The sequence below is a fragment of the Papio anubis genome, chromosome 4 (assembly GCF_008728515.1).
Source record: "Papio anubis isolate 15944 chromosome 4, Panubis1.0, whole genome shotgun sequence".
Lineage (NCBI taxonomy): Eukaryota > Metazoa > Chordata > Mammalia > Primates > Cercopithecidae > Papio > Papio anubis.
Genome location: NC_044979.1, coordinates 166166758 through 166238846, shown reverse-complemented (window position 1 = coordinate 166238846; position 72089 = coordinate 166166758). Strand labels below are relative to the sequence as shown.

General features: G+C 36.5%; 2 protein-coding genes across 2 annotated transcripts; both read right to left on the bottom strand.

Moving 5' to 3' along the window:
* Positions 1–43157: 43157 nt before the first annotated feature.
* Positions 43158–53429, bottom strand: LOC103882639 (keratin-associated protein 20-3). Its single transcript, XM_009202378.3, has 2 exons — positions 53331–53429; positions 43158–43547 (listed from the first exon to the last, which is right to left on the bottom strand). The coding sequence occupies exons 1-2, from the start codon at positions 53427–53429 to the stop codon at positions 43395–43397; spliced, it is 252 nt and encodes an 83-aa protein (XP_009200642.2). The 3' UTR covers positions 43158–43394.
* Positions 53430–67377: 13948 nt separating this feature from the next.
* LOC116274435 (keratin-associated protein 20-2) lies at positions 67378–69820 on the bottom strand. Its single transcript, XM_031664948.1, has one exon. It carries the CDS (start codon positions 69508–69510, stop codon positions 69307–69309), a length of 204 nt encoding a protein of 67 aa, XP_031520808.1. The 5' UTR covers positions 69511–69820; the 3' UTR covers positions 67378–69306.
* Positions 69821–72089: the final 2269 nt, after the last annotated feature.

Genomic DNA, 72089 nt, shown 5'->3' with positions numbered 1-72089 from the left:
GACCAGCTCTCTATCTCCTCACCTGCAGCAGAGTACTTAATCTTTCCCAGTCATGCAGTGGAGGGACCCCTCACCAAGTTTGAAATAAAGGAGAAAGAAATCCGTCCCTGAGATTTAGAAGTGAGAATTCACAGCATGTCAATAGAAATCTCCAGGAAATATCTCTAGTATTGCCCCTCTCTTCTCCCTTCTTGACTGATTTATATTCTCAAAGTGTGTGACAAAATCCATGAATTCTGGACTTAAGTGTCAGTGATAATCTTGGACAAAACTAAATTTTGGTTTAGCATTTCAAGGATTTTTTAAGGGATATTTCATTTTTGTTATTTAATAGAAAATTGAATTTTTACATCTTTTTATATTTGCAAGTCTCCACTTGGACCTGACCTATTTTTAGGTAAGGTTGGTTGGAAAACTGCTCATCCTTCTCCTTCTTACTTTAAGTAGAGCAACATTTTGGGTACAGGATGCACTAGTATGGATTGTTTCAGTAGGAAAATTTTCCCAAGTGGCCTTGAATAGATATATCAAGAAAACGGTACAGGGGAACCAAGAGTTGGTGGCTCATTTAACTTCCCATTTCTTATTCCAGCATGTTCTTTTTTTCTGATAAACATTATTTTGCCCCTATATTCCTAATTCCAGAAAAAAATAATATGATATTTATTTCCCTGTATAAAATAAAGCTCTTGGAAGAAATTGAGAACACGAACAAAGGGAAGCTTTTGAATCTGTTTCAATCCCTAACAGGTAAAACCATGCTCATGGTGTTAATAACATGATGATCTACCTACCACTCAGGTGCTTTATAAAGATAAAACATGAGTAATCAAAGTTTTATCATTGGTAAACAGAGAGTATCAGGGAATTTCAAACTTTTTGATCTCATACAGTTTTGAGTATAGAGCCTCAGGTTTTTAAAATGAGACACTTTTCATTGAAGACCAAAAAGGGAAGAATTACAACACATTCTTTAAAGACCTTGTCATATCATACTTGAGAGGTGACTGCAGAACACTGGCCTGTGGGCAGCTCCTTTACTTTTTAATTGATTAAACTATCCAAAGTATAGCTTGGGTCTCTTACAGGACAAAGTGGCCTGGGGATGTTGAAGCCTTCTACGGGAAATCTCTGTGCCTTGCATTAAATGAGCTGACTTGCTCTGAACTACATGCTTTATAGTTGAACCCCTTAGTGTCCTGTGGTTCTTGAACAAATATCCCAGGATGCCAGAATGATGGCTCCATTTAATGGATCTCATAATTTGGAGGAAAGTTGCAGGACAGTATTATAAACTAAGGTGGGTTAAAAACTGCCAACCAAATCAATATTTTATACTGAGCTCCAAAAAGAGGAATATATAGCAAATGCGTTTTTTAATCATTGTATTTTTTTGTTCGTCAATACTTATCTGACAACTTTAGTTTTCCCCTACAGTTGTATTTGCTGTTACAAAAAATCTGTTTTGCACCAGATACTTTACCCATATGAAATATAACTTTCTGTTCATTACCAAATTCTCCTTTCCAGGTGAATATGAACATACAAAAACACTGGACATCTTCTGGAACTTTCATACTTACAGAGTCTCAGATAAATAGAGGATGACGGGCACCTAAATTCAATATTCCAGTAGTTTCCTCTACGTCTCTGTGATTTATCATAATGTAACTACACAAGTCTCCCAATGGGTCTCTTTAGGTTCAATCTTTCCTCTCTTTAATTTCTCCCATGAACATTGTCAAATTAATGTTATTTAAAAGTGAAATAATCATCGTGTGATCCACCTAATAAAATTCCTGGGAGGTATCCCATACTACCTTAGCTTTTTATTCTTGCCATGATACATCTTCATGCTTTTACATCTCTCTAGCACCGCACAACAGCCAAACTAGTCTATTCACAATCGTCTGAACTTTTTTTCAGCCTCTACGTTCTTTTCTGTCTTTGACTCCTCATCACCCCCAAAGTACCTATATTCTTTTGCCAACGAAGTTTAGACCCCACTTCTTTTGGGAAGTCTTTCCTCACCCTCTACATATGTTTCCATAGATTTGTATTTACACACTGCAATACAATCTGTTAACTAAAACCTATAGACATATGTTTTGCTAGGCAAAGCTTTGAATACATTTGAGAAAACACTAACACATGCAGTTATCGGAATAGATGCCCCCAAACACTTGCAAAAATGTTTTTCTTAGGTAATATTTTATGACTCTAGGTTATCTTTATGTAAGTTAATATTGGCACCTTTTGCTTCTCTCTAGCCTTGTTCCCAATTCGGGGCATTTTTTTTTCACCTACCAAATGTAGATTGTGTTAGACATAGCCCCTGTGATGTGGAGAAAAACTTTTATAATTAAAGAAAATAAGCTGTATATGTGTGAAACTGATAAAACTGATAAGAAAAAAACGTTGATTTTGAATAGCCCTAGTGAGGCAGGAGAGTTCCCTGATACCTCTGTGGGGCTTGTGACAGGGGTGTGACTCATTTACTCAGCCTGCATGCACTCAAACTTCTTGTGGGAGGGGAAGCACACAGGTGAGCTGGGGCGAGCGGTTTTGGGCTGTGGCCCAATGGCAGTGTCTAGGTGTGTTACAATGTGCTTTTAGCTTTGCCATCCATGGATGGCTAAGTGTTAACCAGCTTGGTGGAGAGTCAGGATGACAGCCTTTTACACCCTGCCCTCTTGGCGCCCAGGTCTTGTCTGGCATCCAGGAAGAATCAGGTCACATGGACTTGAAGGAAGGCGAACGTGGGGATTTTATTGAATAATGGAGGTGGTTCTCTGTGGGATGGATGGGGAGCTGGAAAGGGGATGAAGTGGGAAGATGATCTTTCCCTAGTGTTCATCCATCTTGCTACTGATCTCCTTTCTGATCATCCCTAGCTGAACTCATCTTGATGTTGAGATACTCCTTCTCTTCTCTCCTTCTCTGCCACACTGTTCTGCTGCTCTGCCAGTGGAGCTGGGGTTTATATGGGGAGAGGATACGGGTGTGGCAGGCCAGAGTGGTCTTAGAAAAGGCAACATTTGGGCACAAGTAAAGGAATGCCTGTTCCCATTTAATGTCATGGGTTTCCAGACTTGAGGGTGGGGCCTTTGCTGTGGAACTGCCCTCTTCTGCCCAGTATTTCCCTGCCTTCTGTCCATATCACTAACTAAATAATCAGTTCCAGTTTATCAACATTCAATCTAATTATTAATGGACTCCTTTTTGGCTTTCTGCAGCCCAAGTGTGTTGGTTCTCAAGAGGGCATTTGTTAGCTATTAAACTGAGTCCCTGCTTCTGCCTTCATAGTTTCCAGAAATATGATTTGCTGTCATCTTTACCACTTGGTATTCACTCATCATTTTGAGTTTATATAATAATGTCACTCACAATTTGCCTGCTATTCTCTGCCATCTATTTTATATGCTTCACAGATGCTACATAGCTTAGATTGTAAGATCAATCAAGGGAGTGGTTGAAATCATGCAAGTTTCTAAACTCACTGGCTGTGCAGGGCTGCCTAGCTCCTTGCAAATGTCATGTGCAAAATGAGGTTGTTCAAATAGGATGCCTTTCAAGATGTTTATTTAAGATGAGGATTTAGTGAATCATCATCTCATTCTAATGACTGAAATGTATGTGCTGGCGAGGACAGTATGCCAAGAAGAAAAGGTGAACTTTTTCACTATTCATATTTAGTTTGAGGTTTTTAGAAAAGAACTGCTCTTAAGAAGAGATCTATAGTAACAGGATTACTGTGATGACCAAACAAAATAATGCACACAAAGCACTTAGTCAAGTATTTAAGAAACAATTTGTGTTCTTATTATCATTATCAATTAGATAATCTTTTAAGAAAATTTTTGCAAGCCTTACTGAGATTGATCTTTTTTGTGGGGGATAGGGGAGAAAAGAATTACCTCTAAGGTATAATTTTTAGCAGCCCCTATCCTAAAATCCAGTTACATATGATGTCTAGATTAAAAATCACTCCCCCAAAGGATTCTTTTCTTCCTAATTTAAAGCAGGACTCCTACTATTCTAATGAATCTGATACTCTGCCTTTAGTACACTCTCAGGGTTGCAGTCATATACTTATAGATATTGTTTGTTTTCTTAATTTAGTTTTTACTGCAATCTCCTCTAGAAAATTTTAATCTTGAAAAAAATCACTGGGTTACTCTGTGTTGCTTAGTATTGTATGCCCATTTCCAGCATTGAAGAAATTATCAGTAAAGATTTGTTTTATGAACGATTAAATATATAAATAAATGCAGTGAAATGCAGATGTTATTTGGTAATTAAACACCATTTTTCCAGTATCAGAAGGCACAACATTTAGTGTTAGTTATAGCGCTAACTTAACCATGTCACCTGAAATAAGCTTCTGTAAGTCTTAATATTTTAAGTAGAGGGTTCGTGCTAAATCAGTCATTTTCAACTTTGCCTGTGCATTATAATCTCCCAGAGAGCTTTTAAAAAGCATTTAATTTTAGGTTCCATCTTAAATTGAATGGGATTGTCTGTGAGTAGGGCCCTGCCACTGGTGTGTACATATTTTAAATGCCCTAGATATTTCTAAGGAACATCCAGTTTTTTGAAAGTCACTATACTAGGTTAATGAAATTTCTTTCATTTACAAATTCGAGGTATTTTGGTTATAATTCTAAAAAGGCAGGCTGTTCTACTAATTTATCTGAGCATATGGAATGATTCTCTGCACAGAGCAGGACCTCAATCACTGTTTGCTGTTGCTGAACTTGCAGAGAGTTCTACTGAAGGTCATGAATATTAAACACAGGAGATTAATCTAGTGACTGCAATGATGTGCTCATCTCTCATTTTATAGTGAGCTCATCAAAAAAAGGCTTCACAAACTAGCTGAAAATAGATTGGAAAACTCTCTAGCAATGACAAGACACTTGTGGTGTTTGTGACTAAAGGTAATTAGATGTTTTAAAACAAGACTAGCAATCACTTATTGAACTCTTCATATGTATAAAACAGAGTTTGGGACACCTTGCTATAGGGGCTATCATTATTCACGTAGTACGGATGAAGCAACTGAAGAAGAAAGAAGAATCTAACAAGTGGTGGGTCTGGGTTTGAGCTGTGCCTTTTTCCAGAAACTGGGCTGTTCACTCTTACTCTAGGGCAGTGAAAGTTTACAAAGTACTCCAACCTAGCCAGAGTGAAGCAATGTTCATGCATGAAAATCACTTTTGAAATTAAATATATGATCTCTGAAGAAGATGGGATTTAAACTCAAATAACTTTTTCTTTGGTGTCCAACTAAATTTTTTAATCCTTACATCATGGGTTGTAATTACTAAAGTGTATTAGTTACCTATTTCTGTGTAACAAGTCACCTCAAAATGGAGTGCCTTAAAACCACCCAGAGTTATCTCATTGTGTCTGGGTGTTAGGAATACTGGCGTGGTTCAGCTAGGGTCTGTGTTTCAGAGTTTCTTGAAAGGCTTTCACTAGCGATTGGCTTGGGCTATAGTCCAAAATGAAGGCTGCACTGGGGAAGAATCCTCTTCCAAGCTCACTCACATGGCTGTGGGAAGAAGTTCTTCGAAGTATGTTGGACTGGAACCCTAGGTTCCTAACTAACCACAGTTGTTTGCCATGTGGGCATCTCCATCAAAGAACTCATGGAAGGAGTCAAAGGGAGTGTCAGCAAGATGAAAGTCAGTCTTTAAAAACCTAATCTTCCAAGTGACATCCCGTCTCATTTTGTGTCTTCTATCCATTAGAAGCAAGTCACTAGGCTCATCCTATACTTAAGGGAAGGGGACTACACAAGAGTGTGAATAACAGGAAGTGGGGGTCATTTGGGAGTCATTTCAAAAGTCTGTCTGCCACACAAGGAAATGTCTATGTGCATATGGCTCTATCTATAGGAATGTCTACGGATTTTGTGACACCTGGGTATTACATGACCATGGAACCTTTGGTGACCTGGTTGTGGTTATGCCTCCAAGTATAGCTATAGTGGCATCCATATTTCTTGACAAGGTAAGCAATCATTTCCTACCTTCTTAGTTATGTATCTTTTTATATTTCCAGATCATGATGTACTCTGATGTAAAACTTCTGCAATGTAACTGATACTTTAATATTTCTTACAGTTTCCCCTTCTCTTGTCCTCACCTTAGCAATTAAGGAGCAGAGTCCACAGCCATAATCTTCCACTCTGAGATACTTTGAAATCAGACTGCCTGAAAAACCTGCTCTCAAAAAGTAAAGTTGGTTTTTATAACCCCCTGCTTGTGTTAGTTTTATCATTTATCTTTTGTTACATCTGTGAGCGAGTGAATCTAAGTCAGTTTCCTAATAAACTTATCTAGCTAAGCAAACCAGATGTTTTCGTTTCATTAACACACATCAAGAACTTTACAGTCTTTTATATTTTATGGGACCCTGTAAATTCCCACAGGGATCTGTTTTTGTGCCACATAAAGGAACTGCACTGGTTGATGAAGTTTTATTGCTTCAGATTACCCACATCTTATTTATATAAATATGTACTATCTGAATTAGGATAGCCCTGACTGTGGTTAGTATTTTCCTTTCAATCCACAACCCAAAAATAGAATAGGTGTCGTCATTCAGGTTGTTTCTGGATGCATCACCAGGTGATGACGTTATCGAGCATCTTCAACCTCACATGGGAGGTGTGTCAGTTTTCATGCCATCCGTTCTGAAAATAATTTTTTGTTAGACCAAAATAGTACAAAAGAGCCATCTGCATGCAATATCTTTGTAAGAAATTTTAGATCCTAATCATTTTGTCTTTCTCATTCATACATCTGGGAACTTATTCAGGTAAGGAGCAAGCAGGTGTGAGGTGTCAAGCACTTTGCAAAAATTATTTTATGTAAACTTCACGAAGTCTATGAGGTGGATATAACAGTGTAATTCATGAACAAAAAGTACCAGGGAGAAAATTATAGAGCGAGGATTTCAATCCAAGTCTGTTTGATTTAGTTCCATGGTAATTTATGACCACTTACCACTATGTTGCTTAAATCCTGACTAGTTCCAGCTGATTTTTTTCCATATTTTTCCTGGATTCTGTGTTTCAATTCCAGGTATCTACAGAGAGAACATGATAAAATAGTCTTTAACCCTGTGATCTAATGATTATTCTGTATTAAGAGAGAAATTTACAGCACTAAATGCCCACATCAGAAAGCTGGAAGGATCTCAAATTGACACCCCAACATCACAATTAAAAGAACTAAAGAAGCAAAAGCAAACAAATTCAAAAGCTAGCAGAAGGCAAGAAATAACTAAGATCAGAGCAGAATTGAAGGAGATAGAGACATGAAAAACCCTTTGAAAAAAATCGATAAGTCCAGGATCTGGTTTTGTGAATAGACTAACAAAATAAATAGACTGCTAGCTAGACTAATAAAGAAGAAAAGAGAGAAGAATCAAATGGACACAATAAAAAATGATGAAGGGGATAGCACCACTGATCCTACAGAAATAAAAAATACTATCAGATAATACTATAAACACATCTACACAAATAAACTAGAAAATCTAGAAGAAATGGATAAATTCCCAGACATACAACCTTCCCAAGACTAAACCAGGAAGAAGTTGAATCCCTGAATAGGCCAGTAACAAGTTTTGAAATTGAGGCAGTAATTAATAGCCTACCAACCAAAAAAAGCCCAGGACCAGATGGATTCACAGCCAAATTCTACCAGAGGTACAAAGAGGAGCTGGTACCATTCCTTCTGAAACTGTTCCAATCAATAGAAAAAGAGAGACTTCTCCCTAGCTAATTTTATGAGGCCAGCATCATCCTTATACCAACAGAGACACAACAAAAAAAGAAAACTTCAGGCCGATATCCTTGATGAACATTGATGCAAAAATCCTCAATAAAATACTGGCAAAGCTGGCAAACAGAATCCGGCAGCACATCAAAAAGCTTATCCATTACGTTCAAGCTGGCTTCACACCTGAAATGCAAGGCTGGTTCAACATGCATGTCAATAAATATGAGCCATCACATAAACAGAACCAATGACAAAAACCACATGATTATCTGAATAGATGCAGAAAAGGCCTTCTATAAAATTCAACACCGCTTCATGTTACAAACTCTCCATAAACGAGGTATTGATGGAAATATCTCAAAATAATAAGAGTTATTTATGACAAACCATAGCCAATATCATACCAAATGGGCAAAAGCTGGAAGTATTCCCTTTGAAAACCGGCAAAAGACAAGGATGCCCTCTCTCACCACTCCTATTCAACATAGTACTGGAAGTTCTGCCCAGAGCAATCAGGCAACAGAAAGAAATAAAAGGTATTCAAATAGGAAGGAGGAAGTCAAATTGTCTCTGTTTGCAGATGACATGATTGTATATTTAGAAAACCCCATCATCTCAGCCTCACATCTCCTTAAGCTGATAAGCAACTTCAGCAAAATCTCAGGATACAAAATCAATCTGCAAAAATCACAAGCATTCCTATACACCAACAATAGACAAGCAGAGAGCCAAATCATGAATGAACTCCCATTCACAATTGCTGCAAAAAGAATAAAATACCTAGGAATACAGCTTTTAACAGATGTGAAGGACTTCTTAAGGAGAACTACAAACCACTGCTCAAGGAAATCAGAGAGGACACAAATGGAAAAACATTCCATGCTCATGGATAGGAAGAATCAATATCATGATAATGGCATAATGCCCAAAGTAATTGATAGATTAAATGCTATCGTTGACTCGCTTCCCAGAATTAGAAAAAAAAAGTATACATTTCATATAGAACCAAAAAAGAGCCCATATAACTGAGACAATCATGAAATCTATTCATGATTGTGAATGGCAAATTCAAACGTTTGGTATGAATGGTAAATTCATGGTAAATTCAAACCTTTACCATCTCCTTGAGACTTACATCTATCTAACCATACCTGACATACCACAGAGTTCATTCTTAGAGTATGGAAGGGAGGAGAACTTAGTAACAGGGAATTAATTTAGCTTCCAGGCACTGGGCTTATGAATTTTGATGTTTCTTCCTTCTCACCTACTTTCTTTCTGTCCCAGTATAAGAATTGTTTTATCTTCTATCCAGGCTTTGGATCCTAACCTCTTTTGCATTATGGGAACTTTCATTCCTTCATAACTTCACAGTCTTTTTTTCACTTTTCACATTGTAATTTTAAGCCCAAATTTTAAACAAAATTTTAATTTTGTCTAAAAATCAAAACACAAATATGTGACTCAACTTCTTGCTGTATGTAATGTAACATCTCTTTCCCTTTTTATTCAATTTTCTTGGAAAAGTAGAACACACTGGCTGTTTGAATCTCTTTTCATCTCATTTATTCTTCAACCTGCTAGTCTTCAGATACTGCTCACCCCAAATATTAAGTATGACATCTTTGTGGCAACATCTAATTGATACTCCTCCCTCAATCTTACATTTTTGACTCTCTTGGTCATTCTGCTAATCTGTTATCCCTTTTCGAAGTTCTATCCACCATTTCATTCAGTGATATGATTATCTCTGACCCTTCTCTTTCTCCCCTTTTTCTCATTAAATGCCATTATTTCCTTTTTTTTTTTTTTTTTTTTTTCTACTTGGCCTTCAACTATAACTTTACACAGTCTCTCTGGATGATCTTATCCCTTATCCATGATCACGGCATCAAATAATATCTCTATGTTGATTCTATTGAGGTTTCTCAAATCAATACCTTTATCTCATCCATATCTTTCCTTAACCTACCTACCTTCCTTCCTTCCTTTCTTCCTTCCTTCCTCTTTCTCCTCTTGTTTCCTCTCCCATTCCCACTCCTCCTCCTCTTCTTCCTTCTTCATCTAGATGGCCTCAATCAATGTGCCCCCAAATTAACCCACCTTCTTTAAAAAATTGCCCTGCTTCCTGTGTTTCTTTTCTCAATAGAAAGTAATATCTTTCACCCAAATACCTAATTCACAAACTTGGGCAAATCAAATCAATAATTACTTGATTACTTTCTTTATCTACCACTCTGCAAAACCTTATGTATTCTGTTTAGTTAATCCCTCTTAAACCCATCTACTTTTCTCCATCTCCACTTCCACTGAGTTCATATCCTAATCTTCTTTGGCATGGATAACTGCCATAGTAACCTAACTAGTCTCCCGTCCTCAGTTTTGGCCACAGTAAGCTACGCTCTACTCTGTACTCAGAATAATGTCTCAATAGCTGTCAGAATAAAGTGCAAATTTTTAGTATTGCAAAAAATGTGATTTATCTGGTTTTTAATTTTCCATTTTTATCTTTCACTTTTCCTTATCATTCTTTATTTAATATAATAGTTTACTGCATAAATTACAGTTCCTGAAATGGTATAAATTCCGTTACCTCTAGGTGTCATCTTTGCTGCTTCTTATGCTGCCATACCCTATTCCTTACCATCCCTAAATGGCTGATAGGGCCTGGCTGTGCTGCCACCAAAATCTCGTCTTGAATTGTAACTCCCACAATTCCCACATGTTGTGGGAGAAACCCAGTGGGAAGTGATTGAATTATGGGGGTGCATCTTGCCTGCACTGTTCTTGTGATAGTGAATGAGTCTCACGAGATCTGAGGGTTTTAAGAATGGGAGATTCCCTGCACAAGCTCTCTCTTCCTCTGCTGCCATCCATGTAAGACATGACTTTCTCCTCATTCCTTTCCACCATGATAATGAGGCCTCCCCAGCCATGTGGAGCTGTAAGTCCATTAAACCTCTTTCTTTTGTAAATTGCCCAGTCTCAGTTATGTCTTTATCAGCAGCATGAAAATAGACTAATACAGTAAATTGGTACCGAGAGTGTACTGTAGATACCCGAAAATGTGGAAGTGACTTTGGAACTGGGCAACAGGCTGGAACAGTTTGGAGGGATCAGAAGAAGACAGGAAAATGGGGAAAAGTTGGGAACTTCCTAGAGACTTGTTGAATGGCTTTGCCCAAAATGCTGATAGTGATATGGACAGTAAGGTCCAGGCTGAGATGGTGTCAGATGGAAATGAGAAGAAACTTTTTGGGAACTGGAGCAAAGATGACTCTTGTTATGTTGTATCAAAGAGACTGATGCATTTTGCCCCTACCCTAGAGATTTGTGGAACTTTGAAGTTGAGAGAGATGATTTAGGATATCTGGCAGAGAAATTTCTAAGGAGCAAAGCATTCAAGATGTGACTTGGGTGCTGTTAAAGGTATTCAGTTTTATAAGAAAAGTAGGGCATAAAAATTTGGAAAATTTACAGTCTGACAATGCGAGAGAAAAGAAAATTTCATTTTCTGAGAAGAAATTCTAACTGGCTGCAGAAATTTGCATAAGTAATTAGGAGCTAAATCTTAATCCCCAATACAATAGGGAAAATGTCTCCAAGGCATGTCAGAGATCTTTATGGCAGCCCCTTCCATCACAAGCCTGGAGGCCTAGGAGGAATAAGTGGTTTAGTAGGCCGGGTCGGGGTCCCTATGTGTGCAGCCTATGGATTTGGTGCCCTGTGTTGCAGCCACTCCAGCCATGGCTGAAATGGGCTAATGCAGAGCTTGGGCCACGACTTCACAGGGTGCAAGCCTGAAGCCTTGGCAGGTTCCAGATGGTGTTGAGTCTGCCAGTGCACAGAAGTTAAGAATTGAGGTTAGGGAACCTCTGCCAGATTTCAGAGGATATATAGAAACACCTGGATGTCCAGGCATAAGTCTGCTGCAGGGGCAGGGCTCTCGTGGAGAACCTCTGCTAGGGCAATGCAGAGGGGGAATGTGGGATCAGAGCCCCCACACTGAGTCCCTAATGGAACACCACTAAGTGGAGCTGTAAGAAGAGGGCCAATGTCCTCCAGACCCCAGAATGGTAGATTCAATAACAAGTTGCACCATGAGCCTGGAAGAGCTGCCGACACTCAACACCAGCCCGTGAAAGCAGCCAGGAGGGAGGCTGTACCCTGCAAAGTCACAAAGACAGAGCTACCCAAGACCATGGAAACCCACCTCTTGCATCAGCATGACCTGGATGTGAGACATGGAGTCAAAGGAGATCATTTTTGGAGCTTTAAGATTTAATTGTCCTTCTGGATTTTTGACCTGTGCAGGGCATGTAGCTAGCCCCTTTATTTTGGCCATTTCTCCCATTTGGAATGGCTGTATTTACCCAATGCCTATATCCCATTGTATGTAGGAAGTAAATAATTTGCTTTTGATTTTACAGGCTCATAGATGGAAGGGGCTTGACTTGTCTCAGATAAAATATTGGATTGTGGACTTTTGTGTTAATGCTGAAATGAGTTAAGACTTTGGGGGACTGTTGGGAAGGCATGATTGGTTTTGAAATGTGAGTACATGAGATTTGGGAGGGTCCAGGGTGGAATGATATGGTCTGGCTGTGTCCCCACCCAAATCTCATCTCGAATTGTAACTCCCACAATTCCTAGCTGTCATTGGAGGAAGCCAGTGGGAGGCAATTGAATTATAGGTGTGGGTCTTTCCTGCACGTTCTTGTGATAGTGAATGAGTCTCTTGAGATCTGATTGTTTTAAAAATGGGAATTTCTCTGCACAAGCCCTCTCTTTGCCTGCTGCCATACATGTAAGACATGAATTGTTTCTCCTTGCCTTCCTGTCATGGTAGTGAGGCCTCCCCAACCACGAGGAACTGTAAGTCCATTAAAATTCTTTTGTAAATTTCCCAGTCTTGGGTATGTCTTTATCAGCAGCATAAAAATAGACTAATATGTTGGCTAACTCCTGCTTATCATCAAAGAGTTAGCTTATGCGTCCTGTTATCTAAAACACACCACAGATTCTTATTCTGGGTTTGGTGCCCATACTATCTGTTTCTGTAGTGCACTATGGTCTGACAATTTCAGTTTGGGTGGAGTTTGATATGCTCATAGAAATTGTGCCTTTTCCCCCTCAAGTAGTTTCATGTGTGCTAAGCTCTCTGTGGCACAGTAGGACAGATTAAATGGCTCATGAAAGTAGATGCATGAGAAGTCCAGTTGTGCACATATGTACTGAATAGCCTGTTCCTAGGAAGCTCTGTTACAGTGAGTGGAACGCTGTAGTAAGGAATCAGGTTTCTTGAGATGATATATATTAGCTGTGCCAGTAATCCAATGACAATCATTAAACCATGTGGAAATTTCTGAGTTCATCATAGTCATCATCATCATCATGAAGTGCAACTAATAATTCTTTTTTGATTACCAGTTAAAATTTATTCATTCATTTCAGTAATACTGAGTATCCATTCATAGGACTGTACTTTTCAATTAAATAGGTCTTTTTTTTAGAATACTGCAAAGGGATATGTATAGTTAGATAAAACAGAAAATTTTAAGAAAACATATAAGAAACATTATAATTTGAATTACATTTTTCCTGGTGTATTAGTCTGTTTTCATGCTATTGAAAAAGACATACCTGCGACTGGAAAGAAAAAGAGATTTTAATGGACTTACAGTTCCATGTGACTGGGGAGGCCTCACAATCATGGTGGAATGTAAAAGGCACCTCTCACATGGTGTCAGGCAAGAGAAGAGAGTTATGCAGGGAAACTCCTGTTTTTAAAACCATCAGATCTCATGAGACTCATTCACTATCACAAGAGCAACATGGGAAAGACCCACATCCATAATTCAATCACCTCCCACCAGGTTCCTCCCATGACACATGGGAATTGTGTGAGTTACAATTCAAGATGAGATTTGGGTGGGGACACAGCCAGACTTTATGATTCTGCCTCTGGCCCCTCCAAAATTCCATGTCTTCACATTCTCAAGCCAATCATGACTTAACCAACAGTCCCCCAAAGTCTTAACTCATTTCAGCATTAACTTAAAATTCCACATTCCAATCTCATCTGAGACAAGGCAAGTCCCTTCTACCTATGGTCCTGTAAAATCAAAAGCAAGTTAGTTAATTCCTAGACACAATGGGGGTACAGGCATTGGGTAAATATAGCCATACCAAATGGGAGAAATTGGCCAAAACAAAGGGGCTACAGGTCCCATGCAAGTCCAAAATCCAGCAAGGCAGTTAAATCTTAAAAGCTCCAGAATGATCTCCATTGACTCCATGTCTCACATCCAGGACATGCTGATGCAAGAGGTGGGTTCCCATGGTCTTGGGCAGCTCTGCCCCTGTGGCTTTACAGGGTGCAGACTCCCTCCTGACTGCTTCCATGGGCTGGCATTTAGTGTCTGCAGCTTCTCCAGGCACATGGTGCAAGCTGTCAGTGGATCTACCTTTCTGGGGTCTGGAGGACATTGGCCCTCTTCTCACAGCTCCTTTCAGTGGTGCCCCAGTAGGGACTCTGTGTGGGGCCCTGGCCCCACATTTCCCTTTCATATTGCCCTAGCAGAGGTTCTCCATGAGTGCCCTGCCCCTGTGACAAACTTCTGCCTGCACATCCAGGCATTTCCATACATCCTCAGCAATCCAGGCATAGGTTCCCAAACCTCAATTCTTGACTTCCATGCACTGGTAGGCTTGACAGCCCCTGGAAGCTGCCAACTCTTGAGGCTTGCACCCTGTGAAGTCATGGCCCGAGCTCTGCATTGATGCCTTTCAACCATGGCTGGAGTGGCTTGGACACAGGGAACCAAGTCCCTAGGTTGCACACAGCACGGAGACGCTTGGCTTGGCCCAGAAAATCACCTTTTTCCTCATAGGCCTCTGGGTCTGTGATAGGAGGAGCTGCTGTGAAGGTCTTTGACATGCTGTAGAGATGTTTTTCCCCTTGTCTTGGGGATTAACATTCAGCTTGTTGTTACTTATGCAAATTTCTGCAGCAGGCTTGAATTTCTCCTTAGAAAATGGGATTTTCTTTTTTATCTCATTGTCAGGCTGCAAATTTTCCAAACTTTTATGCTCTGCTTCCCTTTTAAAACTGAATGCCTTTAAGAGCACCCAAGTCACTAAATCATCTCCCTCAAGTTCAAAGTTCCACAGATCTCTAGGGCAGAGTCAAAATGCTGCCAGTCTCTTTGTAAAACATAAGAAGGGTCACCTCTGCTCCAATTCCCAGCAAGTTCCTTATCTCCATCTGAGACCACCTCAACCTGGATGCTGTTGTCCATATCGCTATCAGCATCTTTGTCAAAGCCATTCAACAAGTCTCTAGGAAGTTTCTGACTTTCCCGCACTTACCTGTCTTCTGATCCCACCTGACGGTTGCAACCCCTGCCTGTTACTCAGTTCCAAAGTCACTTCCACATTATCAGGTATCTTTAGTAGCACCCTACTCTACTGATACCAATTTACTTTATTAGTTTGTTTTCACACTGCTGATAAAGACATACCTGAGACTGGGCAGAAAAATAGGTTTTAATTGGACTTACAATTCCACGTGGCTTGGGAGGCCTCACAGTCGTGGTGGAAGGTGAAAGGCACGTCTCACATGGCAGCAGACAAGGGAAGAGAGCTTGTGCAGGGAAACTCCCATTTGTAAAACCATCAGATTTCATGAGACTCATTGACTTGTCATGAGAGGAGTGCAGGGAAGACCTGCCCCCATAATTCAATCACCTCCCACTGGGTTTTTACCATGACACTTGGGAAATATGAGAGTTATAATTTAAAATGAGATTTGGGTGGAGGCACAGTCAAATCGTATCACCTGGATCATTTAAAAATTTTTTTGTGAACTTTGATTAATAGATAATTGAATTCTCCTTAGCTTATTACTTTGTGGGAATATAAACGTAAATGTATATGATCTTTATTGAGCACTGTTATGTGCCAGCCAGTCTACTAAGCACCTTACAGGTACTAAACTGTTTTTCACAAAAACTCAGTGAAGATGGCATATTATCACTACTTTACCAATAAATAAATAAAAATTTAGCAAAATCAGCTATTTGTCCGGAATTTTACAGATAATGAAATAGCGGAGCTAGGACTTGAAGCAAGGTCAGCCCGATTCCTAATTCTCTGGTCTCAGGCAGTTGGTCAAACTGGTATTTTTGATCTTCATAGGCTTATAGTTATTAATTGTTCCTATCAGTAGATTTTGATGCCTTAGCACTGTTATTTTCCAATACAGATATAGTGTGTTTCTTCTTTCTGATGTCTTAAGGTTTGTACTTATTATTGGCCAAAAGTACAAGTGGTCCCTAATTCTCTCAGAAGCAAATATAAGAGGGGAGATCTCCCCTTTTCGCTCATTCTGAGGTTGAATATTTTGAGAAACTCTTAGTAACCATGGGAGTTATTGTGAGTTATAATTGTGTTCTCCAAAAAGGTACTTTGGGTTTCTAACCTCTGGTACTGTGCATATGATTTATTTAGAAAAATAGGGCCTTTGAAGATGCAATCAAGTTAAGATGAGGTCATACTCTAGGTGGGCTCTAATTCAATCTGACTGATGTCCTTATAAGAAGAGAAGAGACACAGAGATACACAGGGAGAATGCCATGTCACAGTGATGACAAGATTGGAGTAATGAGTCTACAAGCCAAGGAATGCAAAGGATTCTGCTGGCAACACCAGAAACTAGGAAAAAGGGATGGGGTAGATTCTCCCTTAGGGTCTTCAGAAGAACATGGCCATTTAAACAACATGATTCTGGATTTCTAGCTTCTAAAACTGTGAGAAAATAGATCTCTGTTGCTTAAGTCCACCCAGTTTGTGGTACTTTGTTACTGCAGCCTTGGGAAACTAAGGCAGGACTGTTCTTCCTGTTTGCTATCTCTGGCTTTTAAAATCTCCTGTGCATCTGCTGTGTTTGAATGTAAGAATAAGAGGAAAATAAATTTTCTCATGAAAAAGGCAAAAGTAAACAAGAAGCCAAATTTCATCTCTTCTTTTATAAGAAGCTACAAGATATTAGGTGACTCAACTTTTTTCATACATATACTCAGCCATTCTTAGGGGATAAATTACCTGCAGCTGCAAGTGAAGAGAAATTTATGTTTGAATTCCAAATAATGTACCTGTGACATCAAAAGCCTACTGAAGTGAACAAACACAAATAAGAACAATATTTCCTAGGGCAGATTAAGCATTTCTATTGAAAAAGTGAAAATGTAAGCATTCTGAGACATGGAATGCAGAAAAAGTACTTGATGTTAGAGTTAAAAATAAATTGACAAGAGAAATGTTGAGATTTGCAATTCAAATGTTCAAATGTTTCAGATGCCAGGGAATCTGATCAGTGTGACTGATGTAGGCTAACTCCCGTGTTAATTGTGGCCAGCAGTGGAGAGTTACTCAGCGATGTAGAGGTGATTGCCAGTTCTATAAATGGTGGGTGAAAAGAAGAGGATTTCTCATCATTTGAAATCGAGCTGATTAATCTCAGGGTAATTGCTTTGAGCTATCAAAGTTTTCAGTAGAAGCCACAGGACTTGTTTTCTCACAGAAGAATGGGTGACAACAGCCATACTCATTGGAACCATACTCACTGACTTGGCCTGGCCTCTGAAGTCCCATACTCTAAGCTCCCATATCCTAAGTCACAGCACTCACCACCATGATCCCCAGAGTAGTTTTTATTTTTTTATTTTTTATTTTTATTTTATTTATTTATTTTTTTGGAGATGGAGTCTCACTCTGTCGCCCAGGCTGGAGTGCAGTGGCGCCATCTCAGCTCACTGCAAGCTCCGCCTCCTGGGTTCCCGCCATTCTCCTGCCTCAGCCTCCCGAGTAGCTGGGACCACAGGCACCCGCCACCTCGCCCGGCTAGTTTTTTGTATTTTTTAGTAGAGACGGGGTTTCACCGTGTTAGCCAGGGTGGTCTCGGTCTCCTGACCTTGTGATCCGCCCGTCTTGGCCTCCCAAAGTGCTGGGATTACAGGCTTGAGCCACCGCGCCCGGCCCAGAGTAGTTTTTATAATAGCTTCAGCATAGTCTTGGAATATGAAGATGATTTTTGAGAGAGGATCAATGTGCAAATTTTGTTACCAAATGTGGGAGTTTTCTATATTACGAAGGGTGGCTATGGAAAATTCCAGATCTCTAATGTCTAATTCCATAAACTAATTTGTGTCAAAACAATAGTTAATTCTGCTATATAGGGATAATAAAAGGTTAAGATGGTATTGGAATCCTTCTGGCAAAATTGAGATTCCACATAAAAACAAAAAGATTGAGTTTTATACATTTTTGTTTAACCTCTAATTCAAAATGAAAAATCCATAGCCTACATATGAATCTACAGATTCATGTATAAACTGAGTATGTTCCTTTCTAGGGATGGGTAACTCAGCTAACCACAGGAATTATGCCTGCTGACTCCTTTATATTCAAAGCAGATGTAACTTCTTTAAATTAGTCAAAAGATGAGGATACATTTCAAATACAGTTCTGCTCACACTGCTTCTTAATACCATCTCATGACATCAAGCTGAAACAGTCATCCTAGGATGTATTATAATGTTCTTCAGCTGAGAGTGTTGGATTTTATTTTTGTTGAGCTACTGTTCCCTAAAAGTAATGATTCCAGCCTCACCCAATACAATGCAGGCATGTTGCATTTTTAAAATGTACAGAAAAACTATGAAGAGAATATAAAATTCAGCATTTGTAAGTTGAGATGTTGGGAATGAATATTCTCCATAAGAAGCAGAAACTTAAAAAAGTGATTTAGCCTAAGACTTTAAGATAAGGGCACATTGAAGCCAGATTCATATGCATTTATTTTGTTAAGTCCTCTGCAATAAAAATACTGAGCTTGCCAACAACATTGGGCTGTGCAAAATGATAAGTACCCATGAGTCTACAAGATGACAGGATCTGTCAGAGTTTATGTGGACGTTTTATCATTGCTTACATGGTGCATAGATAAATGGATTAAAAAATTCCTCTGGGTGGAGAATATTCAAGTACGTGACAAGGAAAGTAATAACAAGATTGGTGGTGGTTGTTGTTGCAAGGAACTGATGAGAAAAATTGAGTGATAGGGAAGTATTTCTGAGAATGAGTTCTACGTGGAAGTAGCTTCCCCTCTGAGGAATACACCATCCTGATCTTTGGAAAGTCTTGGTGGTCACAGCACTGGGTGGGGAGAAAGCTTTTCCTAGGCAGATGCAGTAGGCAATTTTGAAAAACTTTTCTGAGCAGAATCATCACCTTTACATTTTGGCGTTGCATAAAGTCATGCAATCCAAGATAATAATAATCACCATGTAAAGAGCTATGGAAATCCTGTGAATCAAATGACATCTGGAAACTGAGAAAGTGCTTGAAACTGAGCATTTCTATCATTAGTGTGTCAGAAATGATACCAGGAATTGACCAGTTTAATGAGAACTGACATGAATAAATTTAAAATACAGAACATGGGGTTTTTGAAGAGATCAGAAGAATGATTAAGAGCAGACACTCAAAAAAAGAAATAAATCCATAAAGATCTAGGACAGTAACCCATTTACTAACTTTAACTGGTCTAAATATCCACTACATTTTAAGAATATAGGGCCAGACGCTAACAATGGATCCATACTGCCATAGATCAAGATTTTATTATATTATGTTTATATTTAAAATGACAGATCAGTGAATTGAATATAACTGATCATATTGTGTTTTTTAAACTTCTATTAATTGTTTTATCTCTTTGTATAATGCTCTCTGTAAAGCGATCCATATGAGAAATGTAATCAGGTAGACCCAGTTACTGGTAAGATCCCTGTGACTGGGTAGAAAATGTAAGTCAAGGAGCAAACCGAACGGACTTTTTTTGAACAAGACCTGTTTACATTTGGCGTGTTACATGCGTCACCTCTGAGTATAGTGGGCAGGTTGTGTCTTCATCAAGGTACCCATTCAAGGGTGTGAGTGGGGCCTGAAATGACCCCACTTCATTTGCCAAGCTGTGAAACTATATCACCCTGGAGAAAGGGGTCTTTTTGTACTTAGCACAGAGACACATTATGTGCTCTTTCCAATTCTGTTGTGCTACATGACAAGCCAGCGCATACTCACTGGCATAAAGAACAACAGTTCTTTATTTGGCTCAGCTGTGACAGCTCATCTTCACTCCAGTAGGAATCAGCTGGAGTAGGAATCAGCTGGAGTAGCTTGAAGTCTCTTGGATCTGGAGTTATCTGAGGATTCATTCACTCACATGTATGGTGGTTGATGCAAGCCGTGGGCTGAAACGACAGTGGTCAGCAGGAACACTGACCCGTGGTGTCTCAGTTACTGCTTGGCTCCCTCACAGTGTGAGATGGCTGAATTCCAAAAGGGAGCATCCTGAGCAACAGCAGGCATGAGCAACAGGCTTTATCTGACTTAGCCTTGGAAGTCCTACAGTGGCAGTTTTGTCTCATTCTATTAGTTGAGGCTGTTGAAAAAGTTGTCTGTGGATTTAAGGCTCACCCTAGATCCAGGAAGATCTCATCTTAAAATCCTTAATTACATCTGCAAAGATCTTCTTTCTAAATAATATCACTTACACAGGTACCACAGATTAGGACTTGAACGGATCTTTCTGGGGCCAATATTCAACCCACTATGAAGATGTTGGTAATAAGGGAAATAGGGTGTGAGATATTTGAGGAACATCCACACTGTCTTCGCAAGTTTTCTGTAGGCCTAAAGTTATTCCAAAAATAACAAAGTTTATTGTCAATAAAATAATAAAACAAATGACACAAAAATAATTTTAAAATAATTTGTAAGCAAAATAAATTCTAATTGAGCATTCATGGGAAGATATTCAGGAAAATGTGGTACAATTTGAAAATAATAGCCATTAGAATCTTAGATACTATTGGTAATTATATCTTCTTTGTTTTCACTGATTTTTAATACCATTTAATTGCATTGTGTATTTTTCTAAAGAGATTTATGTTTTACCAGAAATATAATCTCAAATAATTTTAAAGTATCAACTTGTAAGCATTCATCTAGTATTAACTATGTACCTTTAACAGTGGCATCTCCTGTAGTGTTGATGTTACAGAGACTTTGCAGAGTAATATACAAAGAACCAAACCTTGTAAATAAAGATTTGAAATTATAAGACTTAAACAAAAGTCAGCCAAAGCTTAGGTATAAATTTTAGGTTGGCGTGGTACTTGAATACTCACTGGGTATGGAGGTGCCATAGTCATTTTTGGAAAATACCTTCTGCCACAGTCCTGGCTATAGGATTATTAATTTAAAAAGATATTGGGATAATTAAAAGCAAGCTTTACTGTGTCACTCAAAAGCTTGGCCAGGAGGAGATGATGTGCTCAGAGGGGACATTTGAAGAGAGTTTTATAAAGATAACTGTATACAAATTTTTTTCCAGGGGGTAGGGGGTATGTATCTAAGGAAACTGTCTTAGTCTAATCCTGCTGCTATAACAACATACCACAAACTGGGTAATTTATAAATAACAGCAATTCGTCTTCCATGTTTCTGGAGGCTGGAAAGTCCAAGGTCAAGGCACCAGCAAATTCAGTGTCTGGCTTGACATATGGTGTAGGGTGGAAGGGCAAAAATGGACAAACTCTGTGTGACCTGCCCTTGTTTTTTAAAAATAAGAGCATTAATCTGGTTCACAAAAGTGAAGCCCTCATGATCTAATCACCTCTGAAAGACCCCACCTCTTACGATGATCACATTGTCAATTAAATTTTAATATATGAATTTTGGAGGACACATATTCAGATGATAGCAGAAACCCTTAAACTATGATTAAGCGCTCAGGGCTAGGAACTGTAGGAAGTCTCTACCATGCCTATGACTGAGGTTCCAAGGGAAAGGAGTGGTTTCCAGAATCTAGTGAGATCTGTCAATGAAGATGAGTGGATACCCCAAATGCTGTTTGTTGCCTTAGGTAGAGGAATGCAACCACCAACTAACAGAGTCCTTGCAGACAGAGAACCAGTGGCATAAGTACTCAGACTCTCCAGTTCTGCTGGTGTTTCCAATTAATTGAACATAATGGGAAACCCGAGAGCAAGGAGGCCTTGATAAGATGGGTGAAGGTGACTTCCTCCTTATGTAAGGAGGAAAGGGGAAAGGGTGGATCTCTGGAGGTACAGGGAACATATCTAGCACAACTCACATACAGGGAGGAAAGTGATCTCTATATGTGTAATATATACGCCTATAGCCTCCAAATAATTTAACTAAATTAGTATAAGCAGCGTTCTTGTCATTCTCCTTGGTGAGACTTACTAGTTAGTGAATAAACTATTCTAAATTTTCTTTGGACCCTGTTGTTTATATTAACATCATCATGTAAATTCTATTTTGCAATACAGAAAATTATGTGAATTTTAAGTATGTACAAATCACTATATCTTGGTCACAGTTTCTCAACCTCAGCACTATAAGGCATGGCAAGCTAGATAACTCTTTGTTGTTGGGGAGGCTGTCCCGTGCATTGTAAAATGTAGGACAGCATTTCTTGCCTTTTCCTATTAGATATCAGTAACAACCCTCAAATTGTTACAACTGAGCATGTCTTCAGACACTGTCAAATGCCCCTGGGGGGCAAAATCATCCCTCAAATACATAGGGATATTACAAAAAGTGGCGTATTTATCAACTTTTTATCATTCACTGAGTCCTCCAAAAAATTGTATCTTCTGTCCAGTGTTTTCCTGTTTTTCAAACTTACCCATGGTATTGCTTTAAAAAATTGAAACGATTCACACACCATCAAATTCAGCCTTTTAAAGCACACGATTCAGTGTGCTTTACATGTGAATATGGTTTGACTCTGTGTCCCCACTTAAATCTCAAGTCAAATTATAATCCCCATGTGTCAGACGAGTGGCCTGGTGGGAGGTGATGGAATCATGGAGGCAAGCATCCCCTTTGCTGTTCTCATGATTGTGAATGAGTTCTCCCAAGATCTGATGGTTTAAAAGTGTGTGGCACTTCCCCCTTTGCTCTTTCTCCTGCTTTGCCATAGTAAAGATGTGCTTGCTTACCCTTTGCCTTCCACCTTGATTATAAGTTTCCTGAGGCCTCCCAGCTATGCTTCCTGCACAGCCTGCAGAGCTGTGAGTCCATTAAACCTCTTTTCTTCATAAATTACCCAGTCTCAGGTAGTTCTTTATAGTAGTGTGGGAATGGACTAATGCATGCAGGGTTGCTAAAACATAACCACTATCTAATGTTAAAATATTTCCATCAGTTGCCAAAGAAACCCTGTACTTTTTAGCAGTCATGCCACACTCCCACTTTCCTCCAACCCTTAGTCATTACAAATTTATTTTCTGTCTCTACGTATTTGGACATCTCATATCAATGGAATTGCATAATAGGTGGCCTTTTGTATCTTGCTTCCTTAACTTAGCATGTTTTGTTGCTCATCCACATGGTAGCACATACTGGTACTTCATTATTTTTTGTGGTTTAATAATATTCCCTTATATGAATATGTCACTTCTGTTTATCCATTTATCAATTGATGGACACTTGGATGATTTCTACTTTTGGCTATTATAAATACAGCTGCTATAAACATTCATATGTAATATTTTGTGTGGACATGTGTTTACAATTCTTTTGGGTGAAAGAGTCTCTAAGAGTGAAATTGTGGGTCATATGGAAACTCTTTAGTTAATTTTTTGAGGGACTATCCAACTGTTTCTCAAAGTAGTTTTACCAATCTTCATTCCCATCAACAATGTATAAGCCTGGAATTCCTCCACATCCTTGCCAACACTTGTTATTCTTTGTCATTTTGATTATACACGTCCTACTGGATGCGAAGTGTTTTCTCATTGTGATTTTGATTTGTATTTCCTTAAGGACTAGTAATATTGCGCAGCTTTTTAACGTGTTTATTAACCATGTGAATATCTTCTTTGAATAACTGTTCAAATCATTTGTTTACGATTTAATATTGTTTATGATTTAATATTGTTTATTTTTGAGTTGTAAGAGTACTTTATGTATTATTTACAAATTCCTTACAGCATATATGAAATGCAGATACTTTCTAGAACCTTACTATTGTTTGTTTTTCCCTCTCTTGATAGGGTCCTTTAAAGCAGAAAAACTTTTAATTTTAATAAAGTGCCATGTATTTACTTTTTATTCTGTGGCTTGTGCTTTTGCTGTCCTATCTAAGGAATGATTGGCAACTCCCAGGCCATGAACATTTACACCTGTGTTCTCTTTTAAGCGTGATATGGTTTTGCTGTGTCCCCACCCGAATTTCAAATTGTAGCTGCCTTAATTCCCACGTTGTGGGAGGAATGTGGTGGGAGGTAATTAAATCATGAGGGCGGGTTTTTCCTTCGCTGTTCGCAGGATAGTGAATAAGTCTCGTGAGATCTGATGGTTTTAAAAGGGGAGCTTCCCCTGCAAATGCTCTCTGTCTCTCATCTGCCTCCATGTAAGACTCGACTTTGCACCTCTTTTGCCTTTGGACATGATTGTGAGGCCTCCCCAGCTGTGTGGAATTGTGAGTCCATTAAATCTCTTTGCTTTATAAATTACCCAGTCTCAGGTATGTCTTTATTAGCAGTGTGAGAACGGACTAATACAAGGAGTTTTATAACTTTAGCTCTAACATTTATGTTTTTGGTAAAATTTGAGTTAATTCTTGCATATGGTGTGAGATGTGAGATAGAGACCAGCTTCATCCATTTGCATGTGATGACCCCGTTGTTTCAGCACCATTTGTTGAAAAGCCGGTTCTTTCCCGTTGATTGGTCCTGACATTCTTGTCAAAAATCAATTGATAATAAAGGTAAGGGTTTGTTTCTGAGCACTTTCCTTTATTCCATTGATTGATATGTCTATCCTTATGTCAATATCACACAGTTAATGTGGCTTTGTGGTGGTTCTTTGAATAAGGAAATGTGAGTACTTAATCTTTTTTTTTTTTTTTGAGACGGAGTCTGGCTCTGTTGTCAGGCTGGAGTGCAGTGGCGCGATCTCGGCTCTTTGCAAGCTCCGCCTCCCGGGTTCATGCCATTTTCCTGCCTCAGCCTCCTGAGTAGCCCGGACTACAGGCCTCCAAAATCGCCCGGCGAATTTTTTTTTTTTTTTTTTTTTTTAAGTATAGGCGGGATTTCACCGTGTTAGCCAGGATGGTCTATATTTCCTGACCTCGTGATTCGCCCGCCTCGGCCTCCCAAAGTGCTGGGATTACAGGCGTGATCCACGGCACCCGGCCTTCAACTTCTTTTAAAGTTTTATTTTTATTTTTGCGATGCCAGGTACCTTTAAATTCCATGTAAATTTTATATTCAATTTGTGAATTTCTATAATATGCACATCTGGAATTTTGATAGAGATTGTGTTACATCTATAGATCAATTTAGGAGTATTGCCATCTTAACAATATTGGCTTCCACTTCATGACATGGAATTTTTGTGTTTATTTAGATCTTCCATATTTTTTAATGTATATATTTAGTTGAGATATAATAATTATAAATATTTATGGTGTACTGTGTGGTATTTTGATCAATGCATGCAACATGTAATAATCAAATCTAGGTAATTATATCCATCACCTCAATCCTGATGTCATCTTTCCCCATTATTAAAATGATTTAAAAAAAAATGCTGGTGAGGATGTGAAGAAAAGGAAACTCATACGCTGCTGATGGGAATGTAAATTGTTAGAGTCATTACGTAAAACGGTATATAGAGGTTCTTCAAAAAGCTAAAAGTAGAACTACTGTATGATCCAGCAATTCCTCTACTGAGTATATATCCAAAGAAAAGGAACTAGTATGTTGAAGAGATGCCTGCACTCCATGTTTATTGCAGCATTATTCACAATAGCCAAGATATAGAATAAACCTAAGAGTCCATCAACAGATGTATGGATAACGACAATTTGGTACATATATACCCAATAAAATACTACTTAGCCATAAAAATAATAAAATTCGGTCATTCACAGCAACATTGAAGAGCCCGCAGGACATTATGTTATGTAAAATAAGTCAGGAACAGAAAGATAAATGCTGCATGTTCTCACTCATACGTGGAAGTTGAAGAATTTGATCTAGTAGAAGTAAGGAATAGAATAGGGGTTGCTAGAGGCTGAGAAGGAGGAATAGGAAGAGATTGGCTGGTGAATACAAAGTTACAACTAAATAGGAAGAATAAGTTCTAGTGTTTTATAGCACTGTAGGGCGACTATAGTAAACAATAATTTATTGTATTTTTTCAGATACCTAGAAGAGAGGATTTTTAATATTACCAACACAAATAAATGATACGAATCTTCTATAATTTCTTTCAGCAGTATTTTTTTGTTCTCTGTGTGTAAGTCTTACACTCTTTTTTAAAAGAAAATCTGTGTTTTTTTTTGTGCTGTTGTAGTTTACTTAATTTCATTTTCAAATTATTGACTGAAAGTATGTAGAAATAATTAAAACTTTATATATTTGTTTTGTATCCTGCAATGTAACTGAATTCATTTATTAGTTCTAATTGTGTGTATGTATATTTCTTAGAATTTTCTGCATAAAAGAGAATGTCTAATACAAATAGAGACAGTTCTTTTTTATTTTTTTTTTCAAATTTGGGTGCCTTGTATTTAGTTTTATGTCTAATTGCCCTTGTTATGATCTCTAGTAGTTTGATGAATAGAAGTGGCAAAATTGAACATCTTTATCTTATTTCTGACCTTACAGGGAAAGCTTTAATATTAACTTCGGTGTTAGCTGTGGGGTTTTTTACAGCTACTCATTATCAGGTTGTAAAGTTTTCTTTTCTTTTCTTTTCTTTTTTTTTGAGATGGAGTCTCGCTCTCTCGCCTAGACTGGAGTGCAGTGGTGTGATCTCAGCTCACTGCAACCTCCACCTCCTGGGTTCAAGCGATTCTCCTGCCTCAGCCTCCTGAGTAGCTGGGATTACTGTCATGCGCCACCATGTCCAGCTAATTTTTGTATTTTTAGTAGAGACAGGGTTTCACCATGTTGTTCAGGCTGGTCTCGAACTCCTGACTTGGTGATCCACCTGCCTTGGCCTCCCAAAGTGCTGGGATTATAAGTGTGAGCCATCACACCTGTCCAAGTTGTAAAATTTTCTTCCATTTCTCTTTGGTTGAATGTAATTTATTATGAAAGTGTGTTGAATTTTTGTTGAGATTTTTATGCATCTATTGAGATGATCATATAGTCTTTTTTTTGCCCTTTGTCCTATTTACATGCTATATTAGATTCTTTGATTTTACTTGTTGAATGAACCTCAGATTTGTGTGATAAATCCCACTTGTTTAATGTTCACAGTGTATAATGTTATTTATATATTATTGCTGGAATTGGTTTGCTAGTTTAGTTGACCAGTTTTTTGTCTAAATTCATGAGACTTACTGATCTTAGGTTTCTTTTTTCCTACTGTTTTTGCCCAGTCTTGATATTAGAGTCATATTAGACTCATGGAATGAGCTGGGAAGTGTTCTGTCTTCTAACTTTTGGAACAGTTTGTGTAGATTGATGCTAATGCTTCTGTAAATATTTGGTAGAATTCACCAGTGAAGCATCTGAGCCTGGGCATTTTTGGGGGGAAATTTAAAAATTTCTAATTAAATCTATTTACCTAGTATACATCTAAACAAATTTATATTTCTCCTTGACTTAATTTTAGTAGTTTGTGTTAATCAAGGGATTTAGCTATTTTATATGAGTTATATAATTTGTTGATGTAAAGTTGTTTATGATATTCCCTTATAATCCTTTTTATTTCTGTAAATCAGTGAAGTTCCCTTCATGTATAATCTTAATAACTTTGTTTTAGTAATTTGAATCTTTTTTTTTCTTGGTTTCTCTAGCTGAAAGTTTGTCCATTTTGTTGATATTTTTTGAAAGAATCAACTTTGGTTTTGCTGATTTTTCTATTAATTTACTGTCCTCCACTTATTTCCACTTGAATCGTAATTTCCTTTTTTATGTTAGTTTTGGATTTTGTTCTTGTTGTCTTTTCTAGTTTCTTAAGTTAGAATGTTAGATTATTGATTTAAGGTCTTTATTTTTAAAATATAGGTATTTATATACATAAAACTTTTCCTCTATGTACTGTTTTAGCTGCATGTCAAAAGTTTTGGTATTTTGTGTTTTAATTTTCATTCATATCAAAGTATTTCTAATTTCTCTTACAGTTTTACTGTCTTTTAATTAGCCTGTATAGTCACTTTTACTGGTGCTCTTTATTTCTTCATATGAATTTGAGTTACTATCTAGTGTCCTCTTATTGCAGCCTAAAGTACTCTCTTTAGTCTTTTTCTGTTTTTGTTTTTAGTAGAGAAGGTATGCTAGCAACAGATTCTTTCAGTTTATGATTATACAAAAATGTTTCAGTTTCTCTTTCACTTTAATGAATGATTGCAGTGGGTATAGAATTGTTGGTTGACATTCATTTTCTTTTATCATTTTGAATATGTCATCCTACTACCTTTTGTTCTTCATGATTTCTGATAAAAAATAAAGTTGATTTTTTTTTTTTTAAATTTATTTATTATTATTATACTGTAAGTTGTAGGGTACATGTGCATAACGTGCAGGTTTGTTACATATGTATACTTGTGCCTTGTTGGTGTGCTGCACCCATCAACTCGTCATTTACATCAGGTATAACTCCCAATGCAATCCCTCCCACCTCCCCCCTCCCCATGATAGGCCCCGGTGTGTGATGTTCCCCTTCCCGAGTCCAAGTGATCTCATTGTTCAGTTCCCACCTATGAGTGAGAACATGCACACGTATGTTTATTGCAGCACTATTCACAATAGCAAAGACTTGGAATCAACCCAAATGTCCATCAGTGACAGATTGGATTAAGAAAATGTGGCACATATACACCATGGAATACTATGCAGCCATCAAAAAGGATGAGTTTGTGTCCTTTGTAGGGACATGGATGCAGCTGGAATCCATCATTCTTAGCAAACTATCACAAGAACAGAAAACCAAATAAAGTTGATTTTTTAAAGTTTCTTGTATATGATGAGTTGCTTCCTTCTTGCTACTTTTACGATTCTTAATCTTTCAACAACTTGATTGTGATGTGTCTAGTTGTGAAACTTTGAGTTCATTAATTTTTTTGGATGTGTAGATTAAGTTTTTTCATCACATCTAGGAAGTTTTGGACATCATCTTATCAATTTTTTTTCTGCTGTTTATCTTTTGTTTGTTCTTCTAAGATTCTTATACACATACATTGGTGTGCTTGATGCTGTGCCATAGACCGTTTCCATTCACTGCTTCTTCATTTTGTTTTTTTATGTTTCTAAGACTAGATAATCAACTAACCCATGTTCATGTTTGCTGGTTCTTTCTTCCGCCTGGTCAAATATACTGTTAAAATGTTCAGTAAATTTTTATTTCAGTTATTATAACTTTTAATGTCAGGATTTTCATATGGTTCTTTCTTATGCCCCTTCACATTTTTTTTTTCTTGGATATATGCTCTTGGATGAAACATTGTTCTCGTACTTTTCTTTAGAACTTTTGACGTTATTTTCTTTAGTATTTTGAATATATTTAAAATGGCTGATTTAAAGTCTTTTAAGTCGTAAGTCCAACAGCTGAGCTTCACTGGGGACATTTTTTTTGACTGCTCTTTTCTGCTTACGGGTTATATTTCTGTTCGAATAATTTTTTGTTGGAGAAGGGGACTTCAAATATTATATGGTGAAAACTCCGGAAATCAGATTCTCTTCACCATCCACGGGTTTTTTGTTGTTGTTGTTGTTGTTCTTGTTGTTACCCTTTGTTCACTTAGTGTAATTTCTGGGCACTTTTGTAAAGTTTATGTTATTTACTGTGTATGAGCACTGAACTTTCTGCTTGTTTATACTTAATTGCCAACTAGTGACTGGATGGGCATTTCCTTAAATGACTTCAATCAATAATTTACCAGCTTTGCAAAGGGAGTGTGTGTGCATACTGGGACATGATTTAAACTCTTGGCCCAGCAGCTTACAAATCTTCTTTACCTTTTACTTCCTGTCAACAAAGAGCCTCAGTATCAGGCATAGGTAAAAAATTTGGATTTTCATGGGTATTTCCTGGACATACACACAGTCCTGCATATGCGCACAGCCTTTGAAATTTCTAAAAATGTGTCAGAGCTTTTCAAAATTCACTATTAATAGCTTATTTTTCAGTTTTTCTTTGAAGTTTTTCCGTCAGTTTCTTATTTGCCTCAAGTTCTATCACTGATTCAGGTAGGTTAAGTGTTAAACAATTACCTCTGATTGTTTTTGACAAATACCCTGGGGAAAAATCTGTTCACCATGATTTCTGATTTGGGCTAGACAATCTCATGAGTAGAGATTCTTAGGAAACTACCAGAGAGGTAGATAATGACAGTCTATAGGGTGGGAGTTTTGGAGGTTCCAGTTCCATTCTACACCTTCCAATTGCTGCTAAGCTGCTGATTTTCATGGATTCCATAATGGTGAGGTTGCTGGTTTTTAAGGTTACCGTGGAGGTGGGGAGGGTATGGGAATCAGGCAACTTACAGAGCCACAGTGCTTATAGCTTTTACTGAAATTCAGGTTATTTTCTTGAATAAACACTCAAATTTTTGCAAACTTCTTCTTGTGTTTCAGAGTTTTTACAGTCTTTTGTTGATTTTTTGGAGGATAGATTTTCAGAGTTCCTTATTCTGCCATTCCTGCTGACATAACTTGGAAATGCTTTCTTGATAAATCTATTTAGATATATAAGTACTTTAAACTCAATGTATTCAAATTAAATATATCTATTTAGATATATAAGTACTTTAAACTCAATGTATTCATAAGTTACCTTTCCATCTCAGCATTTTTCTTTCTCCCAAATACTCTCAAATTAGCACTTTCTTCACCTATATTACCTAAATGAGAGAATGCACTGTCATTCAAGTCAAATAAATTCTATGTCCTCAAAGACATTAGCTTAGTTTTTATTGTCACCTGATGGTAGATTATTGAAATAGTCTGTGAGCTATGGTATTGTCTACCATAACACCACATAAACACATACAAGCAGTTATAGTGTTCTTTTAAAATGCAAAACTGAATATGCCACTCTTATAATTAAAATTCCTCAAGGAAATACTATAAATGTTAGTATAAAATACAAAATCATTTTGTTAACACAGAAAACTATTAAATAATAAGTCAACCAATGTCTGTACTTGGATTCTAAAATTCAGAAGCTGTGAAAGAGTGGAAATAGAAACATACTGATGTGGGTGAGTATGTGTGGTGGCTACCCCTGTTTTTCTTTCTTCTCTTCCCACAAACCAGACTAGGCATCTCCATTGATTTCAGTGTTCTTTCATGATGCTTGTCTGGTGCACCAGTTTTTATGCTTATATTGCTGCTTTTAAAAAAAATCTGTGCCAGCTACCACTGCTGCTGCTCCTATCCCCTTCCATACATTTGTTGCAATCATGATGAGTTACTTTAAATTTTTCTAGCATCATGCTATTTCCTACCTTCAATGGGCTTTTCTCTTTGGCCAAAGTACCTTCTCTATCTTTGTCCAAATACCAGGAGCCATATGCATCTATAATTTGACTGGTTACTTCCTCTGGGAAGACATTTCTAACTTCATAGTTTCATTGGATAACTCTCTTTCCTATGAAGTTTTATATTTCTCTCTCCTAATGTTCTGATAACTTATTTGCCTTTCTAGATAGGATGAGTTCTCAATAAGTATGTACCATAGCTCTGTGTACCACATAACTGTCACATATAAGTTGATAAATTTTAATTTGTAGGACATGTTTATAATGATCTTAATGGAGGCTATCTCTTGATCCTTGTCATGTTTATTAGATAGACTACTGAGTTTACAAGTATGCTAAAAACACAAAAATAGGGAATGCCATTAGAATAGTATTCTTAAAGGCCTTACAAGCCAGATGATCCCCTAATATTTTAAAAGCCAGGCCCCTATAACGCCTATCCTAACATCCCATAAAGCAATTTTTAGTTGTTTTTCACTATGTACAACACTTTTTGAAAAGTAACACACATTTGCAGTCATTTCTTTATATGTCTGGCTCTGAAATGCAGAAGACTTGGTTATTCCCTATTTATCCTTTTGATCCAGATTGTAGCAGGGGGTAGGGCATAGTATAGCCAGTAAATATATATTAAGAATGGATTCCCTATTTAATAAATGGTGCCGGGAAAACTGGCTAGCCATATGTAGAAAGCTGAAACTGGATCCCTTCCTTACACCTTAAACAAAAATTTATTCAAGATGGATTAAAGGCTTAAATGTTAGACCTAAAACCATAAAAACCCTAGAAGAAAACCTAGGCAGTACCATTCAGGACATAGGCATGGGCAAGGACCTCATAACTAGAACACCAAAAGCAATTGCAACAAAGCCAAAATTGACAAATGGGATCTAATTAAATTAAAGAGCTTCTGCACAGCAAAAGAAACTACCATCAGAGTGAACAGGCAACCTACATAATGGGAGAAAATTTTTACGGTCTACCCATCTGACAAAGGGCTATTATCCAGAATCTACAAAGAACTTAAACACATTTACAAGAAAACAATCAAACAACCCCATCAAAAAGTGGGCAAAGGGTATGAAGAGACACTTCTCAAAAGAAGACATTTATGCAGCCAACAGACACATGAAAAAATGCTTGTCATCACTGGCCATCAGAGAAATGCAAATCAAAACTACAATGAGATACCATCTCACACCAGTTAGAATGGCGATTATTAAAAAGTCAAGAAACAACAGGTGCTGAAGAGGATGTGGAGAAATAGGAATGCTTTTACACTGTTGGTGGGACTGTAAACTAGTTCAACCATTGTGGAAGGCAGTGTGGCGATTCCTCAAGGATCTAGAACTAGAAATACCATTTGACCCAGCCGTCCCATTGCTGGGTATATACCGAAAGGATTATAAATCATGCTGCTATAAAGACACATGCACACATATGTTTATTACGGCACTATTCACAATAGCAAAGAATTGGAACCAAATGTCCATCGAAGACAGACTGGATTAAGAAAATGTGGCACATATACACCATGGAATACTATGCAGCCCTAAAAAAGCATGAGTTCATGTCCTTTGTAGGGACATGGATGAAGCTGGAAATCATCATTCTGAGCAAATTATCACAAGGACAGAAAACCAAACACTGCATGTTCTCACTCATAGGTGGGAACTGAACAATGAGAACACTAAGACACAGAGTGTGGAACATCACACACCAGGGCCTGTCATGGGGTCGGGGGAGCGGGGAGGGATAGCATTAGGAGATACACCTAAATGTAAATGACGACTTAATGGGTGCAGCACACCAACATGGCACATGTATACATATGTAACAAACCTGTATGTTGTGCACATGTACCCTAGAGCTTGAAGTATAATAAAAAAAGAGAAGTGAGTAAATTAATCAAATAAGTACTATTTTAAAAAATTCAAAGAGGACAATTGTAGAGGATATTCAAATCACTTGAAATTCCAGAAACAGTAAGTTATGACTGCCTAATAAGGGATTTTTTTATGTTTGGTCAATCATATTCAAATTAAAATTACTTTTTTATGGTTTATCACATATTTCTCAGTTCCATCTAGGTTATGAGACAATGGCAGACAAGGGAATCGAATGCTATTTGTTGACATAAAGTTTGATTAAGAGGAAGTAGAGTAAACTGCTTTTTAGAAGCTTTAAAGTGCTTTTTTGAAGGCTCTTTCAAAATTTTCAAAGCCAAATGGCTGATAGTGAATCCCTGTTTAGTAGGACATTCACATTTCATTGTCTACAATCAAATTCATTATTTATGGGCACCAGACCTTGCTGCAGACAATTGACCTCACCCTTCTCCCTTCTTTCTCCGATCGTTAATGGCTTGAAATCTCAAAATAATTTATGGCCACATTTTATTTGTCATCCCTATGCCTTCTCATGTCTGAGTCCTGTTAATTTATCTTCAATGTCTTTCCATTCTTCTCTTGATTCATATTTCCCCAGCCCCTGCTTCAATAAATACATACTAGGTTCTTTGAGCAATCTCTTAATTCTTCTCCTACTTTGTATTTTTTCTTCATGATTCATTTCACAACCCCATAAGCTATTTAATCTTTCTAAGAAAATTAAACCAAGACAACCCAACAAATGAAAAATCTCACTGCTCAAAAATTCCATGATGATTTACCTTCCCCCATCTTCTTTTATGGAAATGTAATCCTCACTGATGTAGGTTTCAGTAATGATGGCCCGTGCCTACCTTTTCCAATTTAGCTCTCGTGAATCATTTTCTCAAATCCTCAGCTTCAGTAAAAGTTTTATGAATATGTGGCTAGGACATGAGTAGTCCCACTCATGACTCGTGCTCTGTTTATCTCATTCATGAATGCCCTCTCCTTTTGCTATGTTTTATAAACTTTTCATTATAAAACTTTTAATCAGCAGAAAAATAGAATACTGTGCTCCTTTTTATTTACTACCTTGTTTTAACACTCATGAGCATTTTGAAATGCTTGACCATCATTTTTCTGAAATATTAAAAATAAATCACAAATATTGTGATATTTCATGTTTCAAGAGAGTTCATTATGCATCTTTAAAACTAAGGGCATTTTCTTACTTTATTATAATAGTAATATTAATGTTTCCTTTACATCTCTAATGGAGTAGTTAAAAAGATTATTTTAAAACGTTGTTTTAGTTGTATTTTCAAAGTCTATTTTTAAAAGCAGATTTAATTCACAAAAAAATTGAGAAGGAAATACAGAATTTCCTAAATATCCCTTGCCCTGATACATGGAGAGCCTCCCTCATGCCCTCAACCAGAGGTATATTTGTTGCATTCCATGAACCTACATGGACACATCACTATCATCCAATGTCCATAGTTAACATAAGGGTTCACCTGTGCTATTGCACATTCTATAATTTTGACAAGTGTATCAACCATTATATTACTATAATGAGTATTTTCACTGCTCTAAAAATCCTTTCTCCTCAACCTATTTATCCCTCTATCTTCTCTGTCCTCTGTAACCAATGATCTTTTTAGTATCTCCATAGTTCTTCCTTTATGAGAATGCCATATAGTTGGAAACATACCGTTTAGAACTTTTTTATATTGGCTTCTTTTACTTAGTAATATGCATTTAAGTTTCCTCCATGTCTCTGCATGGCTCTCATTTCATTTGTGTGTTGAATAAGACTGCATTGTGTGAATGTTCCACTGTCTTATTTATCAATTCGCCCACTAAAAGACATTTTGGTCGCTTCCAAGTTTTGGCAACCATGAATAAAGCTACTATAAACATCCATGTGTAGGTTTTGGTGTGGACATGTTTTCAACTCATTTGGGTAAATAACTAGGAGTGCAATTGCTGGATCATAAAGTAAGGGTTATATTTAGTTATGTAAGAAACTGCCAGTGTGTCTTATGAAGTTGCTATACCAGTTTGAATTCTTACCAGCAATGAATGAACCTTCCTGTTGCTCCTCATCCCTGTCATGGTTTAGTTTTGTTGGTGTTCTGTGTTTCAACCTTTCCAATAGGTGTGTAGCAGTATCTTTTTGCTGCTTTAATTTGCATTTCCCTTATGACATATGATATGGAGCACTTTTTTCATCTGCTTCTTTGCCATTTGTACATCTTCTTTAGTGAGGTGTTTGTTAAAGTCTTGGCTCACTTTTAAAATCAGGTTGTTTAGTCTCTTATTGTTGAGTCATAATAATTTCTTGTATATTTTGGATAATCGTATGTTATCACGTAAGTCTTTTGCAAAGACTTCTTTCCCAGTCCATGGCTTGTCTTTTCATTCTCTTTATAGTGTCTTTTGCAGAACAAACTTTAAAAAAATATTTTAAGTAAGGCTAGCTTATCAAATTTTACTTTCTTAGATTATGCCTTTGGTTTCGTAACTAAAAAGGCATTGTCATACTCCAGGCCATCTAGATTTTCTCCTATGGTATATTCTAGCCGTTTTAGTTTTGCATGTTATTTTGTCCCATGACACATTTTGATGTAATTCTTGTGAAGTGTATAAGGTCCGTGTCTAGACTTATGTTATGGCATACAAATGTCCAGTTGTTCCAGCACCGTTTGTTAAAAAGATTATCCATTATTGGCTGGGTGCGGTGGTTCACACCTGTAATCCCAGTACTTTGGGAGGCCGAGGAGGGTAGGTCACGAGGTCAGGAGATTGAGACCATCCTGGTTAACATGGTGAAACCCTGTCTCTACTAACAAAAAAAATTAGCTGGGCATGGTGGCAGGCACCTGCAGTCCCAGCTACTTGGGAGGCTGAGGCAGGAGAATGGTGTGAACCCAGGAGGCGGAGCTTGCAGTGAGCCAAGATTGTGCCACTGCACTCCAGCCTGGGTGACAGAGAGAGACTCCATCCCAAACCAAAAAAAAAAAAAAAAAAAAGATTATCATTGCACTATTGTATTACCTTTGCTTCTTTGTTAAAGAAAAGTTGACTATATTTATGTTCATCTACTTCTGGGCTCTCTATTCCGTTTCATTGACCTGTTTGTTTCTTCACTGTCTTGATTACTGCAGCTTTGTAGTAAATCTTAAAGTTATGTAGCGTCAGTTCTCTGACTTTGTTCTTTACTTTTAATATTGAGTTGGCTACTAAGGGTCTTTTGCTTCTCCATATAACTTAATAATCAATTCGTTGATATCCACAAAATAATTGTTGGAATTGGATTGTGATTACATTGAATCTATAGATAAAGTTGGGAAGAACTGACAGCTTGACAACACTGAGTCTTCTTATATATGAACATGGAATTTCTTTCCATTTATTTAGTTTTTGTTTGATTTTTTTCAGCAGCGTTTTGGACTTTTACTCACTTGGATTGGTATATATTTTGTTAGAGTTAACACTTAAGCATTTCATTTTTGGGGGTGCTAATGTAAATAGTAGGCTCCTTATCTTTTTAAAATTTCAAATTCTACTTGTTTGTTGCTGGCATTTAGGAAAGCAATTTAGTTTTGCATATTAATGTTGTATTTTGCAATCTTGCTATAATTGCTTATTAATTCCAGAGGTTTTCTTGTTGATTCTTTTGGGTTTTCTACATAAATGACCATGTGAAGAAAGGCAGTTTTATTTCTTCCTTTCCAATAAGTATGCCTTTATTTCTTTTTCTTGTTTAATGGCATTAGCTAGGACATACAGTTGGAAAGTTGTGATAAGAGGGAACAGCTTTGACTTATTCCTGATTTTAGTGTGAAGTCTGAGTTTCTCACCATTAAGTATGATGTTAGCCGTAGGTTTCTTGTAGCTCTCTTTTCTTTATCAACTTGAGGAAGTTCCCCTCTTTTTTTAAACTCAGGATTCAAATAAGTTCCACACATTGCATTTAGTTATACATTTTAAGTCTCTTCAAATTCAGAACAGCTCTGCCTTTATATGCCATTGGCTTGCTGAAAAAATTAGACCAGTTGTCTTCTAGAATAAGGCACATTCTTTGTTTAGTCATGATGTTTAACTTGTTCCTCTTGTAACTCCTTTATTTTCTGTAAATTGTAAGTCAGATCATAAGTCTTGGTTTAATGCAGGCTTGATACTTCGGCGAGTATGCAGAGGTGATGCAGTGTATTTCACTGCACACACTGGTTGTTTCAGCCCTCTTTTAATCTAAACCATTCTCATTTCTCCAATTATGCTTCAGGTTTCTCCATCCCATCTATGAAGCATCATATTCCTTTCTAGCTTTCATTGATTTCTTCCTTCCTCTGAACTTCTGTGATAGTTATGTTCTGTAACATATTACAGCATTTCACACTTATCTTTATGTTATGCTATATGCCATTTTGAAGTATATTTTCTATTTTGTGCTAAAATTGTCCAAATGGATTGTAGGTTGCTAGAATTCAGTCCCCAAATATATATTTTTCCTATAGCAATAAGAATGATATAGGTTTTCACTGTATACCTTCTTTTTTGATATCATGGTTAATTCCACAGAAGCCTATTCATATCATTTTTATTTTTAAAATGAAAAATTAAATATAGATACTTTGTTCATGTTACTTATATTTTATAGAGGAATCAAATTTGACAAGAGCAAACATAACACACAATAATGAGAATAACTGTAGGTGCTAAGACCATTATGCATAAACCACGTAGGTACTGAGACCATACTCAGCACACATACTGAGACCACACTCAATAAATATTTGTCTGAACAAATGAATGATGCTTGCTTGATTTGTTTATACTGTGAAAACTATTGTGCTGCCTTATATCAAGACTATTTTTTAAAAGGAGTAAACTGACTACTGATTATTATGGCAACCAGAAACCTATTTAAGTAGTTCTCCCTAACAATTTTCTATAGTAAAGACATTCTACCAAGGATAATCTGTAAACTTAAGTGCATGTGCAGTTTTCTACAACTGTTAAGGTAGTCTTAACTGAATTAAGTGAGCTGATGATCTCTGGAGGTTTATTTCTCCTATTTACTGCCCAGAGCTCTTCCTATATTCCTTCTTTTGGCTCTAGCAGAGTTTTCAGAAACAAACTAATAAAGTATGTATCAACTCTAGTCATTAGTTCTTCATAATATGGAATTGGTTTAGTAAGTAAATAAAGCTGCCATTCTGCCTGACTAATAACATTGGGCAACTCTTGAGGGCTTTAAACAGCGTTACACTTTGTTTCTGGGTAGCTGTATATAAATGCAAATTATTGTGTTATGTTTCCTAAAATACTCTTGGTCCTTATTATATACCAATGTGGCATGGTGGAAGTAGGTGCTAACAAAGGCAGGAAATCTCTCTTGGATTAAGATCTGGTATGCTTGTGGAAAAATTATGCTTACATTGTCATTACATTTTACATTACCTCATTTGTTTGGATTTTATGACTATCATCTGCTGTTGTTTGGAGTGCTGTGAGCAAGTAGTTCTTCTTCTCAGGATATGTCAAAAAGGTATACCAAGTGTAAATAAATATTGAAGATAAAGTGTCAACTGTTTCTAAACAAATATTCAACATTTTTACAGTAAAAATTAACAAATACATTGTAGATCAAGCAAAAGTTAAATAAAGTTATGCTCTCTAGAGCTTTCTCAATTCCATAGGTTCCTGATTCAGTTTTCCATTATCTAAAGCATCCCTTTAGTTTTCAAATTTTTCATTCATTTGATGTTTTCTTTATTCAGAAAATAATACATGTCTGTAATAATAAGTAAAGCAATACAAATATGCATAAAGATGGTGTTAGTTATGTCTCATGCTGCTGCCCACAGGCATTCCCTTCAAATGACCTTCCATTACTTTCTACTTCCTTGTACAGGTGCAATTTTACACCTGTACAGATAAAATACAGATGCAATTTTATCTCCACCCATGCATAAACACATATGGGGGTTTGGAGTTTGTTGTTTCAGATGAAAAAGAATTGCATAACACATATGAGGCCCTTGCCTTTTTTATCTTGGTATGTATTTTGGATATGCTGTAAGTAAACAGATGCAGTCTCTATGCGTATCATATATCACATACATAAATCTAAACATATACATGATATATTCATTATTCTGGAAATTTTTTCAATGAAGTTTCTGTCTTTTTAAATTTATTTCCTTTTTTGTTACCAATTTACCCTCTCTCATCTCCATCCACCCACCCAACACTCCACGTCATCTTCCTACCCCTATCCCATCCAGATGACTGGATACTTAATTATCTAGTATATTTCTCTCTCCCAATATATACATATGTATGTATATTATTTCATAAGCAGATATAGACAGATAGATATAAATAAATATTTTATTTAATGTTTTAAGTTTTGAGCTGTTGTTCTTTTTAGAGCTATAGATCTACTGACCTCTTTGGTCCACACAGGGAATTGGAGTAAAATCTCTCTGTTTAGAAGCCAAACATGATTCAATCCCACAGGCGTTTAGGGTTTTAAGGCTCTTAAAAGAGACTGGAAGAACTCAGTGTTCTGGGTTTTCCCTGTCAATATTTTTCCTTTCAACCTTGTTACGGTGTAATTTTTGCAATTGCCTTTTGCTACCGAACCAGAAATTTTGCTCCAGACTGTCATATATTACAGTAATTTCCTTTCTCAGACTTTTCTCAACCTGTTATCACTATCACAACTTTAGCGAAAATGACCCCTCTGATATCTCATGGTGCTATATTTCTAAACTATCAGAAAATTTTAAGCTTCCTGCCACAATTTACTAAGTACGGTTTCTGGATATTGCATAATAAGTCAATTATAAAGATGTTCTATCCACTTCCATACAAAGCAAACCAGCTTGAGGGTTGGTAACTCTGAGGTAAACAAGTACATAACGAATGAACAGAGCACAGCATTTGTGATCAATGTGTAGGTCTGCAGTGCAGTGGTGGTTTTCAAGCTCACTCTTCTGTTTATTTTTTAGGATGCTGAACATAATAGACTTGATGGAAAACTCTGACATGGCCAGTCTACAAAAGGTAAAAAAGATTTTCTGTGATCTGTCTCTGAGTAGAACATACACAGAATTCTTCAGCAGAAAACATAAACAGGTACCTTATAATAAACTGCAAGTGGTCATTCTACAAGGAGAAGCACATAGCTACTATTCTAATAGATCACAAGGGTTAGACCTTAGAGCTTCAACAGGTAGAAAACATATTGGCTTTTTTTTGCAAATTCTGGGAATTTTCTGCTTTATTTTGTTCAAATGGCTTTATCTGGACCCATCATCTCCTGTCAGGGCATGAAGATCATACTCCAAATGGCTGCTCCCATGGCCATCATGTGGATGGGGTTTAGGGTCCATCCCAACACATGGGGGACTGGAGAGACTTCCTATACCTAACTGCTACGCCTCTGTTGCTTTATTGTGATTGCATTTATGATATTTTGTCAACCCCTCTTGATGTTAACCTCTCTGAGGGCAGGGAACATGCCAATATTATTGACCGTATAACTGTCGGCATCCAGCTCAGCATCAGAATTTATGTTATTACTCTAGAAATCCTTTCTGAAAGAATCCATATTTGAAGAGAGGAAGGTTGTTAAGAAGTTTCTCTTTCCAGAAAGTTGGTGGACCCATGATTTTCCTGCCATGACTCCCTTTTCATTTCCTTTTTAACTTTTATCTGCTCCTTCCCTGATTTGCAAACACCTTTTTTAAAAATTCCCTTATGATTATTGGAATACTGTATGATATGGTTCAGCCTTGCTCCCCCTCCCCAAATCTTGTCTTGAATTGTAGTTCCCATAATCCTCAGGTGGCATGGGAAGGACCCAGAGAGAGGTAATTGAATCCTGGGGCAGTTACCCACATGCTGCTGTTCTCCTGAGAGCAAGTACGTTCTCATGAGTTCTGATCGTTTTATAAGTGGATATTTCTGCTTGTGCTTATTCTCCTTCTTGCCACCATGTGAAGAAGGGCGTGCTTGCTTCCCCTTCTGCCATGATTGTAAGTTTCCTGAGGCCTCCCCAGGTGTGTAGAACTGTGAGTTAATTAAACCTCTTTCCTTTATAAATTACCCAGTCTTGGATATTTCTTCATAGCAGAGTGAGAACGGACTAATACACTGTATTTCTGAAGTTACGGCAAACTTTATCCAATTATTTTCTATATTTAAAGCTCAGTTTTCTCCTGAGTTGCAGATTTTTGCAAGAACCTGCCAGTAAAAATCTTTATTTGGCCCTCCCACAGATGACATGTATGTGTAATCAAGTAAACTTTTGCAGCTCCACTTTGATAGTCCCCCAAATGTTCTGATTCCCATATCACATGTGCCATTATTTCCACAATTAGTCATTGACTGTCCAATTCATTGTTTATTTTGTGCTCTGTTTTATGCCTTAGCCCCCTTCATTCTCACACCACGTGGGCATGTTCTTTAACTTCTATCCCTTAATTATCTATTTGATCTAGGCCTTCATAGGAATCTTAGTTGCTGCTTTTTACATTAAGACCTTGCATTGATTAGTTACACAGCCTCCAGAATGGTGTTTTGGTCTGTGGTCATACTCTCTGGCCACCTTTCCTTCAATAGGATGCCATAATTATTTGTATAAAACATGCACTTCTTATTTTTATTTTATTTTTCCATGAGTTATTGGAGTACAGGTGGTATTTGGTCACATAAGTTCTTTAGTGGTGATTTGTGAAATTTTGGTGTACCCGTCACCCAAGCAGTATACACTGCACCATATTTGTAGTCTTTTATCCGTCACCCCCCAATTCTTCCCCCCAAATTCCCAAAGTCCATTCTTATACTTTTGCATCCTCATTGCTTAGCTCCCACATATCAGTGAGAACGTATGATGATTGGTTTTTCATTCCTGAGTTACTTCACTTAGAATAATAGTCTCCAATCTCATCCAGGTAAAGGAAAATATTACAACTTTCTAAAACATTAGCCAGTGCACCCATTACAAAATATATATGGACTTGATGTTCTAGTTTCTCTTCACTGCCCAGGGCTTCATTTCTTGCCAGTGACTTTACTCACTTTTCTCTCAATAAGTAACATCAATTCATGACTTTGCAGTCCAATACTTTTTTCATGCTTTGCATTTTTGTTCCCCCTGCCTGGCATACACTTTACCCCTAATATATTTTTCCTTGGTTAAAAATTTATCCAAATGTAACCTTCAGTGAGAATATTTTTGATCTCTTTGCTCTACAATCTCCCTCTTTTGCATCCAAACATGAGCTTCTCCTCTGTGTTCCTACTTGGCCATTACATCACCTATCATGTTGTAGCATACATGTTTATTTACAGATTTGTTTTTCTGCTTAAAAACTCTCTTCCCATAAGTAATACTAAGACTTAACTGGAAGTCCTATATAGAAATTACTTAATAAATATTTATTAAACAAGTGAATATTAATAAATTTAAAGAATGAATAACATGGCCAGGCCAAAGTAGTTTAATTCAAAATAAACCTAGAACTCCCTGCTCCTGAAACATACCAAAAGGTACTTTGCCTGGTAAATTATGAAAACACATCAGTTTGGAAAAGGAAAATGTAGTTAATGTAGGGCACTGATGTGGATTTAGTGTGAATTTAATAATGTGTCTTCCTTGCCTAGAATTAGATTGAATAATTAAGCATTCCTTTTTTTTTTTTTTTTTGAGATGAAATCTTGCTCAGTCACCCAGGCTGGAGTGCAGTGGTGCAATCTCAGCCCACTGCAACCTCAGCCTCTTGGGTTCAAGTGATCCTCCTGTCTCAGCCTCCCCAGTAGCTGGGGCTACAGGCACCCACCACCACACCTGGCTAAGTTTTGTAGTTTTAGTAGAGATGGGGTTTTGCCATGTTGGCCAGGATGGTCTCGAACTCCTAAACCTAGGTGATCCACTTGCCTCAGCCTCCCAAAGGCTGGGATTATAGGGAATCATTAACAATTCTAGTTGGGTTAAACAAATAAAAGAAGTGTAGTAGAACAGCAAAAATGGACCCAATTGTAGATATTATTCAGTCAATGCCTGATAATAACCATGTACTATAATCACACTGGTGCCAGCAGTCAAATTCATAACCCACCGCAGCCACATCTGTAGCCACAGTCCAGGATTCTAAAGGCACCAAAGCCAGAGGTATAACCATATTTGCAGCCATAGCCATAGCCTAGTCCTCCATAGTAGTTGCCATAGTAGCTTATTGTGTCAGGATTTAAGTCTTTAGCCTAAGAGGCAAGAGTAAGTTTTAGTGCATAAAAACACTAACAGTCTTTTATCAGTCTCAGTGTAGGTGTGACAAACCACAGGCACTCTTGACATTCTTATATAGATCAACCTGTATTTAAAAATCTCATTAATCTTATATCTTTAGATAAAAAAAAGACTCCATATCCTGATAAAATTGAGATTTTCTTCTCAGTATGTTATGATGCTGCCAAACAGTTGATAGGCTTTAAGGGAAAAGAAAAAAAATGCTGAGTTCAATGACCTTGCTCACACTGATGCTGAATTTAACCTTTGTAACTATGTTGGATGACATCACGTGGAGGAGGCAAATGCCATCCTCTTCCCATCATTTTGCTAATAATACCCTTCTTCTTATATGCATATTTAAATCCTAATCAACACAGCTGTGATGTTATCTATATACATCTTCGTAGCAAATACAGTGGACTCTTGAATACCATGGGTTTGAACTGCACAGATAGGCTTATATTAAACAGATTTTCTTCACCTCTGCCACTCCGGCAGCAAGACGAACCCCTCGTCCTCCTTGTCCTCCTCAACCTACTCAACATGAAGACAATAAGGATGAAGACCTTTATGACGATCCACTTCCACTTAGTGAATAGTAAATACATTTTCTCTTTTTTCCTTATTTGCTTAATAACATTTTCTTTTCTTTAGCCTACTTTATTATAAGAATGTAATCTAGTATACATAAGCATCTATTAATCAACTGTTTATGTTATTGGTAAGGCTTCTGGTCAACAGTAGGCTATTAGTAGTTAACTTTTTGGGGAGTCAAAAGTTATACTCTGATTTTCAACTGCGTGGAGGTTGGCACCCCTAACCTCTGCCTTGTTCAAGTGTCAACTGTGATTTATTCTGTACAAACTCCCACCAATCACATATTACTCTGTAGTTTTCCTATTGCTACGCTCTCTTAAAAGTAGTGCCATTTTCTTGCTTGTTTAGTTCCTTCCTCTCTACACCTGAAGCATTGTTTAAAAAGTTGTTTAGTTGATTATCTTGGACCTGCACTGTAATGTAGACATGTTTCTTCAGAGAAAAGAAAAGCATTGAGAATCTTATCGGACTTCAATGTCATAGGAATGTAGAGTAGACCCAAATTTAATAGAAAGTATGACTATTAATTTTTCTTTAGGGATATTGACTCTGTCTGTATCAAGTACTCATATGTAGACTTAAGTTCTGAAATGCAGACTGAATCTAGATACTATCATTTCTTAAGATGATTAAAAATAATTGAAAATTTTCCTTCACCACTGACCTTTAGGGTAATCCGTGCTTTGATCTGTTATACTTTGGTCATCCACTTTTAGGCAGTGCTAGCATGTTGGCTGAACCATCTATAATCCGGGACTAATTTTTCCTTCTTCAACTGGAAAATCAGCATAAATTTGTAGGTGTATGTTGAGAAAGGAGAGAAAACTCAGCAGAGTGGAAATCGTGAGAATCCAAGCCAATTGCTTCTGTAAGTTGTTTGTACTTTCAGAACTCCCTTAAGCCCAACCTATGTTCTCCACCTTCACCTGATGACAGAGAGCTGATGTGTATGCTCAACTTTCTGAATAAGAGGGCTAGAAAATATATCGTTCATAATGGGCAGTTCAAATCATATGATGAACTAAAAGTCATTTTTCCAAAGGAGAATATACATTTACAGAAGAGAGCATAGATTTGCTCCAAAATCCTAAAAGTATGTGCCTGATTCACCTATACAGGCCTGTAAATGCCTCCAGACAGCATTCTTATCAGTCATAGATGCTTCATGCACCATTGAATCTGCCCCTCTATATAGTTTGAACAACAGAGCAATATTCACAGCTGACTATGACCGTTCCAGAGCCTTCTCTTGTTCTTAAGTAACTCAAGACTGAAAGCCATTATATTCCTTTCTAAATGGTAGCCCGTACCACATACAAATAAAGATTATGTTGCCATGAAAATGTAACAAAGTGACTAAGTATTATGCCTCTTGCTGAGTGGTAAGAGGGGCCAAAGGGAGCAACTTATCCTTCGTTCAGATCACTAGACCGATAAAACTTTCACTGAGTGGCAGATCCCTGAATTTTTATGTAATTTATTTTCTATCTTTGGTCTCTTATGGGTCATTTAAAGATGTCCATAGTAGTTGTTAATTATTGCTCTCTGGTTCTGATCACCATAATACCATCAATATATTCCATTTTATATAATTTATTTTCTATCTTTGGTCTCTTATGGGTCATTTAAAGATGTCCATGGTAGTTGTTAATTATTGCTGTCTGGTTCTGATCACCATAATACCATCAATATATTCCATTACTACGGTATCCTCTGGAATAGAGAGGCAGTCAAGGTCTCTGCAGATGAATTTATGCCTGGACACTGAAGAGTTAGCATTCTTTTGAGATAAGGCAGTGAAAGGAATACGATTGGTCTTGCCAGCTGAATGGAGACTGACTCTGGTGTTCTTTATTTGTAGGGTAAAAAGACTGCCAGATAAAAAGTGAATATTAGGTTCAAAGGGATGTGTTTATTGGCTCCAGCAGAGAAACAGCACATCTGACAAAACAGCTATATCTGGAGTCATTACTAGATTAAGTTTATGATAATTCCCTCTTTTTCTTCTAAACCTATTTATATTTTGTAGAGGACAAATAAGCAACTTGAATATAGATGTGGTACAGTCATCCCTCTTGAAACTTTCAAGACTTTAATGGTAGTGTTGTGGTTTAAATTGTGTCTTCAAAAAGCACATGTTGAAGTCCTAACCCCTGGTACCCATGAATGTTACCTTATTTGGAAATAGAATCTTTGCAGATGTAATCAAGTTGAGGTCATACTGAATTATGGTAGATTACAAGTCCAGTCACTGATTTTTTTTATAAGAGGGCTTTGTGACAAAACAGAGTTGAAGACACACACAGAGAGAATGCCATGTGACCAAGAAAACAGAAGTTAAAGTGGTATGTCTGTACGCCGAGAAAAACCAAAGATTGCCTGCAGCCATCAGGAGGTAGGAAAAGGCAAGGAAGGATTTTTCTCCAGACTCTTCAGAGAGAGCATGGACCATCCAAACCTTGATTTTTAATTTCTAGCCTTCAGAACTATGAGAGAATAAGTTTCTATTGTTTTAAGCCACCAAATATATGATATGTTGCTATACTAGTCCTAGGAAATTACTGTAGATAGCATTAATCTCTATAATCTTTCTGGAAATAAAAGATTGTTTTTAATTTACTATTTGGTAGGAAGAGGTAGCTCTACTAATTTCTGTTTATTCTTTCCTACCACAATAGACCTCACTCCAGAGACCCAGTGTGCAGATTCTGCCAGTTGTAACATATCTATTTCATAGGGAGAGTGGTGGATTCACTGTGCCCATTATGAAATAGATGAAAGTTCAAACTTCATTTATTGTTTTACTTGACCACAATAGGGTATGGAGTCTTTAAAAATTTAGTCTCTGTTTAGAGCCAATGTCTGATAATCTCTAAAAATTCTGATGCTTTACTCTTGTCCAAAGCACTGTCATACTAGTAAATTGGTGCAGATTATTTTGAAGATGACTGAAAGGATGATTTACAGTATCATCTTTTTGGCAATGCTGCATGGATCTTCCTCAACAGACCTGCCTCGCGTTCATTCAAAAATTTGTGGGCCTGTAAATTGGCTTAGATGGAGTTGGTTAATTGGTTAATGTATAGTTTCTTTTGTCTTTAATCTTACAGATTCCATTCATTTCGAAATTTATTTAGAGCAGCAGCATTTTTTTATCCCTTTCAGTGAGTTTGTTTTAGATATTTGTAATACAGCTAGGTGATTTTGTAATATTCTCTATTTCATTCTGGGATCCTTTGTTCTTCTAAGTAATTTTTCATAATTTGTGTAAATTAAGGTTCACTCTTTTTTATTTATTTTTAACTTTTATTTTAAGTTCAGGGGACATATGCAGGTTTGTTACATAAGTAAACTTATGTTATGGGGATTTGTTGTACAGATTATTTTATCACCCAGGTTTTAAGCCTAGTACCCATTAGTTTTTTTCCTGATCCTCTCCCTCCACCCACTGGTAGGCCCCATTGTATGTCGTTTCCCTCTATGTGTCCACCACAAAGATGAGAAAAAATCGGCATAAGGTTCACTCTTTGTGCTGTAAAGTTATATGAGTTTTGAGAAATGGATAGTGTCGCATTTCCACAAATAAAATATCACACAAAATGGTTTTACTGCCCTAAAAAAATCCCCTGTGATTTGCCCATTTAATCTTCCTTTCCTGAACCTTTAGAAACGACTTATCTTTTTACTATCTCTATTGCCTTTTCCAGAATATAATATAATTGTAATCATATAGTACATGGCCATTTCACTAATTTGGCGTTTTAATCACAATTTTTATAAAGAGAATAAAATACCTAGGAATAAAGTTAACAAGGGAAGTAAAGGACATCTTTAAGGAGAACTACAAATCATGGCTCAAGGAAACCAGAGAGGACACAAACAAATGGGAAAATATTCCATGCTAATGGATAGGAAGACTCAATATTGTGAAAATGGCCATACTGCCCAAAGCAATTTATAGATTCAATGCTATTCCCATTAAACTACCATTGACATTCTTCACAGAATTAGAAAGAAAACATTTTAAAATTCATATGGAACCAAAATCCACATAACCAAGACAACCCTAAGCAAAAAGAACAAAGCTGGAGGCATCACGCTACCCAGCTTCAAACTATACTATGAAACTACAGTAACCAAAACAACATGGTACTGATACAAGAACAGACACAAAGACCAATGGAACAGAATGGAGAACTCAGAAATAAGATCACACATCTAGAACCTTTGACAAACCTGACAAAAACAAGCAAAGGAGAAAGGATTCCCTGTTTAATAAATGGTGCCGGGAGAACTGGCTATCCATATGCAGAGAATTGAAACTGGACCCCTTTCTTACACCTTATAAAAAAATTAACTCAAAATGGATTAAAGACTTAAATGCAAAACCCAAAATTATAAAAACCCTAGAAAATCTAGTCAATACCATTCAAGATACAGGCATGGGAAAAGATTTCATGATGAAATGGCCACAAGCAATTGCAACAAAAGTAAAAGTTGACAAATGGGATCTAACTAAAGAGCTTCTACATGGCAAAAGTAACTATCATCAGAGTAAGCAGGCAACCTACAGAGTGGGAGAAAATGTTTTCAATTTATCTGTCCAACAAAGACCTCATATCCAAAATCTACAAGGAACTTAAACCAATTTACAAGAAACAAACAAACAACCCCATTAAAAAGTAGGCAAAGAACATGAACAGACACTTCTCAAAAGAAGGCATTCATGCAGCAATATGGTTTGGCTGTGTCCCCACCCAAATCTCATCTTGAATTTTCGCATATTGTAGGGGGGTTCAGTGGGAGGTGATTGTATTATGGGGGCATTTCTTTCCTGCACTGTTTCCAGGGTAGTGAATAAGTCTCATGAGATCTAATGGTTTGATATGGGAAATGTATTTCTCTTGGCTCTCATTCTCTCTCTTGCCACTGCCATGTGAGACATGCCTTTCACCTTCCATGATGATTGTAATGTTTCCCCAGCCACATGGAACTGTATGTCCAATAAACCTCTTTCTTTCATAAATTGCTCAGTCTCAGGTGTGTCTTTATCAAAAGTGTGAAAATGGACTAATACATGCGGCCAACAAACATATGAGAAAAAGCTAAACATCACTGATCATTAGTGAATATTTTTGAAGTACTAGTTTTTAATTTTGTTTATTTTATTCACCATTTTTCTATTTTCAATTTATTTATTTTTTCTCTAATTTTTATTATATATTTCTTATGCTTGCTTTAGGCTTGCATATTCTTCTTTTCCTGGTTTCCTAAGGTGGGAGTTTTTAGATCTTTCTTTTCTTCAAATTTATACACACAGCGCTATGAATTTTCCTCTAAGAAATAAGTTCATGTACTGTTTTTGGTGCATCTGCCTGTTTTACTAAGTTGTATTTTCATTTTTTAGAATACATTTAGATCAATGTATTTTTAAATTTTTTGGACTTCTTTTATTCATGTATTATTTAGCAGTGTATTAATTTCCAAATATTTAAGAACTTTCCAGTTTTCTGTTATTTACTTCTGTTTTTATTCTAAGTGGCCCAAAAACATAAGTGGCCCAAAAACATATAGTTCCTTTGTTTAAATGTATTAAGGTTTTTTATGGTTCAGAATGTTATCTATCACAGTTAGTGTTCTATGTGACCTTGAGAAAAATGTGTATTATGCTGTTTTTGGGTAGAATATTCTATAAAAGTTAAGTAGATGATGTTGATTATATTTCCAGTTCACTATACATTTCAGGTAAACTACACCTTATTGTTTTCCTTTTTGCTTCATCTGCCAAGTACTAAAGTGGGGCATTGATATCTTTACCTGGAACAGTGGATTTGTCTATTTCTTCTTTCAGTTCTATCAGATTTTGCTTCACATATTTTGATGCTTATTGTTAGATGTATACATGATTAAAATTGTTAGGTCTTCTTGAACATTTTTCTCTTTATTTTTATGTAATGTCTCGTTATTCTCAATAATCTTACTTGCTCTGAAGTTTTCTCTGTCTGGAATTAATACAGCTACTACAGCTTTTTTGTGATTATTGTTAGCAGAGTATATTTTTCCATCCATTTATTATGGATACTTTTTTATAAGATGAATTTCTTATAGACAACATGTAGTTAGATCTTGTATATTTATATGTCTTGATAATCTCTGTCACTTGGTGAATTTAAACCATTCATATTTAAAGTGCCTGTTGATATAATTAGATGAATGTTAGTATAATTATTTTCTGTGTGTTGCATTTGCTTTCGTTTCTGTTTTTTCTCCTTTTTTACCTTCTCTTGTTTTAAATGAGCATTTCATATAATTCGATGTCATTTTCTCCCTTAGCATATCAGACAATTTTTTTAAAAAAAAGTTGTGGTTGTTCTAGAGAGTCAACTATATATTTTTTATTATTCAAAGTTCACCTTCAAATGCCACTATGCCACTTCATGTGTAGTGGGAGTAACATAACAGAGTATTCTTAATTGTTCTCTCTCATCTGCAGTTATTCATTTCCCTTATCCATATGCTATAACCACCAAACACATTGTTGCTATTATTGTTTTAAGGAGAAGTTGTATTTTAAGATAAATATAAGAAAAAGAAAATGTTTATTTTACCTTTAAGTATTTATTTTAATGCTTTTCTTTTCCTTATGTAGATGTGAGTATCTGACCTTTATATTTTCTTTTCCCTGAAGAACTGCTTTTAACATTTCTTGCAGGGCCACTAATGAATTTCCTTAGTTTTGTCTGAAGAAATATTTATTACTTGTTCACTTTTGAAGGATAATTCTACTGGACATAAAATTCTAGATTAGTGGGTTTTTTTTTCTTTGAAAAGTTTCAATATTTCACTCTACTTTATACTTTTATGTTTTTAAATAATTTTAACTTTTGTTTTAGATTCAGGGAGTACACGTTTGTTACATAGGTATATTGTGTGATGATAAGGTTAGAACTGATGATACAGTCACCCAAGTAGTGAGCACAGTACCCGATGGGTATTTTTTCAGTCCATTCCCCCCTTCTCTTTCCTCTGCCCTCTAGTAGTCCCCAAGGTCAATTGTTTTCATGTTTATGTCCATGTGTACTCAATGTTGAGCTCCCACCTATAAATGAAAATGTGGTATTTGGTTTTATGTTCCTGTGTTAATTCATTTAGGATAATGACCTAAAGTTATATTCTTGTTTGCATGATTGCAGATGAGAATTCCACTGGAATTCTTATTGTTCTATTCTAGGTAAAAACATTTTTCCTCCTGCTTCTTTTTGTCTTTGGTTTTTGAGGCTTAAATATAATATACCTAGCCTGGGCAACATGGTGAAACCCTGTCTGTACTAAAAATACAAAAATTAACTGGGTGTGATGGTGTGCACCTATAGTCCCAGCTACTCATGAGGCTAAGGTGGGAGTATCAGCTGAGCCTGGGAAGGCTGAGGCTGAAGTGAGCCATGATGGTGCCACTGCACTCCAGCCTGGGCGACAGAGAAAGATGTTGTCAAACAAAACGAAACAAAACAAAAACCAGAAAACAGAAAATGAATAAATACATAAGAGATACGTAGGTGTAGTTTTTAAAATATTCATTCTGCTTAGGTTTTTCTGAATTTATGGTTTGGTACCTGCTACTAATTTTCAAAAGTTCTCAGTCATAATTATTTTAAATATTTTGTCTGTGGTTAGGTTATCAGGACTTGCCACACTGTCTTCCACAATGGCTGAACTAATTTACACTCCCACCAACAATGTAAAAGCGTTCCTTTTTCAGTGATGCTTAGTAGAGACGTAACTTTGCATTTATGTAAGATTTATGTAAGGTCTAGACTCTTTTCTGAGCAAAATTATACTCTGTATTCTTTTTTAAAATGAATATTCTGAATTTAATAGTTAATAGGTTTTCTGCCAATACTTTATTAATCCAGGTATTAGAAAAAAGATTATGTCGTGAAAGAATATAGGAACACAATGTGTTTGAGTGAAATCTAGAGTACTGAATTTCCTGTAGACAACTATGCACCATTCTTGCCTCTTATTATTTTCCTTTGTGTATCTCATTGATAGCACCTACATCTCCTAAGTTAATTCCTTAGAGATACGCCATAAATTCTGCCAGTGACAGGCTCTTGAGCAAGATGTGACCTGGAAGAGAGGCAGAAGCTGTATTATTTCACCTGCATTAGCAAGAAGATGCATGATGTTTGGGAAATGTGGGGTTTTTAAAGTCTGTTTCCCTTAGAAACACTGACCTTAATATTATAGGCAGCTGTGACCTTCAGTGTCAATTTATTATGGTTCCTGTAACTTCCTAACTAACTAAATGGTGGCAGTGAATTTGAGTGATTGTAGAAGCCTTTCTTGACTTTTTCTCCTATGCTCTTTCCTGTGGTTTTATATCCATTTATTTCTCAGGGTTAAATCATTTTCTGCTTAAATATACAGAATACTTTCTATTTCCTCAACAAAACATTGAAAGACATCACTCAGGAGAGTAACATACAATATAAATGTGAATTAATGCAATGTGCAATTTTATTGGGTCAAAAAGTCCTTTTCTTTTTTTCCTAAACAAACTTCTTTCATGACAATCATGGGGGAAAAATTTGCCAGCTTATAATTCTATACCCAGTAAAAATATCCTTCCAAATTTAAGTTAAACCATTTTTTTCACGAGAGAAAAGTGGCCCAGCAGATTGCACTATAAATATTAAAGAGCTTTCTCTATGTAGTAGCAAAATGATCCCAAATTAAACAGAAAGACTTAGGAAGGAATGAAAAGGCCAAGAAAAGGTGAAATACATAGCTCAATGTAAATGGCTGGGGAGATTGAGTGATATGAGGAGGATGTCTCTAAGCTGGGATGGATGTAACAGTGCCCTGGAATGGGTTGAAGAGCTGAGGAGGATGGAGGGCACTCATATGTTCTAATGTGGCAGAACAGAACCTAAGGGTACCATAGAGGCTGTCTATGGAGATAAGCAGGGGTGGGGCAGCCCATTGCAGAATGACAGTACTTGAGGAGGGTGAGCACAGGTGCAGAACAATGAAAGTGGTCGCCGTACATAGCAGGGCATTGGAGCATTAGTTGGGTTAGGAGGGCATCCTTATATTAGAGAAGTACAGTGGGGAGGCCAAATTTGGGATGTAGAGTATTAAGGGACTGAGTTCACCCCTGCTTGCACAGGTGTTGGAGACTGAGCAGGACAAACTGGATAACCATGAGGACTGGAGCCCGTGATAATCATTTGATGTGGGTTGTTGGAGGGCATACAGGACCAGCAGGGTAGTCTTCACAGGCATAGTGGTTGGGACTGCATGGACAAAGGGAATTGGCTATGTATTGGAAGAATGATTAAATAAGTAATTCTATCAAGGATCATGGGAGTAGCCTTGATCAACCTTATGGCATGCAGGGAGAAAACTAGAATGATCGTTGTGATTTTAGGTTAGAATCACAGTGTGAACACATGATTTTCAGTTTGTTTATTTAAAAACAAAAATTGTATATACTTAAGGTGTACAACTTGATGTTTTGTTATATGTATACATTGTGAATGATCATCACAGTCAAGCTAATTAACATATTCATCACTTCACGTAGCACAATTTTTCTTCTTTTTGTGATGAGTACAGCTAAGATCTAAAATCTTCTTAGCATATTTCAAGTATGCAATAGAGTATCATTAACTGTAGTCACTATGCTGCCCATTCAATCTGCAGAATTTATTTTTTTTTATAAATGAAACTGTACACTTTCACCAACTCCTTCCCATCTCCCTCTCCCCTCAGCCCCTGACAACCATCTTTTTATTAATACTCTCTGCTTCTATGAGTTTGACTATTTTAGATTCCACATGTAAATTAAATCATGAAGTATTTGTCTTTTTTGGATTTATTTTACTTAGCATACTATCCTCCAGGCTTGTCCATGTTATTGAAAATGACAGGATGGCAGAATTTTGTCTTTCATAAAGCTGAAAAATATTTTATTTTGTGTGTGTGTGTGTGTGTGTGTGTGTGAGTGTAAACCATTTCTTATCCACTCATTGATTGATGGACACTTAGGTTATTTCCATATCTTGATTATTATGAATAATGCTGCAATAAATATGGGAATGCAGATATCTCTTTAACATCCAGATATTATTTCCCCGAATAAAGGCCCAGGAGTGAAATTACTGGATAATACGGTAACTCTGTTTTTAATTTTTTGAGGAACAGCTACATTGTTTTCCATAATGGCCTAGCTAATTTTTATATACTCCAAAAGTATACAAGGATTCCTTTTACTCCTTATCTTCTTTTTTTTTTTTTTTTAGTAGTAGCCATTCTAACAGGTGTGAGGTGATAGTTCACTGAGGTTGATTTTCATCTTCCAGATGACTAGTGAAACATAGCATCACTTTATACCTGTTGGCCATTTATATGCCTTCTGTTAAGAAATGTGTATGTAGACCCTTTGATTATTTTTTAATCAGATTGTTTCTTTTCTATTGGGTTGTAGGTGTTCCATATACATTTTGTATATTAGCCTCTTATATATATGGTTTGCAAACATTTTCTCCCATTTTGTAGATTGTCTCTTCACTGTTGATTGAGGCAATCTTTTTTTTTTTTTTTTTTGAGACAGAATCTTGCTCTGTCATCCAGGCTGTAGCAGTGGTGCGACTGTGGCTCACTGCAACCTCCGCCTCCCAGGTTCACGTGTTTCTCCTGCCTCAGCCTCCCGAATAGCTGGGATTACAGGCACCTGCCACCACGACTGGCTAATTTTTTTTGTTTGTTTGTTTGTTTTGTATTTTTAGTAGAGACGGGGCTTCACTTTGTTGGCCAGGCTGGTTTTGAACTCTTGACCTCAAGTGATCCACCTGCCTTGGCCTTCCAAAGTGTCAGGATTACAGGCATGAGCCACTGCACCCAGTCTCTCTATTCTTTTTATTTTCTTCTTTTTCTTTTCTAATTGACACATTATACTTGAACATATTTATAGAGTACAATTTGATATTTCAACACATGTATATGTTGTATAATGATAGAATCAGAATACTTAGTATATTCATCACCTCTTGCAATTGTCATTTCTTTGTGGCAAGAGCATACAAAAGCCATTCTTCTAGCTATTTTGTAATACACAATGCATTACTGTTAACCATAGACACTGTACTGCGTAACAGAACACAGAACTGATTCAGTGGAACAATGATTGTTCCATTGGTCTACATGTCTGTTTTTATGCCAGTTTTGTGCTGTTTTGGTTATTGTATCTTTGTAATATGTTTCAAAGTTAAGTAGTGTGGTGCCTCTAGCATTTTTCTTTTTGCTAATGATTATTTTGGCTATTGAGAGTCTTTTTTGGTTCCATATGAATTTTAGGATTTTTTTGGGGTGGGGGGAAGAATGCAATGCATATTTAGTTGGGGATTGCATTAAAGGTGTAGATCTTATTAGGTAGTAGGGCCATTTTAATAATATTAGTTCTCCCAATTCATGAACACAAAATATCTTTCCATTTATGTCCTCTCGAATTTATTTTATCAATGTTTTATAGCTTTTACTATATGGACTTTTCACCTCCTAGTTTTGTTTATTCCCAAGTATTTTCTTTTTTTGTTGCTATTGTAAATAAAATAGTTTTAAAAAATTCCTTTTCAGATAATTTGCTGTCTGTATATAGAAATGTCATTGATTTTTGTATGCTGATTTTGTATCACGGCAACTTCACTAAGGTTATCAGTTCTAGAGTTTATTATCCTCTCTCTCTTCAGGGTTTTCTACATTTATAATCATATGTCACCTGCAAACAGATAATTTCACTTATTTATTTCTGATTTGAAAGGCTTTATTTCCTTTTTCTTGTGAGCTGCTCTGACCAGAACTTCCAGTACGATGTTGAATAGAAGTACTAAGAGTGGGCACTCTTGCATTGTGCCAGATCTTAGAGGAAAAGCTTTCAGTTTTTCTGTGGTGATTATATAATGTTAGCTGTGAGCTCTTTATACATGGCCTTTATTGTGTTAAGCTTCTTCCATGCCTTTTTTGTTGGTTCTTTATCATAAATGGTTCTTGAATATTATCAAATGGCCTTTTAGCATCTATTAAGATGATCATGTGATGGTTATATTTCATTCTATTGATAATGCATATCACAGTGATTGATTTGCTTATATTGAATAATCAAATAATCCTTGCATCCCAGGGATAAATTCCAGTTGATCTTGGTGTATAATCCTTTTAGTGTGCTGTTGAATATGGTTTGATAGTATTTTATTCAGGAATTTGGCAACTGTGTTCCTGGATTATACTGACCTATAGTTTTATTTTCTTATGTTGTGTTTTTCTGGTTTGGTATCATGGTAGTTATAATCTCATAAAATAAGATTGGAAGAGGTGCTTTGTCTATTTTTGGAAGAGCTTAAGAAGTATTTGTATTAATTCTTCTTTGAATATTTTAGAGATTTTTCTCCATCTGATCCTGAGCCTTTCTTTGTTGGGATTGTTTTAAGTACTGCTTCAATTTTTTTATTTGGTATTATTCTGTTCAGGCATTTTATTTTTTCTAGATTCAGTGTTAGTAGGTTGCATGTTTCTAGAAATTTATTCATTTCTTCCAGATTTTTCAGTTTGTTGTCTTATGAGTGTTCATAATAATCCGTTATGCCTTTTTGAGGCATCCATTGCAATGTTTCCTCTTTTATTTATAATATTCTTTATTTGAATCTTCTTTCTTTTTTCTTAATTAGTCTAGTTAAAGATTTGGTCACTTTGTTTATCTTTTTAAAACACCAACTCAGTTTTTTTTTCAACTTTTTTTCAACTTTTTTGCTCTTCTATATGATATGTTTCTTCTCTAATCATTATTATTTTTTTCTGCTAGCTTTGAGCTTAGTCTTTTTATTCATAGGCCTTTAGGTGTAAATTTAGATTGTTTATCTGAGATCTTTCTTCTTTTTTAATACAGGCACTTATTGCTGTAAACCTCTCTCTTAGTATTCCTTTTGTTGCATTGCGTAAATTTGGGTATGCCGTGTTTTTATTTTCATTTGTTTCTAGATACTTTTTAAATTTCCTTTTGATTTTCTCTTTGACGCAGTGGTTGTTCAAGGGTGTGTTGTTTAGTTTCTGTATATCTGTGACATTTTCCATTTGCCGATACCAGTTTCAAACCAAAGTACTTGAAATCAGTTTGATCTTCTTCAGTTTGTTAAGGCTTTGTATGTGACTTAAAATGTAAATATCCTGGAGAACATTCTATATGCACTCGAGAAAAATTTGCCTTCTTCTGCTGTTAGGTAAAAAGTTCTACCCATGTCTGTTAGGGCTATTTGGTTTATAGTGTTGTTCAAGTGAACTATTTCTTTTTTGATACTCTGTCTGGATTATGTATATTATTGGAAGTGGGGTATTGGAATCTCCTATAGTTATTGTATTGCTATCAATTCACTCTTTAGATCTATTATTTACCTTACATATTTAGGTGCTCTTATGTTGGGTACATATGTATTTATAATTGTAATATCTTCCTGTTGAGTTGACCCTTTTATTATTATAGAATGACCTTCTTTTGCCATAGAGATAGTTCTGACTTAGTCTATTCTGTATAAGTAGAGTCACTCCTGCTTTCTTTTGGTTATATTTGCTTGGAGTATCTTTTTCCTTTCCTTTTCTTATAGCTTATATGTGTCCATAAACACGAAGTGAATCAATTGTTGACAGCATATTGCTGGCTCTTGGTGTATTTTTGTTTGTTTACTCATACAGTCATTTTATGCCTTTTGATTGAAGAATTCAACCATTTACATTTAATGTAATTATTGATAGGTGAAAGCTTACTCAACATTTTATTCATTCTTTTCTTTCTCTTTGCAGTTGTATTATACTAGTTATCTTCTCTTGATGGTTTCCTTTATTATTCAATGATTTTCTTTAGTGATCTGTTTGGATCCTTTTCTTTTTATGTTTTACCTGTGTATTATAAGCTTTTATCTTTGTAGTTACCTTGAAATTTGCATAAAGTAGGTTGTAGTTATATACATTTTTTTTTTTTTTTTGAGGAGGAATCTCGCTCTGTCTCCCAGGCTGGAGTGCAGTGGCACAATCTCGACTTACTGCAAACTTTGACTCCCTGATTCAAAGTGATTCTCCTGCCTCAGCCTCCCCAGTAGTTGAGATTACAGGCATGTGCCACCACGAACAGCTAATTTTTGTAGTTTTAGTAGAGATGGGATTTCACCACGCTGGCCAGGATGATTTCGATCTCCTGATCTTGTGATCCACCTGCCTCGGTCCCCAAAGTACTGGGATTACATTTGTGAGCCACCGCGCCTGTCCATATCCATCTATTTTAAGTAGATAACAACTTAACTTCAATCACATGTAAAATTTCTACACTTTCGCTATCTCCTCCACACTCTTTGTGTTCTTGTCAGAATTTACTTCTTTTTATCTTGTGTTCCTATTAACAAATAGTTGTGTGTATAGTTATTTTTAATATTTTTGTCTTTCAACCTTTAGAAGAAAATGGTCAAAAAAGTAACATACACGTCAACATTACAGTGTTACATCATTTTGTAATTGTGTATACATTTACCTTTACTAGTGAGATTTATGATTTCATATACTTTCATGTGGCTGTTTTGTATGTTTTCATTTCAGTTTGAAGAATTTGAAATTCTTTAAGCATTTCTTGTAAGGCAGATCTAGAGGTGATGAACTTCCTCAATTTTTGTTTACTCTGGAAAAACTTTAATATTCCTTCATCTTTAAATAATAGTTTTGTCAAGTTGGTAATCTTGCTGAGTAGGCTTTTCTCTTTCAGTACTTTAAATATATCATCTCACTATCTCCTGGCCTGCAAGGTTTCTGGTGAGAAATTTGTTTATAGTCTCATAGAGGTTCACTTACATGAGACGTCACTTTTTTCTTGTTGTTTTCTAAAATCTGTTTGTAACTTCTAACAATTTAATTATACTGCATCTTAGTGTAAACCTCGTTAAGTTTAAACTACTTGTGGTTTTTGTTTTTCCTGAATCTGGAAGTCAGTTTACTTCTCCAGATTTGGGAATTTTTCAGACATTATTTCTCTAAATAAGCTTTCTGTTCTTTTCTGTCTATCATTTCCTTTTTAAGACTCCCATATTGTGCATATTGATTCACTTTATTGTTTTCTATAAATTCCATAGGCTCGTTCTACTCTTTTTTTGTTCTTTATTTCTCTTCTGCTGGGATAATTTAATGACTTGTCTTTGAGTTTCTTGATGCTTTATTCTACTTGTTCAAGTCTGTTGCTGAAATTCTCTATTGTGTTTTTTACTTAATTCATCATATTCTCCAGCTCTAGAAGTTCTGTTTGGTTCTTTTTTGATTATTTATATTGATGTGTTGAACTTCTCAGTTTATTCATGTATTGTTTTCCTGATTTATTTGAGTTGTCTATTTGTGTTCTCTTAGAGCTTGTCAAGCTTCTTTAAAACAATTATTTTGTTTTATTAGGCAATTTGTAGATCTCTGTGTCTTTGGAGTCAGTTACTGGACATTTTTGTCTTCCTTTTATGATGTCATGTTTCCTTGATTTATTTGTGTTCTGTTTCTTGGATTGGCGAGTACTCATTTGAAGAAGAAGTCACTTGTTTCAAAATGTATGGGTTAGCTTCTATACAAAAAACCTTTATCTGTAGGTGGGCATAATGGCTGTGGCTTAATAGGGTGCATAGTGGGTCCATGGACTTGCAGAGGCATCTGTTCTGGAGGTAGGCAGGTGTGCTAACTCTATGGCACTGACTTACCATTTAATAAGAGCATATAGATAGACATGGAATAATAATTATGAATGTCTGTCTATAAAAATATATATGCATTATACATGCATATGCTGCTTAGCTTAGCTTAGCTACTGAGAAATCCTAGGAATAGCAGCCCCCCAGTAGCAATGCATCTACAGCCCAGATCTTAATATTTAAACACTCCTCTTCATTAAAAGTAACTAAATCTCTTTGAATTGTTGATTGATACTAGTTATATGAGCAGAAAAGCTAAATGATAATATTGGACTATATCGTTGTTCCAAAAGAAGTTCTAAGCAATTACGAGAACATACAGGAGGTGTCAAAAATGACACAGGAGCAAGCATGAAAAATTTCCTACTGGCCAAATCTTCCATCATTTGAGCATTAAATAAAACACTTACAGTATTTTATTGAATTATCTTATGACTCATTTAATGAATATAAATCCATGAGTATTTATAGACATAGACACATTTAGGATAACCACATGGGAAGAGAAAGAAGCCTTTTCTTATAGTGAACAGCCAATTACTGAAGGTAGAGGGGACAATAGATTTATACAAATCACCATTTGGCAACCATCATAATAATAATCAGTTCAGTCAAGAAACATTAATAGGTGTTAAAACTTGTTGGTGAAAGCTTGATGAGAAGTAAGGTATTTATATAGTTTCAAAATAATTCCTTGTAAAATATTTATTAATCATAAAGCAGCAGAGTGTCTTTACAGTGAATAAAGGTAGAAGCCAGCACTATAGTCAAATAATTAAAGTTAACATCTTTTAGAAATCAAACAAATCAAAATCATATACTGTTTGATGATATGTAATGGGCAGAACACAGCCATCATTGCTGTGATATTCCTGCCCCAAATATAAAACCTAAAGCTAGTTATTAGTAAGCAGAAGACAAACCCAAATCAAGAAATACTCTTAAAAATAGCTGATCTGTGATCCTCAAAGGTATCAGGGTGGTGAAAATCAAAGAAAGACTGAGGAACTATCCTAGATTAAAGAAAACAAATGAGACACAATTAACTAAATGTAGCCTGTGATCCTAAAGTATGTACTTCTAGTGTGAATGATATTATTAAGACAGTCTGAGAAACTAGAATGTGGTCTGATGAGTTGGTGGTAGTAACCTATTTCTATTCCTGTTTTGATGGTTGTCTTGTGGTTACAGAGAAGGATGTCCACATTTGTAGGAGATACACACTTAAAAGTGTTCCAGGGTGGTGGGGCATCATGGCTGCAAATTAATCAAATTGTTTAGGGAATAAAATATCTTTTTGAATTTTTTCCAACTTTTCTGTAAGTTTTATTTTATTTTAAAACAAATAGGAAAGTACAAAAAAGTCAGTATTATTGAACAAAATAACAGGATAGAAAAGAATATGTAAAAGTCTATATCAACAGATGCAGAAAAAGTGTTTATTGGCCGGGCACGGTGGCTCACGCCTGTAATCCTAGCACTTTGGGAGGCCGAGGCGGGTGGATCACGAGGTCAGGAGATCGAGACCATCATGGCTAACACGGTGAAACCCCGTCTCTACTAAAAATACAAAAAATTAGCTGGGTGCGGTGGCGGGCACCTGTAGTCCCAGCTACATGGGAGGCTGAGGCAGGAGAATGGCATGAACCCAGGAGGCGGAGCTTGCAGTGAGCTGAGACTGCGCCACTGCATTCTAGCCTGGGCAACAGAGCTAGACTCCGTCTCAAAAAAAAAAAAAAAAGAAGTGTTTATTAAAACCCTAAGTACAATTTAAAATAACAACTCTTAGTAAGCTATAAATATATTACATTCTTGTTCCAATAAAGTATACTTACAAACTACTGGCAGCAAATATTCATAATGATGAAATATTTTGAATTGTTCTTCTTGAGATGACAAATAAAATGAAAATAACTGAGAAAACAATCTCTCTCCAGTGTTGTTCTGAAGATAGAGTCTAATCAACCAGGCAAGAAAAAGAAGTATAAGGTATCATTTGTGCACATGAAGAAATAAAATTATTATTATTTGAAGATAAAAATGTAAAATAGTCTATAAATAAGCTGTTTAAATTAATAAGTGACTTTATCAAAGTTTGTGTAACAGTAAACATTTTCTTCACTCTCACATGTTTATGGGCTGTCTGTGATTTGGGTGAACAAGGCTGAGTTTGGCAAAAGTGGTGGGTTTGATCCTAGATGTGACTTTAATTATTTTCATTCTTGGAAGTGCAGAGCTTTTGTAATACATAGGGTGATGTCTTTAAACAGTTTTGAAAAAGTATGTTTTATTTTCTTTTCAAAAAATGGCTTCTGTCACACTTACCTGCTGAACTCCAATTATATGTATGTTTACTATTCATGAGGCCTGACATCTTTAAACTGTCTTCAATATTTTACATTCCATTTCTTTATCTTTGCTTCAGTCGCACAGTTTTTATCAACCTAAGTTAAAGCTTAGATTTTCTGTAACTAAATCTATTGAGTTTTTAATCACATTACTAACTAGAATTTAAATTTGATTACTTGGTGATTTTTTTCTATTTTGTTATTTATTTATTTAAAGACAGGGTCTCACTCTGTCGGTCACACAGGCTCCTGAGTTCAAGAGATCCTTCTGCCTCACCTCCTGAATAGCCAGGACTACAGCCACATGCCACCATGCCTGGCTAATTTTCTAAATTTCTTGTAGAGATGAGGTCTCACTATGTTGCCAAGGCTGGTCTTGAACTCCTGACCTCAAGCAATCCTGCCTCCACCTGTAGAGGATATTCCTTTGTGTCTTTTAGTTAAGGGTACTTCTTCTTGACAGGTCCTGAACTCGTGACTATTTCCTCCTCATCACCTTGATATGGACTTGTGTCTTCTTTTCAAATGTTTCTTACTGTCTTAGGAAACTGAACCTTGCAACTTCAAAATCTGGAAAATATCTCAAGGAGAAACTTGGCTGTCTGTTAAGCTAAGTATTCTCTCAGTACATTGTTTTTTGAGACGGAGTCTCGCTCTGTAGCCCAGGCTGGAGTGCAGTGGTGCGATCTCGGTTCACTGCAAGCTCCGCCTCCCCGGTTCACGCCATTCTCCTGCCTCAGCCTCCTGAGTAGCTGGGACTACAGGCACCCACCACCATGCCCGGCTAGTTTTTTTGTGTTTTTAGTAGAGACGGGGTTTCACTGTGTTATCTAGGATGGTCTCGATCTCCTGACCTCATGATCCACCCGCCTCGGCCTCCCAAAGTGCTGGGATTACAGGCATAAGCCACCGCTCCCGGCAAAATTTGGTATAATTTAAAGCACTATTTGGCTGCCATGTTGATAAGCCAGAATGTCATTATTAGTGCTGACATGTTCAATATGATAATGCCTCCTCATTCTTTATATATATACTCTTGTACACATATATATGAAAATATGAATATTTAGAATGTTTCTCTCTCTACACACACATATATTAAAAGCATGCTTTGATATTATAAGATTCTACATTGACATTTGTAATCCATCCTTAAAATGTTATCACATTTTTTTCATCATTAAATGTGTTGATGTATATATATAAATATATAAATTGAGAAACATTTCACTGAGGTAGAGCCCTAGTTGATATATTCCAATCACTGGTGTTGCAAAAGACACAAGCCGTACAAATATGTAGAATTTTAAATTCTCTGATGTGAAATACAACTATTGTTGGAGAAAGTAGCCATTTTTTAGATTGACAGCATAAGCCAACAGAAATGATACAAGAGATTAAAGGAGATGTGTATATATATTCCTATGTTACATGAGCAGTGTTAGAAAAGAGCTGCCTTTCTCTCTCTCTCTTTCCCTCCCCCTCCTGCCAACAGCCACACACAGGTGACTAATTGCACACAAATACAAACATAGGTGCCAAACTAATGGTGATAATTTAGTAGAACTGCAGCAAATTTAATCAAATTTTACATGGTGTTATAAAGATAATACAATAACAAGAGAAAAACTTTTCTATAAACTATCACACAATCCAATTGGTAATGCTGAATAAAAATGTCCATGTTGAATTTCATTGATTTTTCTAGGACAGTTTAATGTATAGTTGGTATTTTTGAAAACATTTAAAAATTTCTCCTGTGAAGACACTTGGAGATAGTGCCAGTAAAAGAGATGGTTATGCCAATAAGCTAAGCAGCCCCGGATTCCTTAGTAGAAGCTATAGGACCAGCATCTTCTACAGCACAGTGAGGGGCAGCAGCTGTAATCATGGCCACCATAACCACAACAGTAGCCACGGCCATAACCACAGCCCAGGCCACTGTAGCCATAGCCCAGGCCACAGTAGCAGTTACCGCAGTAGCACATTATATTAGGAATGTAGTGTTCAGTTGAGGACCAGGAAGTAGGTATCTTTTGTGTGGATGTCCCCATCTGCCAAGTTCCTTTTTCTATGCCCTTGGTGGGTGGAGAAAATCACATGCGGTGCAGTGTGACAGATCTTATTCATTCACTTCAGACAACATCATGATTCCCTTAATTATTGGCAAAACAAGGCCCTCATAACTGAGATAATTTGGTTCCTATGTCAGAATTCCATGATCAATTTATGGACCTTTAAAATGAAACTTTTATTCTATTTTCAAGGTTCTGAATCACTCTGTAGCCTGTTGAATACATGTGATTTGATGACATGGTGTGATGCAAATAATGAAAATCGGTATCCCATTTGTTTTGTTCTGTTTTATTTCCATTCCTCATAGGAGTAAGTTTTTGTTTGCTTTTTTCACTTATGTATGTGCCTTTTCCTTTTATATGTATTACTTCAATCTTTCCTCAAAATAAATGAGCATTTTACGGACAGAAACTGTGTACACTCCATGTTTCCTTTTGTCATCCCTTATGAATGTGCCAGAGAGGTAACTGTAAAACACACCATGGTTAAGTGGGTGCTCCATCCTCAACTCTGTGTCTTCTTTTCTGGGGGTCATGTTTGTGCTCACAGATGCCCTGGCTACAGCAGTGACATGTCTCTTAAAAGTATATGGGTAGCATCAGAGGGACCAAAAAGTGACACATTCCTTTTTTGTTTCCTCAGAGTTTAGCTGTTACCTGAAGTATTGGTGGAAATAGAAGTCCTACAGTCATGGAAAGACTTTTGTGGTGTTGTTGTTTGGTTTAAAATAGTTAATGAAATTCACTAAATTATAATTCATGTACAACAGATTAGACCTATTTTCAGAGTACAGGTCAATAAGTTTGACAGTCAAAGAGAGAGATCAATATAAATTATGTATCATCACTCCAAATATAGCTATTGGGAGCTTTCATAAGAGGGAAGAAATTTCTCCTCTGATTTTATAGTTGCCGAACTCAGGTTTCCTCTGATCCCCCAAATACTGCCAGTTATACACTAAACATTTTGAGACAGTGAACACTGAACATAATTATCACTGAACATCGAAACTAGTGACGGGTGCATAGGTACGATGAAAAATCTTGCTTTTCCCCCATGCTTCCAATTAAGATCACTTGAGACTTCAGAGAGAAATTCATATAGCTTTGCCAGCCTCTTTCACTCATCTGATTGTTACTTATTTGTTACGAACCATGTACCAATCATTTTAAGACAATATGTTATGTGACATCCAGTATTGTTCTTGTGTCTCCTCTTGTCACTTGCTTTCTCATCTATAGCATGAGATGCTATAAATGGCAAAAAGACATTGGAGAAGTTTTTCTTTTGAAATTTGGAAATAAATCAGCATTTTTCTTCATCAGGTCACATATATATCTAGTGTTATATGTATTGCATATTTCTTCAAATAATTAAGCTAGATGTTCAGGTAGCCAAATAATGCTTAGCACCTATGTTGAGCACTCAGGATTTCACGAATAGTATTGAGTTTTTAAATCCAATGATGGCTAAACCACTATTGGGAAAAACATTGTAATTTATTAAAAATCAAATAGAAAAATTTTGAAGCATCTTTTGCCTAAGTAATATCTTATTGCATAAGATTCTGTTGTCTCATTGCCATTTCCCAATGTATGGGGATTCTTAAGGACAAGTGGAATAAATAGACACATTTGCTGTTTGAGGATTTCAAAATAAAAATAAAGGAGCTGTCAGATGTGAAGAACAGTGGAATAAGAGGGAGACAGTGACTCAGTGCATTCAACACCGTCCTGGTGAGCTGGTGAACAACAGATCCTTTCCAGAGAATTTTAACATCAAATATCAGGCAGTCAGCAGTCACTCAACAGGGGATTCTATCTATACTCTACAGGTCAGCCAGATGACATGAGGTGTGAAGAGCGAATTACCTCTCTTCTGAGGCACAGTGCTAAGTAATTCAACCAAATCTTAGGGTGTTGAGAAATAGACAAACCCAGGGGTTGTTATATATAGTGATAGGAAAAAGACTATTTTGCTGGGCAAAAATGTCATTAAAAATGTTCTTACATGAATGTAATTGGAAGTCTGACCAAATGTAGCACTGGCTGCTGAATCACATAAAAACTGGATTACACATGACCTTAGGTGAAAGGAACTGATGTCCAGATCCTTAAATTTTCAGAGCCATTAAAACTGCAGGAGATATCAAAATCTCTCTATTCTTCTCTCTCTCTGTCTCTCACTGCTTCACTCTGATAAATGCATACACACACGCACACGAACAGAAAAAGCAAAAATAATAGAAATTAATATAATAAAATTTACAGGAGCATTGTAAATTTATTTTCATACTGCTGTGAAGATACTACCAGAGACTGGGTAATTTATAAAGGAAGTTTAATTGACTCATAGCTCCGCATGGCTGGGGAAGCCTCAGGAAACTTACAATCATGGCATAAGGCAGAGGAGAAGGGAATTCCTTCTTTACAAGGTGGCAAGAAAGAGAGATCGAGACAGTGTGAAGGAGTAACTGTCAAACACTTATAAAACCATGAGATTTTGTGAGAACTCACTCACTAACATGAGAATAACATGGGGGAAAAACTGCTCCCATAATCTAATCACCTCCCATTGGGTCCCTCCCTTGATACATGGGGATTATGGGATTACAGTTCAAGATGAGATTTGGGTGGAGACAAAGAGCCAAATCATATCAAGCATACATTTTAACATAAACTTTATTTTCTCATATGAAATACATGAAAAGAACATATAGGCCGGGCACAGTGGCTCACACCTGTAATCCCAGCACTTTGGGAGGCCGAGGCCGGCAGATCACCTGAGGTCAGGAGTTTAAGACCAGCCGAACCAACATGGTAAAACCCCATTTCTACTGAAAATACAAACAAATTAGCCAGGCGTGATGGTGGCAGGCGCCTGTAATCTCAGCTACTCAGGAGGATGAGGCAGGAGAATTGTTTGAATCCAGGAGGCAGAGGTTGCAGTGAGCCTAGATCGTGCCACTGCACTCCAGCCTGGGCGACAAGACAAGAGAGACACTCTGTCTTAAAAAAAAAAAAAAAAAAAGGAAAAGAAAAGAATATATATGAAGAGGAATAATGTCAATCCAAAATAAAGAGTATAACTTTTCTGTAAGTTGTAAGACATCCCATTGATTTCAGTTAATCAAAATACAGCATGCTGAATTTGAATTACATTTTTTTTAGTAGTTAGGGATGAAATTAGTATTTCCAATGTGGGTATGGAGGAGGAGTCAGGAAGCACAAAAGGAAGAGTCCAGCAAGGTGAGTTGCTCAAGGGAAACCCTGACAGAGTCTGTACGGCCAGAATATCACACTGCTAGAACCAGCCCAGAACCAGGGACAAGGCATCAGAGAGTTGCCATTTCAGCTCATGGTGTCCGAAATGGAAAGTTCAGGACAGAGAAGGGACTCTGTTTCTTCGGACTGAACGTCACCAATCACGCAGTTCAGGGACTTTTCAATCTTCTGTTGTTGGTTGTGCAAGCCATGAATAGTGCTAACTTTATAATTCAGAATAATCACTCGAAATATTAGCAGCTAACTTACATTTGAATTTAAGTATCCTTGTAGGTAATGTATTAATGTATTTTTTACTTGTGTTAACAAGTAATTGCAACTTATTCTTTTTAAGGGTATTTTAGTGTAGCCCAATCTTATCGTATTGTGTTAGCCCAAAAAAGTTATCTTTTTCCACCAAAAAGTTACTATTATCTACATAACATAGAACTTGTTGATGGAAAAGTTGTAAGAGTTGGTTGATGGAAAAGAGCTGCGCAAGACCGAATTCTCCATGTCTCCTGTAAGCAGATTCCGTAAGGTAGTGCCTTTATATACAACGTCGTCATTTGGACAATGAGACTCTGGACATGGAAATAGGTATATGTGTGCACAGTTTCCATTTATCTTATGCTCCCAATTGAGTTAACGTAATTCATTAAAATAACATAGTTTTTTTATGTTCCATCATCTAAGCAAATGACATTTCATCGTTTAAGTGATATTTATTGAGGGCCTACTATGTGCCAGTCACTTTTAAGACAATGGAATATATTACTTCTATTATTGTGATAACGTGTCCCAATAGGATGTTTTCTCATTGATAGCATCATGTGCTATAAGATGTAGCAATGTTGCAAATTTTCACTTGAAAATATTGAAGTATCCCAAAAGAGGTATATTCAATTGATTTATTTTAATTGAATATATCCAAAGTTGGCATGATGAACAGATACCTCTGAAATATTTACATCAGGACAATAGGGCTCTAAATACCCATAACGAATGAAAGTATAACACATGGTTGGAATCTGCCAATAAAGTAGTTATTTCATCTGAGGTATTTGAGTCAACAAACACTGAGATAATAGGTTCATAAACAAAAGATAAATTGCACACAATATAGTAAATTCACTCAGACCTATTCAAACGCTGACACTAAAACCAAGAAGAGTGGGAATAAAACACAAGGTATTTTTATAGAGAAACAGAAATATGCATGAAGTTGGACTAGTCTAAACATCGTTGTCATCTTGGGATGCTCCGAAGATGGTGTTCTTTCTTTTTCTCATATTTTCTTCTTTCCTATTCCATTTGCCAACACACCAAAATGCAAACACTCACATAAGTAATAAATAATTAAAATGCAACAAATCAATATATTTTCAATGAGATGTTTATTAAAAGAAATTTTTATATCTTCTCACATAAGTTGATCAAAAATCAACAATTTAATGACAGTACAATAGCAAAACAGAGCTTTTTAAAAAATCTGTGAAACATGTCAAATGATTTCAATAACTCTAGATGAGGCTTGCAGAATCTGACCTATTTTTTCTTCCAGATACTTAAGGATGCTGTTGACATTTTATAATAGAAAAATGAATTACTCATATGAAGAATTATAAAGAGAAATTTAGAAAGTCCATGTGGAAGAGACCACTAGGTTGAGTTGCCAGATATTTTTCAGTAGAAGCCACAGGACCTGTATCTTCCATAGCAAGATGGGCGGCAGCAGCCATATCCATAGCCGCCATAGCCACAGCCACAGCCATAGCCACAGCCCAGGCCTCCATAGCCATGGCCATAACCACAGCCACAGTCATAGCTACAGCCCAGGCCTCCATAGCCATAACCCAGACTGCCATAGTAGCTGACATAGTAGCACATGGTTTCAGGAGTGGAGGATTTGGTTGAGGAGCAAGGAATCAGTTTCTTTAGTTTGAATATCCCTATATGCCCAGGTCAGTCCTTTTATATACACCCTCAGTGGTGGGTGGGACCCATCACAGGACCTGTAGATTGCATATTTTCTATTAATTTGTATTAGTATACTTCCTGAATATTTGTTTTATTAAACAACGTGAGGCCTTTATAAACAAGATGACTTTGCTATTGTGTCAGCCTTCTCATGATCAAATCATATGCCTTTAATGTATTTTTCTTATTTTAAAGCCCTTACTCACACTTTGTTTAGCTTAAAATATTTGACAACTTTGTGTCAAATTTAATCATTGAGTGGGTTGTAAAAGATTGATTTTTAAAATTCTATCATTACTTGTACATACATTATGTGGGAATCTTCTCCAAAGAAAAATAACTTCCATTAACTATAGAGTTTATTTCGCAGAGTCAGCTAAGTTTTTTCTTGTTCATTATTTACTTTCATAAGTAAATTTTATTCAGACGTAAAAGTATATAGAATTGTAATTTGAAGCTTTATAAACACATCCCTGGATTTTAATAACCATCAATATTCTGTCATCAGTTCCTTCTCTCCCTGTACATTTTTTATAGTTACTGTTAGTTCTGCTGAATATTTTAAAACAAATCCCAGGCAAGACAACATTTTTCTTATAGGTACTTCAGTGTACATCTCTATCACAACAGAAGTCTAAAAAAATATACAGAGACAGCCACAATACCATTATCACACCAATGACATTACAAAATTATTTGGCATCCTCTAATAGTTAATTCGTGATCAGTTTTCCTTGATTGCTTCCCAAACGTATTTTCATAGTCATTTTTTTTTTTACATTAAGACACACATTCGTTACATTTAGGCATGTCTTTAATTCTTTTTAGAGATGTGATGGTTCTTTTTTATTCCTTTTTAATGCATTTTATTGTTTTGAGGAAACTTTATTATTGTCCTGTAGAATTCTTGCATTTTAGATGTGGCTGATTTCTTTCTTGTTTTCCCTTTTCATATCTTCCTCTATCCCTCATACCATCGGCAGGTAGATGACAAAGGTTGATGTGATTCTGGGTATTTTTACTATTTGTTGACAAGAGTGATATTTTATAGTTGCTCTGTGTACATTTTATTACATCATATTAGGACGTACGTGGTGTCTGGGTGGCCCATTGCTTCACATTTAGTAATGCTGGGATTGCGAATTGGGTTCATTTTACAATCTCCCTCATAAACTTTTTAGCTGCAGTTTTTTACTTTCAGTAATAGTTACCTAGACCCATTAATTGCCAGAAGTTCAAAATGCTGATTTTACAATTCTATCATTACTTCTACATATAGAAGATAGAAACCTATAAAGAGGAAAAACATTCTCATCAATAAGTTTATTCAGGAGAGGAAAATAGTTGATTTTTTTTCATTTATCAATTTCCAGAATGAGTGTATAATTTAGCAGTTGTGAAAATAATATGCTTAAGCATTCTTATGCACTCATAGACTTTTTTCTTTTTTTTTTTTTTTAGACAGAGTCTCTCTCGCGCCCAGGCTGGAGTGCATGGACTGCAGTGATGCGATGGGGGCTCACTGCAACCTCCACCTCCCATGTTCAAGTGTTCTCATGCCTCAGCCTCCCAAGTGGCTGGGATTACAGATGTGTGCCACCACACCCAGCTAATTTTTGTATTTTTAGTACAGACGGGGTTTCACCATGTTGGCTCGGCTGGTCTTGAACTCCTGACCTCGGGTGATCTGCCTGCCTTGGCCTCCCAAAGTGCTGGGATTACAGGCGTTACCTACCACTCCCAGCCTCATAGACGTTTTAATAACATCACCCTAAATATTTAAGTGCACAGTGCATTATCGTAAACTGTAGTCACTACGTCGTATCTAAGAAATCATTACCAAGTCTGATATCAGCAATCTTTACCCCTGTGTTTTCTTCTAATAGTTTTACAGTTTGAGGCTTTTTATTTAAGTCTTTAATTCATGTCAGGTTGAGTTTTTTGTTGGATGTCTGATAAGGGTCCAATTTCATTCTTTTGCATGTGAATATCCAGTTTCCCCAGCATCATTTGTTGAAGAGACTACACTTTCCCTAGTGTGTATAATGATTATCTTTGCCAAGATCAAATAACTGCATATATGTGAGTTTATTTCTGGGCTCTCTGTACTGCTCCATTGGTCGATAAGTCTGTTTTTATGACAATAGCATAGTGTTTTAATTAACTGACATGTATCCATCAATTGTAGTTATTTCTCTTTTTGATGTCAAGTTGTCCTATCATGGGCTAGTAGAAACCTTTTTAATTCGGTCTAAGTATTTTTTGACAAGATTTTAGTAGTATCTTCTATAAATTATTTGATGCTTATATGAGAAGATTTTCCAGACTTATCTTTTATCTTTCCTGTACTTGATTACGAAAAGGTCTTTTTTTTTTTCTTTAAAGAATCACTGATATTTGGAGAAGACTCCCTGGACACTATTACTTATACACTGTTTCAGTGAAAAGAGCCAAAAAACTCTCTGTTTTTTAAAAACAGATAAAAAATA

Excerpts from the sequence above, each read along its gene's own strand:
- LOC116274435 (XM_031664948.1), bottom strand. The coding sequence starts at position 69,510 with ATGTGCTACTATGTCAGCTACTATGGCAGTCTGGGTTATGGCTATGGA.
- LOC103882639 (XM_009202378.3), bottom strand. The coding sequence starts at position 53,429 with ATGCCCTCCAACAACCCACATCAAATGATTATCACGGGCTCCAGTCCT. Across the intron at positions 43,548-53,330 it reads CAACACCTGTGCAAGCAGGG|GCTAAAGACTTAAATCCTGA; the intron begins GTGAACTCAGTC and ends CTTGCCTCTTAG.